Source organism: Saccoglossus kowalevskii, chromosome 22 (assembly GCF_978046115.1).
Source record: "Saccoglossus kowalevskii chromosome 22, keSacKowa6.1, whole genome shotgun sequence".
In the NCBI taxonomy this organism is placed as follows: domain Eukaryota; kingdom Metazoa; phylum Hemichordata; class Enteropneusta; family Harrimaniidae; genus Saccoglossus; species Saccoglossus kowalevskii.
In genome coordinates, this window is record NC_140662.1 from 5056896 (window position 1) to 5128984 (window position 72089).

At 36.5% G+C, this 72089-nt stretch overlaps 2 protein-coding genes across 2 annotated transcripts; both read left to right on the top strand.

Moving 5' to 3' along the window:
• The first annotated feature begins 28471 nt into the window (after positions 1-28471).
• On the top strand, positions 28472-38308 carry LOC144357708 (uncharacterized). Its single transcript, XM_085495514.1, has 5 exons — positions 28472-28553; positions 34992-35090; positions 35417-35665; positions 36462-36549; positions 37065-38308. The coding sequence occupies exons 2-4, from the start codon at positions 35018-35020 to the stop codon at positions 36509-36511; spliced, it is 372 nt and encodes a 123-aa protein (XP_085351640.1). The 5' UTR covers positions 28472-28553; positions 34992-35017; the 3' UTR covers positions 36512-36549; positions 37065-38308.
• Positions 38309-40464: 2156 nt separating this feature from the next.
• LOC144348254 (uncharacterized) lies at positions 40465-52199 on the top strand. The gene is made up of 5 exons (XM_085496141.1): positions 40465-44427; positions 44748-44766; positions 47376-47459; positions 50904-51129; positions 51860-52199. Exons 1-5 carry the CDS (start codon positions 40465-40467, stop codon positions 52197-52199), a joined length of 4632 nt encoding a protein of 1543 aa, XP_085352267.1.
• The last annotated feature ends 19890 nt before the right edge of the window (positions 52200-72089 follow it).

Genomic DNA, 72089 nt, shown 5'->3' on the forward strand with positions numbered 1-72089 from the left:
TAATTTAAACTATTTACGTCGCCCATAAGTACGTATGCTGGAATTAACATGATATATTCCGGACAAAATCTATGTTTTACATGTTAAACAACAGAACAATCCCCTGTCATTGTGGCGTACATTCTATTCTCATTGATCGGTAACAACCCAGTGATTGTACACTGGCTATATAGATCACCTTGTCTGAGGCAGCCATTGCTACTATCTTGCTAATTAATATGGTAGAAATAAACACATATAAACTAGCCTTAATCCCTGAATTCTAAATAGTAATACCACGACAAATATCGAAATTATATCTTTAAATGTATGAAATACCTTATTTCCAAATAGCAAGTTACTCAAAGAAAGTGTTGATTCCGGCGTCTATAGCAAACGCGCTTCTATTTCAGGTGGTTTGGAAAAAAACCCCACTCTATGCTTACCTACGCGCTTGCGCATTATATCATAGTCCAAATCACGTCATGACAATTGACATGTTTACAACCTGTAAACAACAGTTTAGACTAGAATATTGTGGTTAGCTATAGTTGGAGGTGCACAATAATCTACCTTAGATGTAGAGTGGTGTTTTATAAAGCGACTTGCATTAACGACTGAAACATTTTCATGGGATGTTTAACTTGACCAACTTATTTTAAACAGGCATGTCTGAAAATATTTGCCCGCTTATACCACGAGGAGGATATGGTAAATATGCATGGGTTTTACACTTTCAGATTGCAACAATTCTAACCTTTATGGCGACACAATGTTAAACTATACATCTTACTTATGAGTAGAAATACAACTATACAAAACTGTACGCTATTATACTCGTACTAACTGACAATGAGATTATTAGTGTATTATCCCGGGAAACAAAAAAATACCAATCATACGTGTTATTTCAAAAAGCGTAGAATATTTATAATACATATTTATATGAGTTGTTTACTTCAATATTTATTCGTGCAAGCTTAGGTCTTACCAAGCACGGGAGAGTAATGGCATTGAAAATCGTCAAATTACCTAGATATTTTAACGGAAAAATCATTTATACACTAGTGTTGTATCTTATAATTGTAAAACCTGTGCATGACTGTTATAACGTTCATTCATCTCTAGGATTCTTGGTAGCCTGGTATGCTCAATCGTCGCCGTATATTTTGGATATTGCTAACATTTATAGAGATGCTGAATTTAATGTTGCCATTACTGTGATCTACAAATCAATATTACCATAGTCTAATCAGAGTTATCGAGATACAATCTCTGCAAGAGGCTCAGTCAGTGTCATCGGATACATTCTGAGTGTGCTTAGAAAAATGTAATGTTTTGTGTTATTTGGGTTTTGCAAATCCCGAAACCGAAGGGTATTAAAACACCAATTGTATTGTACAGTTTCTTGCATTCCAAGAAATCATGTTTTTTTGGCCGTACTCTTCGGTATTCTCATAATAATCTTATATGACGTCCTCGTTCGTCGATCTGTTGTTTGACCCAAACGAATAAAACAATACTCACATGATGATAATAGTAATTGACATGTTGAAATTATATCTATTTGCTATTGTGGTATTTATCATGATTCATCATGCAAATAAAAGGCAAAAAAGATTCGAGAAACAATCATGTTTTCACGTCGATGTAGCTTTGCATGAAAAAAGATGGTTGCAAGAAAAAAAACAAAAGAAACGCGAGATCGATTCTTTTCTGCACGTGCCGACTTGGTCCCGACCGTTTACACACGAGTCAAGGCGCGTTCCAAGATCTCTAATGTGAACGCCAAATATATTGATTCTTCTGTTATATTCAAGATAACCAAATAGAGGTGACAGAGGGACGAATGCATCGATGGCATCACGTTTCGATTGAAACGTTATATTGCAATGGACGCACACGTTCCGCACGAGACGTTTGCCACCTTTATTACTAATTCAATTTTAATTGGTATTAGTACTTTTACCAGGTTTCCTTGTTTTGAGCATTTTTCATCAATAGTGCTCACAGTCGCGCGATCTTGTTTCTGTTGGATATTTAAGCAACTTTATTCAGTTTTGTGGCAGGTTATTTATGGCAGATGGAATGTGCTAGTCACGCTAGCCACTTTGTGAAAGACCGACCCTTTGGTATGCACAGATGAGTTTTCAGTCAGCAATCAGATAACAGTTTGTTTTAAGCATTCAATCATGCACGCGCAATCGGTATCAATAGTGCTCGCAGTCGTGCGATCTCGATTAAATTAGATATTTGAGCCAATTCCACAGGTCTCTTAGCATCAGATATAAGACTTTGTTTCAGCCAATCAGATTGTTAGATTCAGACTGATCATGTTACAAGGTACATATATATGATATATTTATAGCTCGTTGTATGTAACAACGCTGGTCACTTTGTGAAACACCGACCTTTTCGTATGCAGATGAGCTTTCAGTCTGCAATCAGATACGAGCTGGTTTCCCAGTAAGAGAACGGGATTCTTTGAAGACACTCATAATGTTTATAACGATGCGATTATGTGTTGTCGTTTCAATGGTGACAGTTCCGGCCTTTGTATGCCGTCATTGGATCTGCTTGCCTCAGCATACTTTTAAAATTTGAATTGTAACTATAAATTTCTTGGCTGTATTGCACATTTAATTGGGAATACATTTGTTGTAATTTGTGGTAAAATTTCTGCTTGGAAGCCATGATTAATAATATGAGATTTAATTGCCGGATCAAGATTAAAATTAGTTTTACCAGCACTGTGTATAATCTGGGTTAAACCTTAATACAAACACAACTACCGTAAGATTGTTAATTTAAACTATTTACGTCGCCCATAAATACGTATGCTGGAATTAACATGATATATTCTGGATTCGGAAGAAATCTATGTTTTATATGTTAAACAACACAACAATCCCCTGTCATTGTGGCGTACATTCTATTCTCATTGATCGGTAACAACCCAGTGATTGTACACTGGCTGTATAGATCACCTTGTCTGAGGCAGCCATTGCTACTATCTTGCTAATTAATATGGTAGAAATAAACACATATAAACTAGCCTTAATCCCTGAATTCTAAATAGTAATACCACGAAAAATATCGAAATTATATCTTTAAATGTATGAAATACCTTATTTCCAAATAGCAAGTTACTCAAAGAAAGTGTTGATTCCGGCGTCTATAGCAAACGCGCTTCTATTTCAGGTGGTTTGGAAAAAAACCCACTCTATGCTTACCTACGCGCATGCGCATTATATCATAGTCCAAATCACGTCATGACAAGTGACATGTTTACAACATGTAAACAACAGTTTAGACTAGAATAGTGTGTTTAGCTATGGTTGGAGGTGCACAATAGTCTACCTTAGATGTAGAGTGGTGTTTTATAAAGCGACTTGCATTAACGACTGAAACATTTTCATGGGATGTTTAACTTGACCAACTTATTTCGAATGGGCATGTCTGAAAATATTTGTCCGCTTATATCACTGGGAGGATATGGTAAATATGCATGGGTTTTACACTTTCAGATTGCAACAATTCTAATCTTTATCGCGACACAATGTTAAACTATACATCCTACTTATGAGTAGAAATACAACTATACAAAACTGTACGCTATTATACTCGTACTAACTGACAATGAGATTATTAGTGTATTATCCCGGGAAACAAAAAATACCAATCATACGTGTTATTTCAAAAAGCGTAGCATATTTATAATACATATTTATATAAGTTGTTTACTTCAATAAATATTTGTACGAGAATAGGTCTTACCAAGCACGGGGATTATTGGCAATGAAAAACGTCAAAATACCTCGTTATTTTAATGGAAAAATCATTTATACACTAGTGTTGTATCTTATAATAGTAAAACCTGTGCATGACTGTTATAACGTTCATTCATCTCTAGGATTCTTGGTAGCCTGGTATGCTCAATCGTCGCCGTATATTTTGGATATTGCTAACATTTATTGAGATGCTGAATTTAATGTTGCCATTACTGTGATCTACAGATCCATATTACCATAGTCTAATCAGAGTTATCGAGATACAATCTCTGCAAGAGGCTCAGTCAGTGTCATCGGATACATTCTGAGTGTGCTTAGAAAAATGTTATGTTTTGTGCTATTTGGGTTTTGCAAAACCCGAAACCGAAGGGTATTAAACACCAATTGTGTTGCACAGTTTCTTGCATTCCAAGAAATCATGCTTTTAGGCCGTCCTCTTCGGTATTCTCATAATAATCTTATATGACGTCCTCGTTCGTCGATCTGTTGTTTGACCCAAACGAATAAAACAATACTCAAATGATGATAATAGTAATTGATATGTTGAAATTATATCCATTTGCTATTGTGGTATTTATCATGATTCATCATGCAAATAAAAGGCAAAAAAGATTCGAGAAACAATCATGTTTTCACGTCGATGTAGCTTTGCATGAAAAAAGATGGTTGCAAGAAAAAAAACAACGCTAGAACAATTCTTTTCTGCACGTGCCGACTTGGTCCCGACCGTTTACACACGAGTCAAGGCGCGCTCCAAGATCTCTAATGTGAACGCCACATATATTGATTCTTCTGTTATATTCATGATAACCAAGTAGAGGTGACATAGGGACGAATGCATCGATGGCGTCGCGTTTCGATTGAAACGCTATTTTGCAATTGACGCACACGTTCCGCACGAGACGTTTGCCACCTTTATTACTAAATCAATTTTAATTGGTATTAGTACTTGTACCAGGTTTCCTTGTTTTGAGCATTTTTCATCAATAGTGCTCACAGTCGCGCGATCTTGTTTCTGTTGGACATTTAAGCAAGTTTATTCAGTTTTATGGCAGGTTATTTATGGCAGATGGAATGTTCTAGTCACGCTAGCCACTTTGTTAAAGACCGACCTTTTGGTATGCACAGATGAGTTTTCAGTCTGCAATCAGAAAACAGTTTGTTTTAAGCATTCAATCATGCACGCGCAATCGGTATCAATAGTGCTCGCAGTCGTGCGATCTCGATTAAATTAGATATTTGAGCCAATTCCACAGGTCTTTTAGCGTCATGTATAAAACTTTGTTTCAGCCAATCAGATTGTTGGATTCAGACTAACCATGTTTCAAGTACATATATATACTATATATTCATAGTTCATTGTATGGTAACAACGCTGGTCACTTTGTGAAAGACCGACTCTTTGGTATGCAGATAAGCTTTCAGTCTGCAATCAGATACGAGTTTCGTTTCCGAGTAAGAGAACGGGATTCTTTGAAGACAGTCGTAACGTTTATTACGTCGCGATTATTTGTTGTGGTTTCCATGGCGAAAGTCGCTGCCATTGAATCCCGTCATTGGCTCTTCTTGTCTCAGGATACTTTGAAACTATGATTTTTTGCCTGGTCAAAAGTAAATCAGTTTTACCAACACTGTGCACAGACAAATCGGTATCAACATGCATAATACACATTAGAATGGGGTCACCTTGTCTGTGATGATTGATGTCAGTAAACTACATATGATTCAGTGATTTATCATTGTCCTATTCAGTGATTACGTGTAATTTTGAAAAAAATAAACAATAAATTAGCTTTTAAAAAAACAAATATAGGGAAACGCATCACATTTATCAATAAAATTCGTTGATGTCGTTTTTATTTGAAACAACGAGAGCATAATCCTATATCGCTTATATTATTATTCTCAACCTCGTCTGATTATCATGTGGATTAGAATAAATACAACACAATTTATATCTGACAACTGCGTTCTTGTGTATTGATATCAGCTTACCTCAGCATACTTTTAAATTCTGGATTGAAATTATAAATTTCTTGGTCTTATTTCACATTTAAGGTAGCGGGACTATTATTTGCATACTTGTTTTCATCTTCTAATTGTAGCTAAATGACTACAAATAGACCCGGGAAAGTATATATTTTTAGAATCGCCAGACTTCAAGCTTTTCACAAGTGTATTTTGCATGCCCGTATCTGCAATCTACGACGCGTTACTCAATCAAAGGTGAACAATTACTTTTTCTGTAAAAAAAATAATTACGCATTTATGCTGGCGATAACAAGTATTTTTTTCACTTTTCCTAGTTGTTCAATAGTCTGGTAAATTGAATGTGTCTGGTTAGTTTTATTCAAGCAACGCGTTTTAAAAAAATAGTGTCCTGAATTTCAATTACTGTTTTAGTCGCATTGCCCCCAACTCAAACCACAACTCATTGGTAAATAATCGATAAAATAGTTTGTCTGGACACATTCAAGTTCCTCTCATTGTCACCTTAAAGCTGTGAAAATTTGGTGTTAATCTGACGACAATAAGTATACGTTATTTTTTGTTAAAGACCTTGTATTTTGAAAAACATAAACTCCTAGAAAACGTCCATGAAGTAACAGCAAAGATTTTCAAGCTTGTTTATCGGCACAATCAATTTGTTTTCCCATCAAGGTCTGTTTTACCATGTGTAGGGACATCCAAATGTATAAGGCTATTGGAAACCAAAAAATAAAGGAATGGGATAGCTATAATTGGATAAATTCGGCATATGAAAACACCAAAATCAGACCTTGTGTCTGACACATTCATATGCAAATGACTAATCTGTGAAACAAACAGGGGCGGAGACAAACCACTCAAATGTTTGGAAACACTCATTGTGTGTCAGATAGCTACTGATAACACATCCTAACATTGCTTTGTCTTGAGTTTATCTTTGAAACTTATAGGCACACAGATTAAACCTGTGTTGTTGATTTTGGAAAACACTACTGAGGCTGCCTTGCTTCCCTTCAGAAAATCTATATTTTAACCAACTTACATGACATTCTATGTTATATTGACTTTATCATATGAAAGTTTATGGTGCATTTCATCAATTAATAAATAAATGTGAAAATCGTAATTTTCAACACAAATAATAGTCTCGCTACCTTAATTGGGTTTGTTGTAATTTGTTTATTTTTTGCTTGGAAGCATTTCAAGTTATGAGTCATTAGATGAGATTTACTTGCCGGATAGAGATTAAAATGTTTTTTCCAATGCTGTGCGCAATCCGGATTAAACATAAATCACATGCATATACCGGTACCAACGCGCATAATACACATTAGGAAAGGTCACATTTGTCTGTGATGATTGATGTCAGTAAAATACATGTGATTCAGCAACCTGTCATTGTAATATTCAGTAGACACGTGTAAACTTAAACTAAATAAATTAGCTTTTAACAAAACAAATATAGGAAAACTTATCACATTTACCAATACAATCATTTGAGTATTTTTATTAAATATTTATATGAGTTGTTTACTTCAATATTTGCGCGTTTGCTATACACGCCGGAATCAACACTTTGTTTGAGCAACTTGCTATTCGGAAATAATATAGTACGATATTTTTCGTAGTAGTACAATTCAGAATCCAGGGATTAATTTTAGTTTATGTGTATTTATTTTTACCATATTAATTAGCAAGATAGTAGGAATGACGGCCTCAGACATGGTGATCTATATGACCAGTGTACAATCACTAGGTTGCTACCGATCAATCAGAATAGAATGTACGTCAAAATTACGGGGGATTGTTCTGTTGTTTAATATATAAAACATATATTTCTCCTGAATCCAGATATATCATGTTAATTCCAGCATACGTACTTATGGGCGACGTAAATAGTTGAAATATTAATAATCTTACCGTAGCTGTGTACGCGATTAACGTTTAACCCAGATTACACACAGTGTACCTAATATTGATTTGTTATTATTAATAAATATTGTGTATAAACGTAATAGACGTGAATAAATTGCGAAGTATGGAGTGCTGCAATTCACTGATAACATTTCTCACCAGATCCGGGAACTTTCATATGCAAATGAATAGTCGCACAGATGTCTATCATTTTATCGTGGCCAATCGTGAAAAGGGTCAGGGATCGCCGGCTACTAGAATCGCCCACGACTTACGCGAGGTTTGTTTTGACTGTACTATACGCCATCGCGACACTTTCCACAGCAGTTTTTGATATCATGTCACTAACAACTTGAAATCTTGACGTGAACAACCAACGCATTCAATGGGGGTAATTTAGAATAAATCTGCATGCATTATATTAATATAATTTATTTCGTGACGTCTGCTTCAACTATGAATTATTCATATCAACTAAAAACCTGCAGACGGGGACGGGACGGGGATTTATAGTTACAATCAAAATTATAAAAGTATGCTGTGGCAAGCAGACCCAATGATGGAATTCAATGGCCGAAACTGTCATCATGGAAATGACAACAAATAATCGCGCCATTATAAACATTATGAGTGTCTTCAAAGAATCCCATTCTCTTACACGGAAACCATCTTTTATCTGATTGCAGACTGGAGGCTCATATGCATACCAAAGAGTCGTTCTTACACAAAGTGACCAGCGTTGTTAACATACGACGAGCTATAAATATATCATATATATGTACCTTACAATATGGTTGGTCTGAATCCAACAATCGGATTTACTGAAACAAGGTATTTATCTGGCACTAGTAGACATGTGGAATTAGCTTAAATATCTAACTGAATCGAGATCGCACGACTGTGAGCCATAATGATAGTGAATCCCGATGTGGGATCAAATGCCAAAAACAAGGGGACCTGGTACAAGTAGTAATATCAATTATAATTCAATTATTAATAACAGTGGTAATATTTTGCGAGAAAGCTTCACGTGACGAACATGCGCGTTCATAAAAGCACAACCGTGACGTTCGAATTAAACACACTACGTCATCGACGCGTTCGTCCCTGTCGGTCACTTGGACTGTCGCACGACCCCTCCCCCACGGCTAACAGAACTATTGTGTTCTCGTGGTTTCAAATAAAACAAAATCAAAGGATTGTATTGGTAAATGTGATACGTTTTCCTATATTCGTTTTGTTAAAAGCTAATTTATTGTGTACATTTGTTTACGTTTACACGTAGCTACTGAATATTACAATAAAAAGTTGCTGAATCACATCTAGTATACTGATATCAATCATCACAGACAAATGTGATCCTTCCCAATGTGTATTATGTATGTGATTATTGTGTAACCCGGATTGCGCACAGCTTTGGAAAAACTATTTTAATCTTGACCCGGCAAGTAAATCTAATCTAATGACTCATAACTTGAGATGCAATGATAGGAAGCTTCCAGGCAAAAAAAATAACAACAAATTACAACAAACGTATTCCCAATTAAATGTGCAATAATACCAAGAAATTTTTCAGACTTTAAAAGTATGCTGAGGTAAGCTGAGCAAATGATGGCATTCGATGACCGCGACTGTCGCCATGGAAACCACAACAAATAATCGCACAGTGACAAACGTTACGAGTGTTTTCAAAGAATATGGTTCTCTTACTCGGAAACCAACTTTTATCTGATTGCAGACTGAAAGCCCATCTGCATACCAAAGAGTCGGTCATTCACAAAGTGACCAGCGTTGTTAACATACAACGAGCTATAAATATATGATATATATCTACCTTTTAACATGGTTGGTCTGAATCTAACAATCTGATTGGCTGAAACAAAGTTTTACATCTGACAATAAAAGACCTGTGAAATTGGCTCCAATATCTAATTTAATCGAGATCGCACGACTGCGAGCACTATTGGTACCGATTGCGCGTGCATGATTAAATGCTTGAAACAAACATAGCATTTGAATTGAACACGTGATGTCATCGATGCGTTCGTCCTTCTTTCACCTCTACTTGGTTATCTTGAATATAACAGACGAATGAATATATATGGCGTTCACATTAGGGATCTCGGAACGTGCCGTGACTCGTGTGTAAACGGTCGAGACAGGGTTGGCACGTGCAGAAAAAAATCGATCTCGTTTTTTTTTGCAACCGTTTTTCTTTACTGCAAAGCTACATACGTGAAAAAATAATTGTTTCTCGAATCTTTTTTGCCTTTTATTTGCATGATGACTCATAATAACACCATAGCAAATGGATATAATTTCAACATTGCAATTACTATTATATATTACATATGGCATTGTTTTCTTCGTTTGGGTCAAATAACAGATCGACGAATGAGAGCGTCATATAAGATTATTATGAGAAAACCAGAGACTACGGTAAAAAAAACATGATTTCTTGAGATGCAAGAAACTGTACAATATAATTGGTGTTCTAATACATTTCGGTTTCGGATTTTGCAAATTTAAATAACACAAAACATTACATTTTTCTAAGCACACTCAGCATGACCCCGGTGACACTGACTGAGCCTCTTGCAGAGATTGTATCTGGATGACTCTGACCAGACTATGGTAATATGGATCTGTTGATCACAGTAATGGCAACATTAAATTCAGCATCTCTATAAATGTTAGCAATATCCAAAATATACGGCGACTATTGAGCATACCAGGCTACAAAGAATCGTAGAGATGAATGAACGTTATAACAGTCATGCACAGGTTTTACTATTATAAAATACAACACTAGTGTATAAATGATTTTTCCGTTAAAATATCTAGGTAATTTGACGATTTTCAATGCCATTACTCTCCCGTGCTTGGTGAGACCTAATCTCATACGAATATTTATTGAAGTAAACAACTTATATAAATATGTATTATAAATATGCTATGCTTTTTGAAATAACAAGTATGTTTGGTATCTTTTCATTTCCCGGGGTAATACACTAATAATCTCATTGTCAGTTAGTACGAGTATAATGGCGTACAGTTGTGTATAGTTGTATTTCTACCCATAAGTAGGATGTATAGTTTAACATCGTGTCGCCATAAAGGTTACAATTGTTGCAATCTGTAAGTGTATAACCCATGCATATTTACCATATCCTCCTAGTGATATATGCGGGCAAATATTTTCAGACATGCCCGTTCGAAATAAGTTGATCAAGTTAAACATCCCATAAAAAAGTTTCAGTCGTTAATGCAAGTCGCTTTATAAAACACCACTCTACATCTAGGGTAGACTATTGTGCACCTCCAACCATAGCTAACCACAATATTCTAGTCTAAACTGTTGTTTACAGGCTGTAAACATGTCAATTGTCATGACGTGATTTGGACTATGATATAATGCGCAAGCGCGTAGTTAAGCATAAAGTGAGTTTTTTTCCAAACCACCTGAAATAGAAACGCGTTTGCTATACACGCCAGAATGAACACTTTGTTTGAGTAACTTGCTATTTGGAAATAAGGCATTTCACACATTTAAAGATATAATTTCGTTATTTTTTGTGGTATTACTATTTAGAATCCAGGGATTAAGGCTAGTTTATGTGTGTTTATTTTTACTATATTAATTAGCAAGATAGTAGCAATGGCTGCCTCAGGCAAGGTGATCTATATAGCCAGTGTACAATCACTGAGTTGTTACAATCAATGAGAATAGAATGTACGCAACAATGACAGGGGATTTTTCTGTTGTTTAACATGTAAAACATAGATTTTTTCCAAATTCAGAATATATCATGTTGATTCCATCATACGTATTTATGGGCGACGTAAATAGTTTAAAGTAAAAATCTTACGGTAGTTGTGTGCGTGATTAACGTTTAATCCAGACTACACACAGTGTTGGTAAAACTAATTGCAATCTTGACCCGGCAATTAAATCCCATCTTATGACTCGTGGCTTCCAAGCAGAAATGTTACCACAAATTACAACAAATGTATTCCCAATTAAATGTGCAATAAAGCCAAGAAATTTATAGTTACAATCCAAATTTTAAAAGTATGATGAGGCAAGCAGATCCAATAATGGCATTCAAAGGCCGGGACTGTCGCCATGAAACCACAACAAATAGTCGCGCTGTGATAAACATTATGAGTGTCTTCAAAGAATGCCGTTCTCTTACTCAGAAACCAACTTTTATCTGATTGCAGACTGAAAACTCATCTGTACATACTAAAGGTCGGTCTTTAACAAAGTGTCCAGCGTTCCAAGAGCCATGAATAACCTGTCACAAAACTTAATAAACTTGCATAAATATCTATCAGAAACAAGATCGCGCGACTGTTAGCACTATTGATGAAAAATGCTGAAAACAAGGAAACCTGGTAAAAGTACTAATACCGATTAAAATTGAATTAGTAATAAAGGTGCTAAACTTCTCGTGTGTAACGTGTGCATACATTGCAACATTGCGTTTGAATCGAACACGGGAAGTCATCGATGCGTTCGTCCCTCTGTCACCTCTACTTGGTTATCTTGAATATAACAGACGAATGAATATATATGGCTTTCACATTAGAGATCTCGGAACGTGCCGTGACTCGTGTGTAAACGGACGGGACAGAGAAAAAACTCGATCTCGTTTTTTTGCAAGCGTTTTTGAGCCAAAGACGGGATTGAATGACCGCGACTTTCGCCATGGAAACCACAAAAAATAATCTCGACGTAATAAACATTATGATGGTCTTCAAAGAAATTTGTTCTCTTACTCGGAAACCAACATTTATCTGATTGCAGACTGAAAGCTCATCTGCATACCAAAGGGTCGGTCTTACACAAAGTGAGCATCGTTGTTACCATACAATGAACTATAAATATATTATATATATATGTACTTTGTATCGTGGTTAGTCTGAATGTAACAATCTGATTGGCTGAAACAAAGTCTTATACCTGACACTAGAAAACCTGTGAAATTGGCTTAAATATCTAATTTAATTTAGATCGCACGACTGTGAACCATAATAATAGCAATTGTAGATGTATGGTCAAATGCCAAAAACAAGAAAACCTAATACAAGTAGAAATATCAATTAAAATGTAATCATATATACTAGGGTAATAATTTGCGAAAAGCTCTTCTTTGCAGCACAGCGTTTGAATTAAATACATAACGTCATCGATTCGTTCGACCCTATTGGTCACTGACCTGTCGTCGGAGCCCTTGTGGGCACCATAAGTAAATCTAGGTAGATGAGTTTCTCTGAGCCTTCAAATATCAATATCGAAATTTAGTTGAGTTGCCGAATGTCCCAGGTTCTGGCATGATAATCAGACGAGGTTGAGTCTCCTAATTACACGAAGCGCAAGCTGATATAATCGATATAGGATTATGCTCTCGTGATTTCAAATAAAAACGACATCAACGAATGTTATTGATAAATGTGATGCGTTTCCCTATATTCGCTTTGTTGAAAGCAAATTTATTGTTTATTTTTTTCAAGATTACACGTAATTACTGAATATTGCATTGTTGATTGCTGAATCATATGTAGTTTACTGACATCAATCATCTCAGACAAGGTCACCCCATTCTAATGTGTATTATGCATGTTAGTGATCAATCGATCACTTAAATATCACAATAGGATGAAAGAAAAGACATTTCTGAATGGAGCATCTACACACGTCTTACTATCGTTGCAACTACACACATTGGTTTAGCTGTTCATTTAGTTGCACAATGTTTGGATTAAAACGCGACTCTATATATACACACACACTGACATTGAACTAAATAACACTAGCAATTCATGCCTAGAAACTCATAATACAGCTTGTTCAGCATCCAGTATTTTATGCATAATAAATTAATATAGTTCCAAAGATCCAGAATAAAAATACACAAAACGTATCTTGATATAAGGCCATTTAGGGCAAGGTTGAGTCATTTAATTTAGACGGGGTTATGTCCAAAGTCCTAATAACCAAGCAATAATTTGACTACTAGTCAGAGCAAATATACTCCCGACTCAATATCCAATAAAGCCAGGTAATTTATAGTCCCATAGTATGCTGAGGCAAGCAGGGCAAATGGTAGGATCCAATGGCCGGGACTGCCACTACGGGAAATACAACAAATAATCGTGCTGTGATAAACATATGGGGTCTTTAAAAAAATCCTGTTCTCTTACTCGGAAACCAACTCATATCTGATTGTAGACTGGAAGCTAGACTGCATACAAAAGGGTCGGTCAGGTGTTGCATGTGAAGCTAAATTTACTTCAGTATAAGAGTACTCAAAACAGGGAGTTCAGCCGGAAAGACAGCCACCCGAACCTTGTCGGTTGCAGTTATTAAGTAGCAGCCATATTTTTCTGAAGGTTATTTACTGTGTTACATCATCAGAACGTCCCTACTTTGTCCATACCAATATATCAGTATCGATGATTTAGTTGACTTGTCAGATGACCCGAGGTTCTGTTATGATATCAGTGAACTTGAACTCAATTGTCAGATATAAATTGTGTTTTGTTCATTCTAACACACATGGAAACCAACTAGAATGAGATTCCGAAATACACCAAATCGTAAGCTAATATATTCTATATAGGATTGTGTTCACATGGTTTCAAATAAAAAGGACATTAAAGGATTTTATACATTAATGCGATGGGTTTTCTTAGATTTGTTTTGTTTAAAGGTAATTTATTATTTACAGTTTGTTTTCTTAGTTTACACGTAATTACTGAATATTACAATGATAAGTCATAGAATCAGTTTACTGAAATCAATCATCACAGACAAAATGACCCCTGCTTAATGTGTATTATGCGTGTTGGTACCGGTAGCTGTGTATGTGATTAATGTTTAACCCAGATTGCACACAGTGTTCATTGGTAAAACTAATGGAATCTTGACCCGGCAAATAAATCTCATCTAATTACTCATAACTTGAGATGCAATGATAGGAGGCTTCCAGGCAAAAAAACAAATACTACAGATTTCAACAAACGTATTTCCAATTAAATGTACAATAAAACCAAGATATTTATAGTTTGAATTCAGACTTTAAAAGTATGCTGAGGTAAGCATGGCCAATGATGGCGACTGCCGCCATGGAAACCACAACAAATAATCGCATAAGCCATAATTAACCCGCTGTCATGTACAGATTTTACTATTTTAAGATACAACACTAGTGTATAAATGATTTTTCCGTTAAAATAACGAGGTATTTTGACGTTTTTCATTGCCAATAATCCCCGTGCTTGGTAAGATCTATTCTCGTACAAATATTTATTGAAGTAAACAACTTATATAAATATGTATTATAAATATGCTACGCTTTATGAAATAACACGTATGTTTGGTATCTTTTCATTTCCCGGGATAATACACTAATAATCTCATTGTCAGTTAGTACGAGTATAAGTGCGTACAGTTGTGTATAGTTGTATTTCTAACCATAAGTAGGATGTATAGTTTAACATTGTGTCGCCATAAAGGTTAGAATTGTTGCAATCTGAAAGTGTAAAACCCATGCATATTTACAATATCCTCCTAGTGATATAAGCGGGCAAATATTTTCAGACATGCCCATTCGAAATAAGTTGGTCAAGATAAACATCCCATGAAAATGTTTCAGTCGTTAATGCAAGTCGCTTTATAAAACAACACTCTAAGGTAGACTACTGTGCACCTCCACCCATAGCTAACCACAATATTCTAGTCTAAACTGTTGTTTACAGGTTGTAAACATGTCAATTGTCATGACGTGATTTGGACTATGATATAATGCGCAAGCGCGTAGGTAAGCATAGAGTGGGGTTTTTTTCCAAACCACCTGAAATTGAAGCGCGTTTGCTATACACGCCGGAATCAACACTTTGTTTGAGTAACTTGCTATTTGGAAATAAGGTATTTCATACATTTAAAGATATAATTTCGATATTTTTCGTGGTATTACTATTTAGAAATCAGGGATTAAGGCTAGTTTATATGTGTTTATTTCTACCATATTAATTAGCAAGATAGTAGCAATGGCTGCCTCAGACAAGGTGATCTATATAGCCAGTGTACAATCACTGGGTTGTTACCGATCAATGAGAATAGAATGTACGCCACAATGACAGGGGGTTGCTCTGTTGTTTAACATATAAAACATAGATTTCTTCCGGAATATATCATGTTAATTCCAGCATACGTACTTATGGGCGACGTAAATAGTTTAAATTAACAATATTACGGTAGTTGTGTTTGTGATTAAGGTGTAACCCAGATTACACACAGTGTTGGTAAAACTAATTTTAATCTTGACCCGGCAATTAAATCTCATCTTATGAATCATGGCTTCCAAGCAGAAATTTTACCACAAATTACAACAAATGTATTCCCAATTAAATGTGCAATAAAGCCGAGAAATTTATAGTTACAATTCAAATTTTAAAAGTATGCTGAGGCAAGCAGACCCAATGATGGCATTCAAAGGCCGGGACTGTCACCATGGAAACGACAACACATAATCGCACCGTTATAAATATTATGAGTGTCTTCAAAGAATCCCGTTCTCTTACTCGGAAACCAACTCGTATCTGATTGCAGACTGAAAGCTCATCTGCATACGAAAAGGTCGGTGTTTCACAAAGTGACCAGCGTTGTTACATACAACGAGCTATAAATATATAATATGTATGTACCTTGTAACATGGTCAGTCTGAATCTAACAATCTGATTGGCTGAAACAAAGTCTTATATCTGATGCTAAACGACCTGTGGAATTGGCTCAAATATCTAATTTAATCGAGATCACACGACTGTGAACCATAATAATAGCAATTGCAGAGTCGGCCCGTGCAGAAAAAACTCGATCTCGTTTTTTTGCAAGCGTTTTTGAGCCAAAGACGGGATTCAATGACCGCGACTTTCGCCATGGAAACCACAAGAAATAATCTCGACGTAATAAACATTATGATGGTCTTCAAAGAAATTCGTTCTCTTACTCGGAAACCAACTTTTATCTGATTACAGACTGAAAGCTCATCTGCATACCAAAGGGTCGGTTTTACACAAAGTGAGCATCGTTGTTACCATACAGTAAACTATAAATATATTATATATATATATGTACTTTGTACCGTGGTTAGTCTGAATCTAACAATCTGATTGGCTGAAACAAAGTCTTATATCTGACACTAAAAAACCTGTGAAATTGGCTTAAATGTCTAATTTAATTTAGATCGCACGACTGTGAACCATAATAATAGCAATTGTAGATGTATGGTCAAATGCCAAAAACAATAAAACCTAATACAAGTAGAAATATCAATTAAAATGTAATCATTTATACCAGTGGTAATAATTTGCGAAAAGCTCTTCTTTGCAGCACAGCGTTTGAATTAAACACATAACGTCATCGATTCGTTCGACCCTGTTGGTCACTGACCTGTCGTCGGAGCCCTTGTGGGCACCATAAGTAAATCTAGATAGATGAGTTTCTCTGAGCCTTCAAATATCAATATCGAAGTTTAGTTGAGTTGCCGAATGTCCCAGGTTCTGGCATGATAATCAGACGAGGTTGAGTCTCCTAATTACACGAAGCGCAAGCTGATATAATCGATATAGGATTATGCTCTCGTGATTTCAAATAAAAACGACATCAACGAATGTTATTGATAAATGTGATGCGTTTCCCTATATTCGCTTTGTTGAAAGCAAATTTATTGTTTATTTTTTTCAAGATTACACGTAATTACTGAATATTGCATTGTTGATTGCTGAATCATGTGTAGTTTACTGACACCAGTCATCTCAGACAAGGTGACCCCATTCTAATGTGTATTATGCATGTTAGTGATCAATCGATCACTTAAATGTCACAATAGAATGAAGGAAAAGACATTTCTGAATGGAGCATCTACACACGTCTTACTATCGTTGCAACGACACACATTTGTTTAGCTGTTCATTTAATTGCACAATGTTTGGATTAAAACGCGACTCTATATATACACACACACTGACATTGAACTAAATAACACTAGCAATTCATGCCTAGAAACTCATAATACAGCTTGTTCAGCATCCAGTATTTTATGCATAATAAATTAATATAGTTCCAAAGATCCAGAATAAAAATACACAAAATGTATCTTGAGATAAGGCCATTTAGGGCAAGGTCGAGTTATTTAATTTAGACGGGGTTATGTCCAAAGTCCTAATAACCAAGCAATAATTTGACTACTAGTCAGAGCAAATATACTCCCGACTCAGTATCCAATAAAGCCAAGTAATTTATAGTCCCATAGTATGCTGAGGCAAGCAGGGCAAATGGTAGGATCCAATGGCCGGGACTGCCACTACGGGAAATACAACAAATAATCGTGCTGTGATAAACATATGGGGTCTTTCAAAAATCCTGTTCTCTTACTCGGAAACCAACTCATATCTGATTGTAGACTGGAAGCTAGACTGCATACAAAAGGGTCGGTCAGGTGTTGCATGTGAAGGTAAATTTACTTCAGTATAAGAGTACTCAAAACAGGGAGTTCAGCCGGAAAGACAGCCACCCGAACCTTGTCGGTTGCAGTTATTAAGTAGCAGCCATATTTTTCTGAAGGTTATTTACTGTGTTACATCATCAGAACGTCCCTACTATGTCCATATCAATATATCAGTATCGATGATTTAGTTGACTTGTCAGATGACCCGAGGTTCTGTTATGATATCAGTGAACTTGAACTCAATTGTCAGATATAAATTGTGTTTTGTTCATTCTAACACACATGGAAACCAACTAGATTGAGATTCCGAAATACACCAAATCGTAAGCTAATATATTCTATATAGGATTGTGTTCACATGGTTTCAAATAAAAAGGACATTAAAGGATTTTATACATTAATGCGATGGGTTTTCTTAGATTTGTTTTGTTTAAAGGTAATTTATTATTTACAGTTTGTTTTCTTAGTTTACACGTAATTACTGAATATTACAATGATAAGTCATAGAATCAGTTTACTGAAATCAATCATCACAGACAAAATGACCCCTGCTTAATGTGTATTATGCGTGTTGGTACCGGTAGCTGTGTATGTGATTAATGTTTAACCCAGATTGCACACAGTGTTCATTGGTAAAACTAATGGAATCTTGACCCGGCAAATAAATCTCATCTAATTACTCATAACTTGAGATGCAATGATAGGAGGCTTCCAGGCAAAAAAAAAATACTACAGATTTCAACAAACGTATTTCCAATTAAATGTACAATAAAACCAAGATATTTATAGTTTGAATTCAGACTTTAAAAGTATGCTGAGGTAAGCATGGCCAATGATGGCGACTGCCGCCATGGAAACCACAACAAATAATCGCATAAGCCATAATTAACCCGCTGTCATGTACAGATTTTACTATTATAAGATACAACACTAGTGTATAAATGATTTTTCCATTAAAATAACGAGGTATTTTGACGTTTTTCATTGCCAATAATCCCCGTGCTTGGTAAGATCTATTCTCGTACAAATATTTATTGAAGTAAACAACTTATATAAATATGTATTATAAATATGCTACGCTTTATGAAATAACACGTATGTTTGGTATCTTTTCATTTCCCGGGATAATACACTAATAATCTCATTGTCAGTTAGTACGAGTATAAGTGCGTACAGTTGTGTATAGTTGTATTTCTACCCATAAGTAGGATGTATAGTTTAACATTGTGTCGCCATAAAGGTTAGAATTGTTGCAATCTGAAAGTGTAAAACCCATGCATATTTACAATATCCTCCTAGTGATATAAGCGGGCAAATATTTTCAGACATGCCCATTCGAAATAAGTTGGTCAAGATAAACATCCCATGAAAATGTTTCAGTCGTTAATGCAAGTCGCTTTATAAAACAACACTCTAAGGTAGACTACTGTGCACCTCCACCCATAGCTAACCACAATATTCTAGTCTAAACTGTTGTTTACAGGTTGTAAACATGTCAATTGTCATGACGTGATTTGGACTATGATATAATGCGCAAGCGCGTAGGTAAGCATAGAGTGGGGTTTTTTTCCAAACCACCTGAAATTGAAGCGCGTTTGCTATACACGCCGGAATCAACACTTTGTTTGAGTAACTTGCTATTTGGAAATAAGGTATTTCATACATTTAAAGACATAATTTCGATATTTTTCGTGGTATTACTATTTAGAATTCAGGGATTAAGGCTAGTTTATATGTGTTTATTTCTACCATATTAATTAGCAAGATAGTAGCAATGGCTGCCTCAGACAAGGTGATCTATATAGCCAGTGTACAATCACTGGGTTGTTACCGATCAATGAGAATAGAATGTACGCCACAATGACAGGGGGTTGCTCTGTTGTTTAACATATAAAACATAGATTTCTTCCGGAATATATCATGTTAATTCCAGCATACGTACTTATGGGCGACGTAAATAGTTTAAATTAACAATATTACGGTAGTTGTGTTTGTGATTAAGGTGTAACCCAGATTACACACAGTGTTGGTAAAACTAATTTTAATCTTGACCCGGCAATTAAATCTCATCTTATGAATCATGGCTTCCAAGCAGAAATTTTACCACAAATTACAACAAATGTATTCCCAATTAAATGTGCAATAAAGCCGAGAAATTTATAGTTACAATTCAAATTTTAAAAGTATGCTGAGGCAAGCAGACCCAATGATGGCATTCAAAGGCCGGGACTGTCACCATGGAAACGACAACACATAATCGCACCGTTATAAATATTATGAGTGTCTTCAAAGAATCCCGTTCTCTTACTCGGAAACCAACTCGTATCTGATTGCAGACTGAAAGCTCATCTGCATACGAAAAGGTCGGTGTTTCACAAAGTGACCAGCGTTGTTACATACAACGAGCTATAAATATATAATATATATGTACCTTGTAACATGGTCAGTCTGAATCTAACAATCTGATTGGCTGAAACAAAGTCTTATATCTGATGCTAAACGACCTGTGGAATTGGCTCAAATATCTAATTTAATCGAGATCACACGATTGTGAACCATAATAATAGCAATTGCAGAGTCGGCCCGTGCAGAAAAAACTCGATCTCGTTTTTTTGCAAGCGTTTTTGAGCCAAAGACGGGATTCAATGACCGCGACTTTCGCCATGGAAACCACAAGAAATAATCTCGACGTAATAAACATTATGATGGTCTTCAAAGAAATTCGTTCTCTTACTCGGAAACCAACTTTTATCTGATTACAGACTGAAAGCTCATCTGCATACCAAAGGGTCGGTTTTACACAAAGTGAGCATCGTTGTTACCATACAGTGAACTATAAATATATTATATATATATGTACTTTGTACCGTGGTTAGTCTGAATCTAACAATCTGATTGTCTGAAACAAAGTCTTATATCTGACACTAAAAAACCTGTGAAATTGGCTTAAATGTCTAATTTAATTTAGATCGCACGACTGTGAACCATAATAATAGCAATTGTAGATGTATGGTCAAATGCCAAAAACAAGAAAACCTAATACAAGTAGAAATATCAATTAAAATGTAATCATTTATACCAGTGGTAATAATTTGCGAAAAGCTCTTCTTTGCAGCACAGCGTTTGAATTAAACACATAACGTCATCGATTCGTTCGACCCTGTTGGTCACTGACCTGTCGTCGGAGCCCTTGTGGGCACCATAAGTAAATCTAGATAGATGAGTTTCTCTGAGCCTTCAAATATCAATATCGAAATTTAGTTGAGTTGCCAAATGTCCCAGGTTCTGGCATGATAATCAGACGAGGTTGAGTCTCCTAATTACACGAAGCGCAAGCTGATATAATCGATATAGGATTATGCTCTCGTGATTTCAAATAAAAACGACATCAACGAATGTTATTGATAAATGTGATGCGTTTCCCTATATTCGCTTTGTTGAAAGCAAATTTATTGTTTATTTTTTTCAAGATTACACGTAATTACTGAATATTGCATTGTTGATTGCTGAATCATATGTAGTTTACTGACACCAGTCATCTCAGACAAGGTGACCCCATTCTAATGTGTATTATGCATGTTAGTGATCAATCGATCACTTAAATGTCACAATAGAATGAAAGAAAAGACATTTCTGAATGGAGCATCTACACACGTCTTACTATCGTTGCAACGACACACATTTGTTTAGCTGTTCATTTAATTGCACAATGATTGGATTAAAACGCGACTCTATATATACACACACACTGACATTGAACTAAATAACACTAGCAATTCATGCCTAGAAACTCATAATACAGCTTGTTCAGCATCCAGTATTGTATGCATAATAAATTAATATAGTTCCAAAGATCCAGAATAAAAATACACAAAATGTATCTTGAGATAAGGCCATTTAGGGCAAGGTCGAGTTATTTAATTTAGACGGGGTTATGTCCAAAGTCCTAATAACCAAGCAATAATTTGACTACTAGTCAGAGCAAATATACTCCTGACTCAATATCCAATAAAGCCAAGTAATTTATAGTCCCATAGTATGCTGAGGCAAGCAGGGCAAATGGTAGGATCCAATGGCCGGGACTGCCACTACGGGAAATACAACAAATAATTGTGCTGTGATAAACATACGGGGGTCTTTAAAAAATCCTGTTCTCTTACTCGGAAACCAACTCATATCTGATTGTAGACTGGAAGCTAGACTGCATACAAAAGGGTCGGTCAGGTGTTGCATGTGAAGCTAAATTTACTTCAGTATAAGAGTACTCAAAACAGGGAGTTCAGCCGGAAAGACAGCCACCCGAACCTTGTCGGTTGCAGTTATTAAGTAGCAGCCATAAGTTTCTGAAGGTTATTTACTGTGTTACATCGTCAGAACGTCCCTACTATGTCCATATCAATATATCAGTATCGATGATTTAGTTGACTTGTCAGATGACCCGAGGTTCTGTTATGATATCAGTGAACTTGAACTCAGTTGTCAGATATAAATTGTGTTTTGTTCATTCTAACACACATGGTAACCAAACTAGATTGAGATTCCGAAATACACCAAATCGTAAGCTGATATATTCTATATAGGATTGTGCTCACATGGTTTCAAATAAAAAGGACATTAAAAGATTTTATACATTAATGCGATGGGTTTTCTTAGATTTGTTTTGTTTAAAGGTAATTGATTATTTACAGTTTGTTTTCTTAGTTTACCCGTAATTACTGAATATTACAATGATAAGTCATAGAATCAGTTTACTGAAATCAATCATCACAGACAAAATGACCCCTGCTTAATGTGTATTATGCGTGTTGGTACCGGTAGCTGTGTATGTAATTAATATTTAACCCAGATTGCACACAGTGTTCATTGGTAAAACTAATGCAATTATGACCCGGCAAATAAATCTCATCTAATGACTCATAACTTGAGATGCAATGATCGGAGGCTTTCAGGCAAAAAAAAAATGCTACAGATTTCAACAAACGTATTTCCAATTAAATGTACAATAAAACCAAAATATTTATAGTTTTAATTCAGATTTTAAAAGTATGCTGAGGTAATGATGGCGACTGCCGCCATGGAAACCACAACAAATAATTGCATGAGCCATAAATAACCCGCTACAAAAAAACTGAATAAACTTGCTTAAATATCTGACGTTCCGTCGCCACTGATTATTCTGAATCTAACAGTGTGATTGACGAAATAAAGTCTTATATATAACACTAAAAGTCCTGTGAAGTTGGTTAAACTATCTAACCTCATACAACTGAGATTGCAGACTGAATGTTCATCTATATAAGAAGGTCATTCACAAAGTAACCAGCGTGACTAGGACATCCAATGAGAAATGAATAACCCGCCACAAAACTGAATAAACTTGCTTAAATATCTGACTGAGATTGCACGACTGTGAGCACTATTGATGAAAAATGCGCAAAACAAGAAAACCTGGTATAAGTACTAATACTAATTAAAAGTGAATTAGTAATACATTGGCAAACTTATCGTGTGGAACGGCGCGTTTATTGCAGCATAGCGTTTAAATCGAACATGTGACGTCATCGTCGCGTTCGTGTTATCCTTAAATGCACAGAAATACATTGCATTTTTTTTTCGTCCATGTGTGAAAATTGCGTATGCTCCGTATTACCACTAGTTTGTTAAAATATACTAGAATTATTGTCCATTTTGTAATGCGCCTCACCCTGTTATACGGAGTGCTAATTCTTGAACACACACTACACGGCGGGAAATTCGCACCCCTCAAAATTAATTAGAGTGCTAGTTTACACAAATAAAACCACCAGTGAAAATTGGGTATTATATTTTAAGAATTATCACATATTAGATATTAGATGCTCTTCGCCACCTCTTACAATAGTACTATAGTCCATGGTATTTTGTAAATTTACACATAGAAACGTGATAGAAAATTTTGTATTGTAATTCTTGGACGAACATGTTATAATCAGGTTATAAGCGGTACGCTCGGATGTTTGGTATCCGATAAAAGACTATAGGTAAGATTAGCATATTTGGCGGGAGATTATTATCTGCCCTAAATATACTAACTTTATCCAGAAAAGTCTTATGTCCGTTGTCATATACCTTCGCTTGTCGTTTATTACTTCTAATCAATGAATGTTGTGTCCTATCGAGATGTCTACTTGGTTATTTTGAATATAACAGAACAATGAATATATTCGGCATTCACATTAGTGATCTCGTGTGTATGAAAGTTCGAGAACGAGTTGGCACTTGCAGAAAAAGAATCGATTTCGGTCCCGAAAGATGATCGGCACGTGCCGAATTTGCTGCCTGGATGCTCGACACGAACCGAAATCACGACCTCGGTGTTGAATTTAAGAGAATATATATTGGTGCATACAAGTATGACATATGTATGTATGTATGTATGTATGTATGTATGTATGTATGTATGTACGTACTGCAACCGTTTTTTTTTGTTTTTTTTTTTTTTTGCAAAGCTACACCGACATGAAAACCTGATTGTTTCTCGAATCGTCTTTATCGTTTATATACATGACTCGTAATAAATACTGCAATAGCAAATGAATATGGTTTCAACATAGCAATTACTATTATCATCATATGCACATTATACAGATTGTACCCGGTGACACTGACTTAGCCTCTTCCATAGATTGTATCAGGATGACTCTGACCAGGCTATGGCAAAATGGATCCCATGTAGATCACAGTAATGACTGCATACAATTCAGCGTCTCTATAAATGTTAGCAGTATCCAAAATATACGGCGACTATTGAGCATACCAGGCTACCAAGAATCCTAGAGATGAATGAACGTTATAACAATCATGCACAGGTTTTACTATTATAAAATACAACACTAGTGTATAAATGATTTTCCTTTAAAATATCTAGGTAATTTGACGATTTTCAATGCCATTACTCTCCCGTGCTTGGTAAGACCTAATCTCGTACAAATATATATTGAAGTAAACAACTCATATAAATATGTATTATAAATATTCTACGTTTTTTTGAAATAACAAGTATGTTTGGTATCTTTTCATTTCCCGGGGTAATACACTAATAATCTCATGGTCAATTAGTACGAGTATAATAGCGTACAGTTGTGTATAGTTGTATTTCTACCCACAAGTAGGATGTATAGTTTAACATTGTGTCACCATAAAGGTTACAATTGTTGCAATCTGTAAGTGTAAAACCCATGCATATTTACCATATCCTCCTCGTGGTATAAGCGGGCAAATATTTTTAGACATGCCTGTTCAAAATAAGTTGGTCAAGTTAAACATCCCATAAAAATGTGTCAGTCGTTAATGCAAGTCGCTTTATAAAACACCACTCTACATCTAGGGTAGACTATTGTGCACCTAAAACAAAAGCTGACCACAATATTCTAGTCTATGCTGTTGTTTACAGGCTGTAAACATGTCAATTGTCATGACGTGATTTGGACTATGATATAATGCGCAAGCGCGTAGTTAAGCATAGAGTGAGTTTTTTTCCAAACCACCTGAAATAGAAGCGCTGCTATACACGCCGGAATCAACACTTTGTTTGAGTAACTTGCTATTTGGAAATAAGGTATTTCATACATTTAAAGATATATTTTCGATATTGTTCGTGGTATTACTATTTAGAATCCAGGGATTAAGGCTAGTTTATGTGTGTTTATTTTTACTATATTAATTAGCAAGAAAGTAGCAATGGCTGCCTCAGGCAAGGTGATCTATATAGCCAGTGTACAATCACTGAGTTGTTACCGATGAGAATAGAATGTACGCCACAATGACAGGGGATTGTTCTGTTGTTTAACATGTAAAACATAGATTTCTTCCGAATTCAGAATATATCATGTTGATTCCATCATACGTATTTATGGGCGACGTAAATAGTTTAAATTAACAATCTTACGGTAGTTGTGTGCGTGATTAACGTTTAACCCAGACTACACACAGTGTTGGTAAAACTAATTTTAATCTTGACCCGGCAATTAAATCCCATCTTATGACTCGTGGCTTCCAAGCAGAAATTTTACCACACATTACAACAAATGTATTCCCAATTAAATGTGCAATAAAGCCAAGAAATGTATAGTTACAATCCAAATTGTAAAAGTATGCTGAGGCAAGCAGATCCAATGACGGCATTCAAAGGCCGGGACTGTCGCCATGGAAACTACAACAAATAGTCGCGCTGTGATAAACATTATGAGTGTCTTTAAAGAATGCCGTTCTCATACTCGGAAACCAACATCTATCTGATTGCAGACTGAAAGCTTATCTGCATGCCAAAGAGTCGGTATTTCACAAAGTGACCAGCGTTGTTAACATACAACGAGCTATAAATATATCATATATACCTTGTAACATGGTCAGTCTGAATCTAACAATCTGATTGGCTGAAACAAAGTTTTATATCTGACGCTAAAAGACCTGTGGAATTGGCTCAAATATCTAATTTAATCGAGATCGCACGACTGCGAGCACTATTGGTACCGATTGCGCGTACATGATCGAATGCTTGAAACAAACTGTTATCTGATTGCAGACTGAAAACTCATCTGTACATACTGAAGGTCGGTCTTTCACAAAGTGGCCAGCGTTACTATAACATTCCATAAGCCATAAATAACCTGCCACAAAACTGAATAAACTTGCTTAAATATCCAACAGAAACAAGATCGCGCGACTGTTAGCACTATTGATGAAAAATGCTCAAAACAAGGAAACCTGGTACAAGTACTAATACCAATTAAAATTGAATTAGTAATAAAGGTGCTAAACTTCTCGTGCGGAACGTGTGCGTCCATTGCAACATAACGTTTGAATCGAAGACACGACGTCATCGATGCACTCGTCCCTCTGTCACGTCTAATTGGTTATCTTGAATATAACAGAAGAATCAATATATGTGGCGTTCACATTAGAGATCTCGGAACGTGCCGTGACTCGTGTGTAAACGGTCGGTACCGAGTCTGTACGTGCAGAAAAGAATCGATCTCGTGTTTGTTTTTTGCAACCATCTTTTTTCTTGCAAAGCTACATCGACGTGAAAATATAATTGTTTCTCGAATCTTTTTTGCCGTTTATTTGCATGATGAATCATGATAAATACCACAATAGCAAATGGATATAATTTCAACATTGCAATTACTATTATTATCATATGAGTATTGTTTTATTCGTTTGTGTCAAACAACAGATCGATGGACGAGGGCGTCATATAAGATTATTATGAGAATACCGCAGAGGACGGCCAAAAAACATGATTTTTTGAGATGCAACAAATTGTACAGTACAATTTGTGTTTTAATACCTTTCGGTTTCGGGTTTTGCAAAACTAAATAACAAAAAACAATACATTTTTCTAAGCACACTCAGAATGTCCTCGGTGACACTGACTGAGCCTCTTGCAGAGATTGTATCTCGATAACTCTGACCAGACTATGGTAATATTGATTTGTAGATCACAATAATGGCAATATAAAATTCAGCGTCTCTATAAATGTTAGCAATATCCAAAATATACGGCGACTATTGAGCATACCAGGCTACCAAGAATCCTAGAGATGAATGAACATTATAACAGTCATGCACAGGTTTTACTATTATAAAATATAACACTAGTGTATAAATGATTTTCCTTTAAAATATCTAGGTAATTTGACGATTTTCAATGCCATTACTCTTTCGTGCTTGGTAAGACCTAATCTCGTACAAATATATATTGAAGTAAACAACTCATATAAATATGTATTATAAATATTCTACGTTTTTTTGAAATAACAAGTATGTTTGGTATCTTTTCATTTCCCGGGGTAATACACTAATAATCTCATGGTCAATTAGTACGAGTATAATAGCGTACAGTTGTGTATAGTTGTATTTCTACTCATAAGTAGGATGTATAGTTTAACATTGTGTCACCATAAAGGTTACAATTGTTGCAATCTGTAAGTGTAAAACCCGTGCATATTTACCATATCCTCCTCGTGGTATAAGCGGGCAAATATTTTCAGACATGCCCGTTCGAAATAAGTTGATCAAGTTAAACATCCCATAAAAATGTGTCAGTCGTTAAAGCAAGTCGCTTTATAAAACACCACTCTACATCTAGGGTAGACTATTGTGCACCTAAAACAAAAGCTATCCACAATATTCTAGTCTATGCTGTTGTTTACAGGCTGTAAACATGTCAATTGTCATGACGTGATTTGGACTATGATATAATGCGCAAGCGCGTAGTTAAGCATAGAGTGGGTTTTTTCCAAACCACCTGAAATAGAAGCGCGTTTGCTATACACGCCGGAATCAACACTTTGTTTGAGTAACTTGCTATTTGGAAATAAGGTATTTCATACATTTAAAGATATATTTTCGATATTTTTCGTGGTATTACTATTTAGAATCCAGGGATTAAGGCTAGTTTATGTGTGTTTATTTTTACTATATTAATTAGCAAGAAAGTAGCAATGGCTGCCTCAGGCAAGGTGATCTATATAGCCAGTGTACAATCACTGAGTTGTTACCGATGAGAATAGAATGTACGCCACAATGACAGGGCATTGTTCTGTTGTTTAACATGTAAAACATAGATTTCTTCCGAATTCAGAATATATCATGTTGATTCCATCATACGTATTTATGGGCGACGTAAATAGTTTAAATTAACAATATTACGGTAGTTGTGTGCGTGATTAACGTTTAACCCAGACTACACACAGTGTTGGTAAAACTAATTTTAATCTTGACCCCTGCAATTAAATCCCATCTTATGACTCGTGGCTTCCAAGCAGAAATTTTACCACAAATTACAACAAATGTATTCCCAATTATATGTGCAATAAAGCCAAGAAATGTATAGTTACAATCCAAATTTTAAAAGTATGCTGAGGCAAGCAGATCCAATGACGGCATTCAAAGGCCGGGACTGTCGCCATGGAAACTACAACAAATAGTCGCGCTGTGATAAACATTATGAGTGTCTTCAAAGAATGCCGTTCTCTTACTCGGAAACCAACATCTATCTGATTGCAGACTGAAAGCTTATCTGCATGCCAAAGAGTCGGTCTTTCACAAAGTGACCAGCGTTGTTAACATACAACGAGCTATAAATATATCATATATACCTTGTAACATGGTCAGTCTGAATCTAACAATCTGATTGGCTAAAACAAAGTTTTATATCTGACGCTAAAAGACCTGTGGAATTGGCTCAAATATTTAATTTAATTGAGATCGCACGACTGCGAGCACTATTGGTACCGATTGCGCGTGCATGATCGAATGCTTGAAACAAACTGTTATCTGATTGCAGACTGAAAACTCATCTGTACATACTGAAGGTCGGTCTTTCACAAAGTGGCCAGCGTTACTATAACATTCCATCTGCCATAAATAACCTGCCACAAAACTGAATAAACTTGCTTAAATATCCAACAGAAACAAGATCGCGCGACTGTTAGCACTATTGATGAAAAATGCTTAAAACAAAGAAACCTGGTACAAGTACTAATACCAATTAAAATTGAATTAGTAATAAAGGTGCTAAACTTCTCGTGCGGAACGTGTGCGTCCATTGCAACATAACGTTTGAATCGAAGACACGACGTCATCGATGCACTCGTCCCTCTGTCACCTCTACTTGGTTATCTTGAATATAACAGAAGAATCAATATATGTGGCGTTCACATTAGAGATCTCGGAACGTGCCGTGACTCGTGTGTAAACGGTCGGTACCGAGTCTGCACGTGCAGAAAAGAATCGATCTCGTGTTTGTTTTTTGCAACCATCTTTTTTCTTGCAAAGCTAAATCGACGTGAAAATATAATTGTTTCTCGAATCTTTTTTACATTTTTCTAAGCACACTCAGAATGTCCCCAGTGACACTGACTGAGCCTCCTGCAGAGATTGTATCTGGATAACTCTGACCAGACTATAGTAATATGGATGTGTACATCACAGTAATGGCAACATTAAATTCAGCGTCTCTATAAATGTTAGCAGTATCCAAAATATACGGCGACTATTGAGCATACCAGGCTACCAAGAATCCTAGAGATGAATGAACGTTGTAACAGTCGTGCACAGGTTTTGCTATTACAAAATACAACACTAGTGTATAAATAATTTTTCCTTTAAAATATCTAGGTAATTTGACGATTTTCAATGCCATTACTCTCCCGTGCTTGGTAAGACCTAATCTCGTACGAATATATATTGAAGTAAACAACTCATGTAAATATGTATTATAAATATTCTACGCTTTTTGAAATAACACGTATGTTTAGTATCTTTTTATTTCCCGGGGTAATACACTAATAATCTCATTGTCAGTTCGTACGAGTATAATAGCGTACAGTTTTGTGTAGTTGTATTTCTACCCATAAGTAGGATGTATAGTTTAACATTGTGTCACCATAAAGGTTACAATTGTTGCAATCTGTAAGTGTAAAACCCATGCATATTTACCATATCCTCCTCGTGGTATAAGCGGGCAAATATTTTTAGACATACGTGGTAAAAATAAGTTTGTCAAGTTAAACATCCCATAAAAATGTTACAGTCGTTAATGTAAGTCGCTTACGACTCTACATCTAGGGTAGACTATTGTGCACCTCCGACCATAGCTAACCACAATATTCTAGTCTATACTGTTGTTTACAGGCTGTAAACATGTCATTTGTCATGACGTGATTTGGACTAGGATATAATGCGCAAGCGCGTAGTCAACCATAGAGTGTGTTTTTTCCAAACCACCTGAAATAGAAGCGCGTTTGCTATACACGCCGGAATCAACACTTTGTTTGAGTAACTTGCTATTTGGAAATAATATAGTAAGAATTCTTTTGCGGTAGTACAATTTAGAATCCAGGGATTAAGGTTAGTTTATGTGTGTATATTTTTACCATATTAATTAGGAGGATAGTATCAATGGCTGCCTCAGACAAGGTGATCTATATAGCCAGTGTACAGTCACAGAGTTGTTACCGATAAATCAGAATAGAATGTACGCCAAAATGACAGGGGATTCTTCTGTTGTTTAATATATAAAACATAGATTTCTTCTGAATCCGGATATATATCATGTTAATTTCAGCATACGTACTTATGGGCGACTAAATAGTTTAAATTAATAACCTTACGGTAGCTGTGTACGTGATTAATGTTTAACCCAGGTAACACACAGTTTTGGTAAAACTAATTTAATCTTGATCCGGCAATTAAATCTCATGTTATGACTCATGGCTTTCAATCAGAAATTTTATCACAAATTACAACAAATGTATTCCCAATTAAGGTAGCGGGACTATTATTTGCATACTTGTTTTCATCTTCTAATTGTGACTAAATTACTACAAATAGACCCGGGAAAGTATATATTTTTAGAATCGCCAGACTTCAAGCTTTTCACAAGTGTATTTTGCATGCCCGTATCTGCATTCTACGACGCGTTACTCAATCAAAGGTGAAAAATTACTTTTTCTGTAAAAAAAATAATTACGCATTTATGCTGGCGATAAGAAGTATTTTTTTCACTTTTCCTAGTTGTTCAATAGTCTGGTTGAATGTGTCTGGTTAGTTTTATTCAAGCAACGCGTTTTAAAAAATAGTGTCCTGAATTTCAATTACTGTTTTAGTCGCATTGCCCCCAACTCAAACCACAACTCGTTGGTAAATAATCGATGAAATAGTTTGTCTGGACACATTCAAGTTCCTCTCATTGTCACCTTAAAGCTGTGAAAATTTGGTGTTAATCCGACGACAATAAGTATGTGGTATTTTTTGTTAAAGACCTTGTATTTTGAAAAACATAAACTCCTAGAAAACGTCCATGAAGTAACAGCAAAGATTTTCAAGCTTGTTTATCGGCACAATCAATTTGTTTTCCCATCAAGGTCTGTTTTACCATGTGTAGGGACATCCAAATGTGTAAGGCTATTGGAAACCAAAAAAATAAAGGAATAGGATGGCTATAATTGGATAAATTCGGCATATGAAAACACCAAAATCAATGATTTTTTTCAGTGGCTGTGTGACCTTGTGCCTGAAACATTCATATGCAAATGACTAATCTGTGAAACAACCAGGGGCGGAGACAAACCACTCAAATGTTTGGAAACACTCATTGTGTGTCAGATAGCTACTGATAACACATCCTAACATTGCTTTGTCTTGAGTTTATCTTTGAAACTTATAGGCACACAGATTAAACCTGTGTTGTTGATTTTGGAAAACACTACTGAGGCTGCCTTGCTTCCCTTCAGAAAATCTACATTTTAACCAACTTACATGACATTCTATGTTATATTGACTTCATCATATGAAAGTTTATGGTGCATTTCATCAATTAATAAATAAATGTGAAAATCGTAATTTTCAACACAAATAATAGTCTCGCTACCTTAAATTTGTAATAAAGCCAAGAAATTTATAGTTTCAATCCAAATTTTAAAAGTATGTTGATGCTGTGGCAAGCAGATCCAATTCAATGGCCGTTATAAACATTATGAGTGTCTTCAAAGAATCCCGTTCTCTTACACGGAAACCAACTTTTATCTGATTGTAGAATAAAAGCTTATCTGCATACACGTGACGCCATCGACGCGTTCGTCCCTGTCGATCACTTGGACTGTCGCCCGACCCCCCTGGGCCACCAGACCTATTGTGTTCTCGTGGTTTCAAATAAAAACGAAATCAAAGGATTGTAATGGTAATGTGATACGTTTTCCTATATTCGTTTTGTTAATTAAGCTAATTTATTGTTTAATTTTGTTTAAGTTTACACGTAACTACTGAATAATACAATGATAAATCGCTGAATCTTATGTAGTTTACTGACATAAATCATCACAGACAAGATGACCCCATTCTAATGTGTATTATGCGTGTTGTTACCGGTTTGTCTATGTGATTAATGTTTAACCCAGACTGTGCACAGCGTTGGAAAAGCTATTTTAATCTTGACCCGGAAAGCAAATCTCATCTAATGACTCATAACTTGGGATGCAATGATAGGAGGCTTCATCATAGTGTTCTGTTATCAAATAAACAAAGGATATGTTGTTGAATATGGAAGTAGGTTTTGTATCTTTCATCTCACACTGGGCTATACTTGATAAGGATTTACAATAATGTTTGGGGGAGGGTAGGGGTAATATCACATGCACGCGCATAGGCGAAAAACAATAATGAGTTTTCCCCTACTGTAAATATAGAATGCGTTTTTCCAAAAACAATTGCGAAGATACGTAGTCGATTTATTTCTTGTAATTATTTTGAGAGGTATTACAGGCAGGAGCTTTAACTCGATATTTTGGTGTATGTGTATTTTAGTTTCAGTACTATTGTTTCTTCTACCCCACCCGAGCAGTGAAAGAACCCCCTGTCCAGTGCGAGTTCTGTGGATGGCCCTCACAATTGCGATAAGCAGGTTTTACATCGTGACAGACCGTGAACGCGGAAATTGGTTCACCGTATTTGTTATAATTACTTTACTTTTGTTTATTATTAATTTAATCCACCCTTTTTAATTCGTAGTTAAATGGTGATGATTTCGTTGCATTAATTCATTAATTGCATTAATTGTTATTTAAATTATTTCATCATTTAGTTTGTGACCCCAGACCTCAAATAATGTTATAAAGTGTGGCTATTGTTACCCCAGTTAGGAATGTGCAACTATGCGTACAATTAATATTTAACCGGTATTTATTGAAAACAAGATCTTTTATGATCGAACCCGTTTCTCTTCACTCATGGGTTCAAAATACTTTTTGGACGACCTCTCTTCTTTCTCATGTTAAAATATTATATAGCTTTGCCTTGACGAAAAAATAGATGTTGATTGTGCGAATGCTCTCCCAAGAATGAATCTGTGTATACGGAAACTGTTGACACTCACAATATAAAGGAAACTGATAACATGGACTTTTATTTACAATAGCAAACACCCAAGCTGTAGAGACAACAGATTACTTGAAGCAATGTAATGCTATTGTTCACAATTTGTCCATCATTTGGATTACGTAAATATATAAGTGGCTGTTTGCATTTTGAATGGCAAGTGGAAGTCAGCTTGCTGGGCTAAGTTTACTCTCTAATGTACGCCTAAAAAAACACTGGTGGTAATTTTGTGTTAGTTGTGCCGGAAGAATACAATAAAAGGAAGTGATACACCGATTATCAAAACAACATGAAAATTTGACCAGATTTCCCCTGTTGCTACCTTAACATTGAACAGTAGAGTTCAGTGGTTGCAGCAGACTCTTACTATAAGGTGAAATTCCACTCAATTAAACTTTTCTACTGATACTAGGTCTTCTTGTGCAACAGTTTGTGTTTAGTAGACGCTATGGTATCAGCTAGATTTAAAGTAAGTATAATTATTTTAAGGGTCATGAATTGGAGTCAGTATAGGCATTTCAACAAAACTAGTTATCTTAAAACCAATACATGTCTGATTATACACCCATGACACAGCTGAGTCTGTAACCTCTATGAATTAAGTGATCCTTGTGTTAGGTTCATGTGTAACTATAGAATTCCAATAACTCTTGGTTTCAGTAACACCATTTGTAGAAAAAAATGCCGTTGTTTGAGAGTCATGAAACTAAATTTATAACTCTTAAGCATAAGGTCAAATAGTAGGATAGAGGCGGTGATTTAGTCGCATGAATGCTTTATTGCAAGTATGCAATTTGTAATTTAGTTCAATAATTAAAATAATAAACATGGTAGTTTACTTGGTTAGATGTATCAAACTAATGGTTGACTATTTTGCTTCAGATCTATACTTAATTACATGAAGCATAATGGCCAGTTTTCAGAATTCAGAAGACGAGTTTACGGAGTTATTGGAAGCAGTTGCAGCTGGCATTACAGACAGTATGTATATTGTTGTTACACATTCATAAACAACGAAAATACATATGCTAACGATCATAATTCCAGATGCTCGTTTTTGTGTATCAAATACCAAGTATATTGCTATGAATGTATTTTCAAATGTTAATTTGAAAAAATAACATATTTAGATAGCAGGATATAACCATGTTTGATGGCTGGCTGCACCCACAACCTACCAAATATATGCATTTAAAAAAACACCTGGTCTGACATTTTTCGAAAAAAAAACCATAAGAAAGTATGTGTTTTATGTCACAAAAAGTGCGATAAATCATTCACTTTATTTTACAAATTTTTCACAATAGGGGAATTTCCGACATTGAAGCGACTATGTGGAAGTAAAATACTCGAAGGCCCTTTAAGTAGAATGAAAGAGACTGGGGACTTATTTAAAGCACTGCAAAATGATGCTATCATATCACCAAGAGATACACAATTCCTTGTTAATATTTTGAGCCATAAGGCTGTTGGAAAGAAGGCACTGGCTGATAAAGTTAAAAAGTTTTCTGACACGTGCTGCAAAAAGGAGAAAAAAATAGGATGCACGTCCCAAGGTAATAAACCTCAAATTGCTGCTCCAAGCAATGTTACTGATTTAGTTCTTGAGACATTGTCGGTATTGGATAGTAAACTGCTTTTTAGGAAGTGATCGGCTTTCGGAATTGGCTGTGTGTATTTTCATGGATCCTGAATATGCACTGTGTAATGAACACTATAACTTCGTACAGAGGGGTTGCCTTTATTTTGAGGAGTCACTATGATATTTTTGTAGGATTTGGAAACGTAGTCAGAATAAGTTTATCATATTAATACTGTTAATTTCAACACAACATCTTGCACTGGAACCAGCAGAAGAGGTTCTACAAGGGCAACAAGGAGAGTAAGAAATATGTCTTGAGTCTTCAACTGTTGGAAAATAGTAACCTTGATTGTAATGTGATGTTCACAAAATGTATGGAATATTTAACTAAATGTATAATAAGGCCATGAGTACATGTATCCTCTATTTTATTGCATGGTGTCAGCAGTTCGCCATTTGTAGTCACTGTGAGATTTATTCTGGACTTTTAATTTATCGTAAAACTGTGAATGTTATACACTGCCACTGGCAGGCAACAAGTACAATTATGTTTTATAATGTGTTATTTATGACCGCCCTTTTCAACTATTATGTTTGACATCAAGTGGACCTGGACCACACATTTCATACATAATTTAAATTTAACACATTATAAAAATAGGGATTTCTTAAATGAATCCACTAAATACCATACATTTGTCAGATGACGATAGTTTGTTGATATGCATATTGCATTAATATCCATGTTATTTCATTACATATTGTAACAGAGGAAGCTGAATCTTCTTACCAGGGACATGAAGGAAAAAAACAGCGTTGACTTTAAACCGGCAGCAGAAGAGTCAAGCTCACAGACAAGTAAGTAATCTTCTGAATGTGACGTGTATATCTCAACAACGCGACATAAACAAATATAGTTCAAAAATACAGATACTATAGTAGTATGATAAATACAGACCATATATTAGCAAGCTCATACAATTTTCGTGAATTTACTAGGTTTAAATGTTCCAAATAAAAAACAGTCCCATAATTGACCAAATAATTACATGTGGTTGTAAGATACGACAACATTTGGTATCTTATGTTTAAAAACGAACAAATGTATATGAGTTGAATCTCAGACACCAGACGCAAATGAACGGGGTCGTTTTATGATACATTTGTCCCCTTGTCAAAGTCTCTGACGTAAGTTAGTATGCGATGATGTAACACGTTCCTCATAAAGGTTACGTTCGTCTCGTTTACAAAAGTGAATTATTCACCTTTAGAACAAAAAAAATGTTTTTCGGTGTGTCCGAGATTGATTGATTAGTTTATTTGATTAGTTTATTTATTGATGTATTTATGTATGTATTCATTTATTTATTTAGTACCAGCATTCAGGATACGACTGAATGAAATTAGCAATGGTCTTAGCCCTGAAAAGGTTGATGAGATGAAGAATCTGCTAATTGATAAACAACTGCTACGAAAAGATGAAAATAAGATAAAGAATGGAATGGATCTATTCATTTACTTAGAGAGCACTGGTGCAATTTCGGATAATAACGTAGACTTGCTTGTGGAATTATTAACTTCAATAGAAAGACTACCATTAGCGGACAAGCTACGAAATGCTATTAGTTCATCCACTTTAAATCTTTAATTTTTCATCCCCAATTTGAAAAAATATCACTCACTCATCCCTGTACACATAATTGAAATTAACACAGCCAACCATAGATCGTTGAAATCGTTTAGAAAAATTACAATTGAAATACTAAACAAATGGAAACAATCGAAAAAAATAATTTACAAGAACAATACAATTACACAACATAGTCTTATAGTGGTACACATGATATAAATGAGTGATGTTTTGAAAAGATTGAGCACAACCTTCTTCACATGTGACACCCGCTATATGTGCTATAATGTTTTAGCGATGGTTAAATTAATTTGTATTTGTGTCATTTAATTATTTTAGCAACTTTAAATCTTTGCAATATTATTCTGCTTGTATGTAACAAAGATCAATTGTACTCGGACCGAAATCGAGGTATTCTCCGATCCTTTGAATTCATATTTCTGTGTCAACGGAATTGATCTATTTCTATATGTTTTTATATAATGATGGTGAATGAATTGCTTCTAAGTTTCACCTCAAGGGTAAATAATACCTAGCATATCTAAATGTACTTCCATGGCTATGTTATCAATGGCAAAACGTACGCACATTTGGTTATCAGTTAAGCGAGTCTACTTTTTCGATCACATCGCGAGTGTTCACAACAGCAATAAAGATTATGTCCGAGAGTGACACTTGTGTCGGCGTGGGGTTTCCGTACGGCGATACTTCCTGACAAAGAGTGGGACGTCTAAACTGTACTCGAACTCAGTTGTCAGATATAAATTGTTTTCTATTCATTCACATATAATAATCAGACTAGTTTGAGACTCCTAAATACACCGAAGCGCAAGCTGATATATTTTATATAGAACTGCGTTCTCATGGTTTCAAATGAAAACGACATCAACGGATTTAGTTGGTTAATGCGATGCGTTTCCTAGATTCGTTTTGCTTAAAGCTAATGTATTGTTTACATTTTTATTAAATTTACACGTAATTACTGAATATTACAATGCTAAGTTAACTGATATCAATTATCACAGACAAGGTGAACCCTAATGTATATTGTGCTTCTTGGTACCAGTAGTTGTGTACGTGATTAATATCGGCAAGCAGATCCAATGATGGCATTCAATGGCCGGTACTGTCGCCATGGAAACCAGAACAAACATTTCCGTTGTTATAAACTTTATTAGTGTGTTCAAAGAATCCCGTTCCCTTACTCGGAAACCTACTTTTATCTGATTGCAGACTGAAAGCTCATCTGCATACCATAGTCGGTCTTTCACAAAGTGACCAGCGTTGTTAACATACAACGAGCTATAAATATATAATATATATGTACCTTGTAACATGGTCAGTCTGAATCTAACAATCTAATTGGCTGAAACAAAGTCTCATATCTGACACTAGAAGACCTGTGGAATTGGCTCAAATATCTAACATTCCATCTGCCATAAATAACCTGCCACAAAACTGAATAAACTTAAATAACCAACAGAGACAAGATCGCACAACTGTAACCACTATTGATGAAAAATGCTCAAAACAAGGAAACCTGGTATAAATACTAATACCAATTAAAGCTGGATTAGTAATAAAGGTGGTAAACTTCTCGAGCGGAATGTGTGCGTTCATTGCAACATAGCATTTGAAGCGAACACGTGACGTCATCGATGCGTTCGTCGCTCTATCACTTCTATTTTGTTATCTTGAATATAACAGAAGAATAAATATATGTGGCGTTCACATCAGAGTTCTCGGCACGTGCCGTCACTCGTGTATGAACGGTCGGATTTGCTGCATGGACGCTCGACACGAACCGAAACTGCACCCTCGATGGTGAATTTAAGAGAACATACAATAATTCATACAAGTGCGACATATGTATGTACTGCTGCAACAGTTTTCTTTTCCTTGCAAAGTTACACCTATTTGAAAACATAATTGTTTCTCGAATCTGTTTTGCCGTTCATTTGCACGATAACAAATACCACATTATCATATACCTCGTATTGCCCGGTCTCGCAACGCTATGGGAATCCCGATGCGCGAGCCGTGCAATAATTTTCCATATCACGCCTGGGCCCGTTCACCATATTTGTTAAACGCGTCTATTTCCTGGAACTACTTTCTGTTTAAAAACAACGCGCGTAATTTGAGTCTGTGTTTCGATAACGACTGACGATATTATTGATGGGAAATATACCGAAAGACTAGTTGGACTCATTATCCCCCCCCCCCCCGAAGAAAGCCGGCATTCCACCACAACCAATCATAAAGATAACTGGTCACAAAAACGTGTCAAGTTTACAGCACTACGATACACCCAGCGACACCAATGCCAGCTGACTGTGACGATACCGTCTCCACGGAAGATCATTGGCGCATTTCAGATATTTTTAGTTGAGCTACGCCAGAATCTGGAACCAAGCTACTTCTTGTCAAGCTAATGTTTCTCGTTCACCGACTACAGTTTTTAACAACTGTGAAATCAATGCGTATATGTTTGGAACTGCGCATGTTTGGAATTGCGCATGTTCGGGCCTCTGCTTCAAAATATCCGCGTAGATATGTTTATTCATATTGCTCTGGTGTTTCGATTTTCACAGGATTTAACCCGTTTTAGTTCGAATAATGGTAATGTAAGTCGATCGATAGTTTCTACCGATATCATGCTTGAGTTGAGTGAAGCGGATCGCAATATAATTTGGAAAAACGTGTTATTTTTGGGAAGTTTCGATGTCATGGTGTCAACGCTTTCCTACCTTGTGTTATTATATGAGTAGTAGGGGAATGTACCGGCGACTGACTAACTATGCCGATCCCACTTTAGGTCATTTTTTATTAGCCAAGAAACGTTCCGAGCGCCTATGGGGACAGCAGCAGTGCAGCGAACGACGAACGATTTGTTATGCGCAGTATTATGCGCAGCAGTTTCAGTCACGTCATCCATGTCATATACCCATGTGTAGAGATAACCAATATATGATAATATATATAGCGCCCTCTGGTGGCCATATATCCAGATACTTTTGCTCTGTATGTTTGTTCGTGTTACAGTGGAGTAAACCTCATGTCTGTAAGTTTCACCTGACCTAATAGTCTGTTGTTTTATTAGCGAATATTACATGGTGGCAGCGGTGTTTTGACTCACAAAAATGGCAGATCAAAACCAAGCAGTTCCAGGAACACCACAACAGGCAACTCAACTACCAATTCCCGAGAAATTTGATGGATCAACCGGACCAAAACAAGCAGAACTGTGGCCAAAATGGCTGAAACGTTTTGAACACTACAGAATGGCTTCAGGTCTCCAAAACAAGACAGAACGTGAACAGGTCAGTACACTGCTGTATGCTATGGGAGATTGTGCAGATGATATCCTCACAACACTGCGAATTGACGAGGAAACCTCCACATATGAGGATGTGAAAAAAGCCCTGAATGACTATTACCAAGTTCGTCGTAATATAATAGTGGAGCGAGCAAGATTCAATAAACGGGTCCAAACACATAGGGAACCCATTGATGTCTTCATACAAGATTTATATCGCTCAGCTGAAGACTGTGATTATGGTGTGCTGAAAGATGACCTTATAAGGGACAGAATCGTTGTAGGAGTTTTAGATGACTCACTGTCAGACCACCTGCAAATGAAATCAACCCTTACACTCGCTATCGCTGTACAAACGTGTCGTCAGGCCGAAGCTAGAAAACAAAGTCGTGAAGTAGTTCGTGGGGACACTAGTATAAAGCTAAGTAATGTTGATTTTGTAAAACACTCAATTGCATCCCGTAGAAGTGACCAGAAATATAAAGCACAGCCAAAGAAAAGTGACAAACATGGTTACAGCCGTACTAGCACACAAACACAAGATAGCTGTCGATGGTGTGGTGGTCAACGTCACGATCGTCGTATATGTCCTGCCAGAGACTCTACATGTCATAAATGTCAGAAATCCAGACACTTTAAAAAAGTTTGTCGTAGTACAAGACAAGAAAGCAGTAAAATAAACGAGGTACACAACCTTGAAGAGATACAGATTCCATTTCTCGGAGAAGTATATGGAAGTGATGATTACTGGAGTGCAGAAATAAAGGTAAACGGACATGACACACACTTCAAATTAGATACTGGTGCTACAGTGTCAGTCATTAGCGACAAATTACCATGGCTGAATGAGGCAAAACTGAGTTCAACTCGTCAATCGCTTCGCGGACCAGCAGGTACCCAGCTTCCAGTAATCGGTACATTCCGAGCTACGCTAGTGTACCGTGAAAATAAGAGATCCGAGACTGTTTATGTGATAAAGAACCAGGCATGTTCATTACTCAGCAGGAATATGTGCGTTCAACTGGGACTTATCTCACGTGTTGATGAAGTGGGAAAATCAGACCCAAACACACCAACCAACTTCAGAGCAGAATTCCCAGCATTATTCAAAGGTCTAGGCAAGTTAAAGTCTGAATATCACATAACACTTTGCGCTGACCCAGAGCCAGTATGTCTGTATACACCGAGAAAAGTACCACACCCATTACTGCCCAAAGTGAAGACAGAAATTGAGGCAATGCTACAACAGGGAGTAATTTCTCCAGTAACTGTGCCAACTAAATGGTGCTGTGGAATTGTACCCGTACCTAAATCAAACGGTAGGGTTCGCATCTGTGTTGATCTCACACAACTGAATAAATCGGTTCAACGTGAAATACATCCAATGTCGTTAGTAGATGAGAGCCTGTCTAAACTAGCCAAGAGTAAGCTATTTACCAAACTTGATGCTAATAGCGGGTTTTGGCAACTCCCACTAGACGATGATTCAAAGCTTCTCACAACCTTCATAACACCGTTTGGGAGATATTGCTTTAATCGTCTCCCATTTGGTATAAGTTCGGCTCCAGAAATATTTCAACGCACACTATCAGGTGTCCTCGAAGGACTAGATGGGGTAATTTGCCATATGGATGATATTCTAATTCATGGGTCTAACCAAACAGAACATGACAAACGTGTCAGAGCGGTCCTACATCGTGTACAGCAAGCTGGACTAACACTTAACGACAAATGTAAATTCTCGAAAGACACAATCAAGTTTCTCGGACACATCATTGATAAAACGGGAATACACGAAGATCCTCAGAAAACCAACGCAATAGCTAAATTTCCTGTGCCAACAAATATTACCGAATTACAGCGTTTTATGGGAATGGTTAATCAACTAGGAAAGTTCATCCCAGGACTTGTGAATCGCAATGAGCCACTATGCGAATTGTTACGTAAGGAGAATGCCTGGGTTTGGGGTGAATCTCAAGAAAAATCATTCCAAGAGATCAAGAAGTGTCTAGTATCGACTGAAGTCCTCGCACACTATGATCCAAATCATCCTACGATTATTGCAGCCGACGCATCAGCAACAGGCATCGGTGCTGTTTTACTACAAATACAGGACAATGGAAAACGACGATCAGTCTGCTATGCGTCACGATCACTCAGCGACACAGAAAAACGTTATGCAGTTATTGAAAAGGAGGCTCTCGCAGTGACATGGGCTTGCGAGAAATTCACCGACTATGTACTCGGACTATACTTCATATTAGAGACTGATCATAAACCCCTAGTACCACTCCTGAATACTACAGAGCTTTCAAAAATGCCGCCACGCATATTACGCTTTCGTCTCAGGATGATGCGATTTAACCCGATGGTCAGTTACGTACCCGGTACACAGCAAACAACTGTGGACGCCCTATCACGCGCACCAATCGGTATACCAGAACAAGTTGACACAGCATTCAGCGTGGAAGTCGAAAACTTCACCAAACAATACATACAGGTACTTCCCGCAACTGCAAAACGTATACACGACAGTATAGAAGCACAGAAAGCTGACGAGGAATGCACGCAAATACGAGAATATTGTCTACATGGATGGCCTGCATACATGCCTCACTCGCCATTACTACGTCAGTACTGGGAAAACAGGAGCCATCTCACAGTCACCGATGACTTACTACTGTATGATGAACGAATCGTAATTCCACGAGACATGCGACTTGAAATACTTGACTGCATTCATCAAGGTCATCTGGGAATTACTAAATGCCGTGCAAGAGCCCGGACATCAGTATGGTGGCCTGGACTCTCTACAAGCATCGGAGATCTGGTATCTAAATGTTTTACATGTGCCAAAAACCGTCCAGAACCTACTGAGCCACTGATGTCATCATCATTTCCATCTCGTCCATGGGAACGAGTGGGAATGGACCTCTTTCAATACAAATCCAGAGTATACATAATAGTGGTAGATTACTACTCTCGATGGGTGGAAATAAAGAAACTACCAACATTAACATCCGAGTGCGTGATCACTACGCTGAAAGAGATGTTCGCTGAACATGGAATACCTGAGATTGCAATGTCTGATAACGGACCACAATTTAGCTCAGAATTGTTCAGTCAGTTTGCAGTAATATATGGATTTGTCCACATAACCAGTTCACCCAGATATCCACGATGCAATGGTGAAGCTGAAAGAGCAGTACAAACTGTCAAAGATCTGCTCAAGAAAAATGAAGATCCATACCTCGCTCTTCTCTCCTACAGAACCACACCACTACAAAATAATCTTGCGCCAAGTCAGCTACTGATGGGAAGACTACTACGCACACAACTACCGATGCTCCCAAATACTCTACAAGCACGACTTCGCAATGAAGATCTTGAGAAAGTGAAAGAGAGTGAAGACATCTATCGATCTAATCAACAAATTAAGTTCAACCAGCGACATCAAGCGCGTGAACTTTCCATACTTCACCCCGGTGACAAAGTATGGATTCGAGATCAAGACCGACATGGTCATATAGTAAAGACCACTGAACATCCACGATCTTACCTTGTCAAATCTAATCAAGGCATTTTTAGACGCAATAGGAGAACACTAGTTCACACTACTAATGAACCGGAATCTCCAAAATCTAAAGCTCATTCATCTCCAGTGAAATACACACCAGATTCTACTGATCAACAAACAAACACCCAATCTATCACTGCAAATGACCATCCAAGCAAACCTGGTAATGGTATTGTAAAAACAAGGTCTGGAAGAATTGTGAAGATGCCAGTACGTCTAGATTTATAGTAATGTCACCAAAGCAGACATTGAAATTAGTTTAGCAGTTCATTATTAGTGAATATTATGTTAGTTGATATATTGCAGTTAGAGTTAATGAATTACATTATGTTGTGTTGTATTCAGAGAAACATTCGTGGACTTGTTACGAACAATAGTGAGAACACTTGATACAGGACATTAGTTTCAGTTCAGCCCTTCTGTACTTTAAAGGGAGGTGTAGAGATAACCAATATATGATAATACATATAGCGCCCTCTGGTGGCCATATATCCAGATACTTTTGCTCTGTATGTTTGTTCGTGTTACAGTGGAGTAAACCTCATGTCTGTAAGTTTTACCTGACCTAATAGTCTGTTGTTTTATTAGCGAATATTACACCATGTAATATCCACTTGGCGGGCAATATACCATGTAATCACAGGGAGTTGGACAAATTTATGTATTTTAATAAATAATTAAATAAGAAATTTTTATATAACTTTTCTTTTACCCCCTCCTGGTCTTTTACCCCCCCCCCCTGTTTATACCACTCTTTCCTTTATCACAACTTAGTTACGCGCTAATGTTATATGCAAATGTTATCGCGCGATGTAGACACACCCTATTATAGTAAAATATCCAAAGGGCTGAAACGCGCCAGAACTGTGGCATGAGCACAACCACAAGGAGTTGGACAAACTTATGTATTTTAATAAATTATTAAATAAGAAATTGTTATATAACTTTTCTTTTACCCCTCCTGGTCTTTTACCCCCCCCCTTGTTTATACCACTCTTTCATTTATCACAACTTAGTTACGCGCTAATGGCTAATATTATATGCAAATTTTAACGCGCGATGTAGACACGCCCTATTATAGTAAAATATCCCAAGGGTTGAAACGCGCCAGAACTGTGGCATGAACACAAACAGGGAGTTGGACAAACTTATGTATTTTAATAAATTATTAAATTAGAAATTGTTATATAACTTTTCTTTTACCCCCTCCTGGTCTTTTACCCCCTTGTTTGGCATGAGAACAACCGTAAAGCCGGTTGGCATTTAATTTATTCATGAGATGCATTAATAAACAAGAAATTCTGCGCGCGATTTTTTTTTAAATCCGGCGAGTGTAATCACCGACGCGACGCAACTTCAATGAATCAGTGTCTCTTCTGTAAAATGGTTTCTACTTCAAATGTCGTTCGCGTTGCTCTTCGAGATCTTTCTAATGAAAATAATCAACATAGCAGCAGCACAATTCATGGGAAAATTGTTTACTTCTGAACATGTGACAACAATATATGAGTCATTCTTTGCGATAGAGGTCAAAGATCGCAACATCCGGTTTCCGGCTTTACGGTTGTGCTCCTGCCATGTCGCTCGATTGCAATGAGTTTTAATTTGACAAATATTCAAGTGCAAATGCAATGTGTCACTTTCTAATGCCATCCATGTCATTACAGATGCCATATATGTATAGAAAACGAACTTTGAAAGGTTCGAATGCGTGATGTTATGCCACAGTCCTGACGCGTTTCAACCCTTGGGATATTTTACTTAGGGTGTGTCTACATCGCGCGTTAAAATTTGCATATAACATTAGCGCGTAACAAAGTTGTGATAAAGGAAAGAGTGGTATAAACAAGGATCAGTGATTACTTGTAATAGATACCAGGAAGGGGGGGGGTAAAAGAAAAATTATATAACAATTTATTATTTAATATTTAATAATTTATCAAAATACATAAGTTTGTCCAACTCCCTGTGATGTAATATTCATTTTAATTCAATGTCATGTGACCGGTTCTCAGCCAATCGCAGCATGCGTAACAGCAGTGAGATGTGATAATACCTACTATTTCTTTTTGAAGGTCATATTTTGACACTTTTGAAGAGTAATGATAATCCATTCATGGTACATTGTTCTAACGCTTTATTATGTCTTTCACGTTCTGCCTTTATGGCCACCATATATCCAGTATGAAGTCATCCTTGTTGATTCTGCGCTCACACATTTTAGAGGGTGAAAGAGTATCACTGGTATCGCCGAACATTTATATATATATTACGATACATTAATACTTATAGGTATTGTATCAAGGTAACCTGGACCACATGACACATAAGGTGACAGTGCCATTCCAGCACATATAACACGGGCACATACATGTAAGTTAGTTAGCAAAAGATGTTATAAACACACCAGATCTATTTGATATGTGTTCCACTATGAACAATGATATTATTGGTGTACAAAAATACCCCAATCTCTGGTAATTGTTCAGACCTAAACCTCTCGTAATACATTTTGTTTCAAATCGAAACATGTGTCATTGAGTGTGGTTTCCCAAAGATAAAATACGTGAGGGAAGTAATGTAAAATGCCCGAACTCGGCGACACACTGAAGAACGATGATGCAATATCACCAAATACACTTTGACTCATACGAATGTTGAAAAACAGGCAACGACTGTTAAAGTACTTTAAAGTACAGTAAGAAAATAAAACGTATAAACATTATTAATCATAATATTTACAATCCTCTCGTATAAAACGTAGCATGTAAAGTTCTCCGTGAATTGTATCTATACTGTGAAGTTATCCCAAAAGCCAAAATACTGTGAGGCACATCGTAAAGTATATTTTTCACGTCGGTGTGAGATATGACGTGGTAGCAAAATAGCTCTGAATTTGTAATGATATGTCACAATACTATAACGTTATATATAAATCAATATACTTATGTCTTAATTTCCAGCAGTAGTATCTAGCACACAATTTGACACTAGAAGCAAAAGAACAAGATCGGCAGACGCTACATATGTTTCAGAGTCAAAGAGGAAGCAAGATTCTGATGAGGAAAATAAGTGTTGATTCAACAAGTTCTTCATTAGAGCTATGATAGTCTTATTTATTTATTTATTTATTTGTTTATTTAATTATTTATTTGCAGTACCAGCATTCACAAAAATTCTGAAAGAAATTAGCGATGATCTTAGCCCCGATGAGGTTGAAGAGATGAAGAGTCTCCTGATCGGTAAACAAAGTCTGTTCGATATATATCAAAACCATACATCAGTTGTTGATGAAACTTGGTGCATAGATGCTCTGAACTGGTGCGCAGATTTGATTAGGTTTTGGTGAAATTCCATGCATATTAATTACCTAATTTGCATGATAATAAGCTAATTTTTAGCTGTTCCATTACTGTTCCATTGATATCTAAACAACCACTCATTGGATTTTGATAAAACTTGGTTCATAGATGCTCTGAACTAATGCTAGGTTTTGATTAGTTTTTGGTAAAAATTACCTAATTACTAATTACCTAATTTGCATAATGATTAATGAATTATTGGTTTTTCCACTGATCAAATTCTAATCATCACATTTCAATGAAACTTGGTACATAGATGTGATAGAATACTGCACATCCTGATAGTTTTTCGGGTAATATCAGTGCATATTAATTACCTAATTTGCATAATTAATTAATTTTCAGCTTTCACACTGATTTCTCAAATACTAATCATCACATTTCAATGAAACTTTGTACATCGATGCTGTAGGACAATAGACTGGATAATTGTGGGTTAAAATCTGTACATATTAATTACTAATTTGCGTAATTAACCACTTTTAAGTTATCACACTGATATCTAAAGTACTAATTATCTCATTTCAATGAAACTTAGTACAAAGATGCTGTAAGACAATGTACAAACCTGATTAGTTTGGGGTTAAAATCTGTTTATTTTAATTCCCTAATTAGCATAATAATTCATAATTTTTAGCTCCGCTGTCGACTTTGTCGAGCGGAGCTTATCAGATGAGTGATTGTCGGTCGTTGTCCTTGTGAATGTTTTACTTTTTCGACTTCTTCTTGAAAACTACAAGCCTGAATGCTTTGATAATTGGTGTATATGTACCTTGGGTAGACCTCTCTCAGATTTGTTCATTTCATGATCATATCTTCAATTCACTAATTTTGGTGAATATTTTTTGTCATTTGTGTTAAAAAGTGATATTTTTAACTTCTTGTTAAAAACCGAAAGTCCAATTGCTTTGATATTACATATATAGGTACTACATGTGGACCTCTCTCAGATTTTTTTCATTTTGTAATGATATCTTCAATTCTCTAAGTTTGGTGAATATTTTTGTATGTATAACAATGAACAAACCTGATTAGTTTGGGGTTAAAATCTGTGTATTTTAATTCCCTAATTAGCATAATAATTCATAATGTTTAGCTCCGCTGTCGACTTTGTCGAGCGGAGCTTATCATATGAGTGATTGTCAGTCGTCGTCCTTGTGAATGTTATCTTCAATTCTCTAATTTTAGTGAATATTTTTGTCATTTTTGGTAAAAAGTGATATTTTCGACGTCTTGTTAAAAACCGCATATCCAATTGCTTTGATATTACATATATAGGTATTACATGTGGACCTCTCTCAGTTTTGTTCATTTTGTAATAATATCTTTAATTCTCTAATTTTGGTGAATATTTTTGGTAAAAAGTGATATTTTCTACTTCTTGTTAAAAACCACAAGACCAACTGCTTTGATATTACATATATAGGTACTACATGTGGACCTCTCTCAGATTTTGTAATGATATCTTTAATTCTCTAATTTTTGTGAATATTTTTGTCATTTTTGGTAAAAAGTGATATTTTTGAATTCGTTTTGAAAACATCAAGCCCATTGATTGGTAATATACATATTGTTCTTTTTCTAATGATATCTTCTGTTCTTTAATTGAAATGTGCATTGCTAACAGCGGAGCTATCTCAGCCGAGAGGATGCTTGTTGCTTGGTTCCAATCACATTTCAATAAAACTTGGTACATAGATGGCATGTTACATTGCGCATCGGATTTGCATTATAAATTTTCAGTTGTTCCACCACTATCTCAATCAAGTACAAGTAATTTTGAATTTTATTTATTGTTTCTCCAATACTCTTAGCACATGGGAGTTATTTCTAAGCTTTCTTTGATTTTCCTTTATGGTAGGATTTCTGTTTTGTCCAATTCTCCCGAAATCTGAGATTCTATGATATCTCTGTGTGAACTAATCGTCTGCCATTGTAGTTGCTTTGCAACACCTCGGATATTTACCATTTCAGTCCTGTGAATATGTGTGTCACGGGGTCGTCTGAAAATATATCACAATGTCCAGCCTCTAGATAGTGTGTTTAATACAGCCAGGTAGGACGATTTTTGTGCATACGTACACTTTGCGGTCAGGACGTCACGATGCCACCTAGGCATGCTTCTGGCAGAACATTGTAGTTTATAAAAGCGTGTTTATGGAAAACGGCGTATTTCCAAAAACGTGGGAATTACTACTGAACAGTATCACTGACTTTGCTGAAGGACATTGTGAATCATTGCCAAATTGTATAGGAAGCTAACTTGACTGAATTACTGCCAGATTGGAGACATGGGGTCTCTGACCTGACTACTGGAACAAAGGATAGAAGTAACCTTTTTCCCCACTCCTGCACTCCTCCTGGAGAAACCCCAGTGGAATTGGGAGCACATGTAGAGGCAGTCTTCCCTTGGCGACCGAGGTGTGAGCAAGTTGTGGTCATGGTCACTCCCTGCAAGCTGTGAAGAGATTTGGGCTATGCTGCGTGAAGACTGACCAAAAGAGTTCTACTAGGCCGATAAAGGAAGCCACTAATAGTGATGTGAATATGCCAAGCCACTGAATATCGTGCTGACTGAAGACAAGGAAATCATCGATTTGATACCACCAAAAGCTGACTACAAAGACCATGGCTTTTGTTACCGGTAACTCATACACACATACACAATAGTGTAGGGAATTCCAGAGGCTGTAGTATTGTTTATTATTGATTGTATTGTTTGGAAATAATTATTTATTGTACGTGCTATTTTGCATAAGTATATTAAATATAATAATTTTACCAAGAGAGGTCCCATGTAGCCCTGTTTGTGATGGGTAAAAAAAGTTGCTGAGGTATATGGAAGGCTGTGTCTATCACTCATTGATGGTACTGCGTTGGGATATGTTGAAAATAGAATAATTTAGCATATTGAATTACGTTTTTTTCACAATGTTTAAGCAATTTGCCTCGTCAGCTAGGTAGGATACTATTCTTCTCCAAGAAACCTGTCAAGATCCTCCTGCACCTTCTCTTGAACACGTGGAAATTGGATCATGTACAGCAACGCCCAGCGCCACTATGTGTGTTTATTGTATTTACGATCATGTTAATGCTCTCTCGTGTTCGCTTTACATTTTTCTCTCTCGTTGTGTTTTCCCCGCCATGTTGGTTCTGTTTTCCTGTTGAGAAATAAACGGAGTTACTTGCTCGTTAGCGCTCCAACCGGTCTGTGTCCATACTGGCGTGGATCGTATCTACACGTCATTGAAAGGTAATACGGACATCGTTAACTCACAAGCCTGATATACATGTACGGACTTTACACACGCATATTGTGTACAGCCAGTCAGTCAATATATCGACTGGATAATAAGAAGCTAACTAACATCAAAGATGTCAAACGCTACCTCAACACCGTTACTATTGCCAAAGATGGTCTACTTGTAGTCAAGCATACTGATCCATTCGCTCCATCTCGCAAATGCATTGTTGTACCTCGACCTCCTGACAGCAATTCATCTTCGTCTCAGTCACCCATCTTGTTACCAAATGAAGCAGGTCCTCCATCGTAATTTTTTCGCACTGGATATGGACAAAGCAATCCAACACATATCCACCTCTTGTCACCAGTGTGCCTCACACAATTGTTAAGCAATCAACTTTAGATCCACCAGAATCTGTGGGCAGTTTATTTGCAGCAGATGTAATTAAACATGAAAGACAATTAGTCCTGGTCGTCAGAGAATGCGTCACGTCATACACCACTGCGTGCCTTATAGAAGACGAACGCAGTGAAACATTGCACAACGCCCTACTGTGACTTTGCATTGACCTGAGCCCCCTTGATGGTCCACCCGCAGTTATACGGACAGACCCAGCTCCACGTTTTGTAGTCCTATCTAAAGACAGCCTTCTTTGAAAATACCGTCTGAATATTGAGGTCGGCCGCATCAAGAATCGCAACAAAAACCCTGTTGCAAATAGAGCAATACAGGAAGTTGAGGATGAGATACTCTCTCAGGATCCACTGTGCACAACTATTACGCCACTCTCTCTCTCCATAGCAATCGCTCATGTTAACTCTCGTATTCGTTCAAGTGAAATGTGGACCCAAAGAGACAAATTTACCAATTATCAGCTTCCTATTAGCGACCGTAAACTTATTTTAGACCAACACATGAAACGTTTGGCTAACCATAAAGCTAGCGAGAAGTCAAAAGCTCCTACAGTAAAAACCACCAGTGCACCCAAACTTGAAGTCGTCTATCTGCACTGTTACCGCAATAATACCGCAATAGTGCCCGTGATCGCTACTTAGTGACTGGTATCGATGGCCAATGGCACAACATCGGCAAGTTCCGCGGTAGTCAACTCAGGCAAACGTCATACCGTGTCAAAGAGTCGGAATATTATATCATACCTTCTCCGAAAGACACCGATCAAAACCCCGTATCACATCTTCCTGATGAAGACGAAACTCCACTATCTCCAACACATCCACCAATACCACCAAGTATACCTTCGGATCTAACACTGGCAACAGGTTGCACTGACACTCCTTTAGAAACTGAGTCACAAAGTATTGGCTCAGTCAACCCAATATTGTTGACTCTGGAGACCCGACACCAACATCCCTAGTTGAGGATACTCAAAAAGTCATGTAGCCCGTTCAACATAGACGATCAAGCTGTAACCGCCGACTTCCGGAACATCTAAAAGACTATGTCATGAACTTTTAAGTCTGTATTCAGTTTAGATTAGTTTTTGTGTTTTTCCAACAAGAATTTTGTATTATCATGTAGTGAGTCATTTTTCTTCATGCGTTTTCTTTGGACTTAACGCATGCTCTGCACTCTCGTTGTGTTTTCCCCCGCCATGTTGGTTCTGTTTTCCCGTTGAGAAATAAACGGAGTTACTCGCTCATTAGCGCTCCAACCGAAGTGTCTGTTTGTAGTCCAAGCTCTGTATACAACAGGTCTGTGTCCATACTGGCGCAGTTAAGTGTAGTTGCGGTGATTTCTGTTCCAGCCAGGAAAACCCCAACATCATATATTTTACTTGCTCATTGTCAAACGATTTTGAATATTCTGTTCCACTCTCAAAATAACCTGCTTTACGCTACTCCTGTTTCAACAGAAAAGCATGAATGATATCCAGCAGGCAGTCTGGATTGAACTTCGTGTGGTGTTCCTCTATAACTTTACTCAAATATAGTAGCACCTTTTCAGCCGGTGATACGAGATAAATCCACGACATTCATTTCCGCAGAGGTTGTGGAATGATACGAGCAGTCTGGAGGAGATACTTGAACGGATTTGTGTAGATCTGTTCATCTAACTGGTGCAGAAGAAACTGGAATTGTCCACTGTTATAATCGAACCTTTCACTAAACGATACAGAACATATAACATTGAATGTACCAAGCTGAAGGTGTCTGCTTATACTGATGACTTTGCCAGTTTTCTCGAGTAACAGATCAGCTAGGGAAATCGTCTCTCGCTTGGTTCGTGTTTCCATTGAGACTAACGCATTTCAGGGACCTGAGAGCGAACTTCTTTTGCTCTTGTAGACCACTATCAAAACTGTGTGTAATATTACCTTAAGCAAATACAGAAAATACGAAATTATATTGCTATGGAGTGAATTTGATTTCGTCCCTGCCAAATGTTTGTTATTGTTTAGTCAACTAAAAAGGTATGGTACTCAATGATATAATTCAAGCTGGGAAAACGTAAATGGATAGTTAAAAGGTAAGTACGAATGTACATCCAAAGCATTGACGTAATTCATGTAGGGAACTCGCACCTATTGAATAATTAAAAGACCTTAACCGTTGATAAGAGTACATGAGGCCGGGGGTTATCTAGTCACGTAGTCGTCTGACATTAGCGTCCCTAAATATGTAGGTCGAATAGTGTTTGTACCACGTGCTCGACTACATGCAGACATTTAACGTAAATGCGAAACGGTCATATTTCATAACATCCAGACAGCGCTGGGTAATTTGTCGGTCATTCAAGAAGGACATAATAAACAGTTACCAATTACCAGTGAAGTAGTGATCGGCGATATATATAACAAGGGTGATGGTTCTCGTGTCGTATTCGATATGGCTACCTGCGTCGCGACACAACTTGTGGAAAATACATAGTTTCTACGAACTTCGAACTCGCGTTGCAGGTCGACAACCTTTTTTAATCACTCCCACGTGTCACTGTACCGATCATTACTGATAGCGCCTAGTACCTTTTCCCAAGTTTGCGTAGCTTAGGGTTAGTAAAGAGAAGTTATGGTTCAATTAATATTAATATAATTCCACCATACCTACCTCCATTACTAAACCTAAGCTTCGCAAACATTTCTATGTTCAGTCACGGGATATTCAACTTGTATTTATTTAAACTTATTTAAAACGCAATTCTACGTTTAATTGCATTGTAATTGAGTTTAATTAAATTCCAATTAAAACACAAACCTGTGCAGGGACGCGTTTTAATCGAGTTCATATCCCAACTATATTAAAAGTTATTTCAACTATATTAAAATCCAAATGTGTGTCATTACAACGACGATAAGACGTGTATGTGATGGGGGCAATATGATTCGATATCGCTTCCCTGTCAAACAAAGTTCAATTCACCTTTTCGACACCAAAGTCTACTGAAGATACTCATCACACTATTATCGTGATGGGTTTCCACTCACTATAATATTTAGGATATATCACCCCGGAGGGGGGTACTCCGAGTCAGACCTGGTACCCATGCTGAAGTATAGCTTTTCAAAAAAGCCTCTAAACACATACTTATTTTTGTGAAATTACATTCTTTTTCAAGTGCAGAAACTTAAAATAGATACCCTATATACATACTAAAATCATACTGTTTTCAAGTTGAGGTAACAGAATTCGTGAGATTCCTTGTTTTTTCACACTTTATTACTATAGTTACATCTGGCTTCAAGTTCCAATAGGACCCTCGGTACATGCGTATAAGCGTCAAATAACTAAATAACACCTTTTTACGCGTTTTTTACATCAGCTTGCGTCCCATATTTTATTCAGAGAAGCCCCCCCCCCCTCTCGGATATTACCCGCTTTTCGAACTGCATGAGCGCACAAATATTGGTTGTAAGTCATTGGCAAACTGTTAACAACCCCAAGCGGTGTTGAACAACGGTGACGGTTATTACATTAAGATGGGTTGTAAATTATTTCAGTTGCTCTTATTACTAGAGTATTTGGTCATGGAATTTGATACCGTATTATACACTCAATGGTATATGTATGTGATTTTAAAATGACATACTAGTATGTAAAAACTAACTTTATTTTCAGATTGTAGTTTTATATTTGTATTTCTCCCCTAAAAATTAACTTAATATAGCATCAAAAAAGTACTAATTGAAATTTACTCTCAAACCCCAAAACTCAACAAAAATGTGTGGTGGACGTTACGCGACGGATGTTACAGGTTGTCAATTGGAACAGTTCTTGTATATTGTGAGGTGCACGTGTATTGTTCAATACCTGGCAAAACATGCCTCTATAGTTATCAAATTGTTTGGTATTTGCATATTTAAATCAAGTGAAAATCAACCATAAAGCAACTTAAATTAAGAAACATTTCAAGGCTGGAATTACTTTTATCGTAGGGGCCTATAGGCTTGAAAATATGTAACATATATTTGAAGGCATATTTATGAGGAAAAATATGGGTCGTATTCAGAACAACTTATTTCTGGGAGGCTGGGGGTCTTGTGATTGAATTCCTACCATATATATAATAAATACAATTTGATATATGATATACAATTTCCCCCATGTCCCTCTTGCTGTGGAATTACTCTTCTATATATATATATATACGTGAAATACCGTGAATTATGATTACAAGACATTTTCGTTTTTGTTTTTTTGTTTTTTTTTCCCCAAAAAAATGCAAAAATGAAAGCAGCGACAGACGTCACGTTATACAGAGCACAAATGTAGCCGGCAATGTTGTATTGAAAGAATATAATTATCATTTAAATGCAGTCTAGTTTTCTGGAATCCGAATCAAAGAATTTGAGAAGACTGAGGTGCAAATGTTCAGACTATTTAAGCAAGCATTTCACCTCTGGGCTGAGTCTTAACAAATCTATTAAACCGACTATTTTTTTCTTGAGCGCCAGCAACTAAGGCCACACCGACTTAATTTTATGGATGACATCCGCGCGCGCATTAGTTTTCGCCTGTTCTCAAAAAAAATCTCCGACGACGAGTCTCCACAGATCGGTTTTCTGTCCGGAACTTGTCGACTCGTATTGTCACAAAGCGCCGGCTTGTCGTAAAACTCGTTTTGGACTACCTCAAAACATGCCAATTTTGTCGTAAATGATTCCAACATGGCGACCACGCCACCAAAATACGTGAGCATAAAAGTTCAGAGGAAAAACGGAGGGATTGTTGTAGACTGGTACGCAATTGACGTTGGCCAGGAAGATGTGACGTTTACACAGCTAAACGAGAGATTGGTAGCGGCAAGCGAGTTTCGCCCAGACAACTTTGAGGACATATTGTCCAGACTGGCTGTTCCGCGTTTCTTCTGCAACGATGAGAGAAATGGGAGAGGAGTGGAGGTGTATAGTGGCCTAAAAGTTGGCCAGGCGACAAGTCAGTTCGGTTGCTTTGTCCGCATTGAAGTCGACAAAACTGCAAAGAAAGCAGAGGAAGTTCCTCGGCCGAAGTCCGCTTTCGAGGTGAAGAAAATTTTCTTCTCATTTTTTTTTTTCATTTTCTGATTCGGATAATTTGCTTGCACACACAGTGCAATGTTTTGTTATTGTCATAAAGTAGTGATATGTACATGTGTACATTCTGCCTTGACTTGTACTGAAAATGGTGTTCATGCTGTACCTTGAATGCAGTGTTTCTGACTGAAGGTACTTCATCATGACTACATGTACTAGAGCTTGTCTGAAATGGTTATACCTGTGACAGTAATACAGTACGGGAGGTGTACATCAACATGTGCCTCCTACAAATAAAGACTTCCTGTTGTTGTTTTTGGTACACTCTGTTCTTTGGTTCAATTTGTAATACAAGCTTCATAATCCTGTGGATTTAGCAGCATTTTTTTATTTTGGCAGGTTTTTTTTTCGCCCTCTCGCATTAGTTTTTGGGTCTCCAGAGGATGTCATCCATAAAATTAAATGTGTGGTCTAAACAAAACAAAAATTCTTGTAAAAATTACTAGCATATAATTGTTGAATTCACTGCGTATAACTCACCCTAATACTGAACACAATACCATATCTCTCAGAGTATTCCTGAAACGTGCCGAGCGGGTTCCCTATAATTGGTAACACACATCCAATAATGGGAAATTCGTCGGGTGAGAAAATATTTCTTGTACAAGTGAATACGACAAACGGCATGACATATGTAATGATATCGTTGGTGGTTGGTAAGAAAGCAGAGTTAATGGTATAGGCAAGCATGGTTGTGATAGAAATGAATACCCTCTGAGAATTTGTGCGTAATGCCAGGTAATGTGCGAGCACCGTATTTATACCTGACCGTACGTGGGGGCGGGAAAACGATGGTAACATAGCAGTGCGAATGGCAAGGACGAAAAGATATATGCGCCAGGGCGCCGTGTTCCGATTCTGAATGATGCACATACAAATGCACGTACGTCGTACCCGCTTATGGTCAATCAAATCAGACTGCCAATCCCATCCGTTGATGGATGGCTTGAATAGTGTGAACAAACCCTAAGATTGAATGAGGACACCCACCCTGCGACATGACACCCAATCGAATTTGTTGCCGATTGTAAATTTCAGCCAATCAGTTAAGTTCAAGTAATGAAGCAGTATTCTAAACAGGTCCTTCACTTTAAAAAATATTTGTGGAGATTAAAAGTGCGTTAGTTTTACTACCAAATTGCTATTGGAAAATCAGTCCTTTGTGTGGTAAATATATTCACGAGTAAGATGGCATCTATCATAGTTCATTGGCGTGTTATATAAAAGTAAACAGGGCCTTTGGACTTCTTACTGTCCGCAAGCGCTGTAGAGTATGTTTTGTTTCAGGCCTCACACCGTAACATAGTTTCATTGTGTACGTATTGGCGGTATTACGAGCACGGGTGATTAAAAAAAATTGATATGGCATTCAACTAAACGTCAGTTTGACAGCGGTCGGTTTATGGCGTATTATTTAGGCTCATTAAATTGCCCTTTAAACGTTCGAGTTGCCATTAGCAGTTCGGTAATCACAACCCCGGGTATCACTGAATATAGATCATATATCTCAGAGGGTCGGCAAGGGGTATTTTCGTAAGCTGCAATCAATTGTTATTATTTCGTAATAATGTAATTTAAATAAATAGGAATTGTAAATTCGTAAACACGTGCAAAGTGTAAAATGTAATCAGCTATTTTATTCGTCCGTTTTGTACAATTTTTTAATCGTAGAAAGCATTTTCCACATTAAATGTCGTAATTCGTACGCAATTTCCAATTTTGTTTCTTAAACACAAATTACCAAATATATTATAATACTGTAAAATTAAGAAATTGCTTTATCTGTAAAGTGTAAAAACCTATTTTTCACTGTAAATGAAACTTTCATTTTATTTTCTGTAAAAACGTAAATGCCTTTTTTTATTTCCTGTAACCGGTGCCAGTTATCCCCTTACAACAATGGCTTAAAATTGAAAGAGAATTTAAGCCTTGGAGTACATGGTAAAAAATATTTTTTTGTCATCATATCACCACCTCCTTTGAAATCATCATCCTTCACCACTATCACCACCGGGACTTCAAATCGCCACCGAGACCACCACATGGGTGTAAGAATATTATCAAACAAATTTACAAAATATGACATAAAAACATCAGTGTGCACTGTCAATGTCCTATGTACAAATATATAGAGATGGTGATGACTCACCATCCATCATCAACACCGTGATCACCACCCATCAACTCCAACACAATGACAACCACCCATCATCACTATGACAACCTGCCATGACCACAAGGAATAAAATTTCTGAAAGCATAGAAATATATGAGTATATATTTATTTCACAATAAGAGTATAATTACACGTATAGCATACGTTAATTAACAACGTCAAAAAGAGTGGCACATTACAGTAAAAGCCTGCTCATGAAAGCAAATACCCAGAATTTATTCGTTTACCAATAAAATGTAATCCCGGTCTATATATTAACTTCACAAATGTTGGGGCCACCAGCTTAATTTTCGTGAAAATATAGTGCTTTTACTATAGGTTTCTATGGCAGATATCATATGTCATATCTTGAATTGCAGGCTTGTGAAAAAATATATTGTGAATAATGGTGTACTTTTCAATTATTTAAAAATTCTGGGTTTTAAAAAGTGACGGAAATGCAATTTGATCTAAAGATAGAGATTTTTGAAAAATTACCCCAAAAGGCCAAAAATGTAATAGAGTATGTATGTAGTAGAAGCTTGTATTTTAGTGGCATGTGTATAATTTAAAAAAATATATATATTTAATTCATTATTAGAATGTATTGCTTTATACATGAAATTCACGTCTGCAAATAAGGGGTAATACGATAGAGTATACACAGTCACACTTACTTGTGCATGGTATATCTGATAGTACTTTCAACCGATAATAATGGATGTCACGACATTGGAAACGTTGAACACGACCCGTGAGAAATAAAAAATATCCACCCAGATTACTATGTAGTTGTATCCATGTCAAAATTAAAGGGATTCATTTTGATGGGAAAATATTTTATATTAAGTCATTGCACTCCTACATTAGCATATTCCGTCTAGCGCATTTCACTATTTGTAGACACATTCCTATATGAGCTCATTCCACTATTAGTATATACGTGCATTCCTATGTGAGCTCATTCCACTATTCGTATAAACGCTTATTCCTTTAAAAGCTCATTTCACTCTTCGTCTATACGCGCATTCCTATACGAGCTCATTTTACTATTCGTATATACGTGCATTCCTATGTGAGCTCATTTTACTATTCGTATATATGTGCATTCCTATACGAGCTCATTTTACTATTCGTATATACGTGCATTCCTATGTGAGCTCATTTTACTATTCGTATATACGTGCATTCCTATGTGAGCTCATTTTACTATTCGTATATACGTGCATTCCTATACGAGCTCATTTTACTATTCGTATATACGTGAATTCCTATAAGAGCTCATTTCACTATTCGTATATACGCTTATTCCTATAAGAGCTCATTTCACTATTCGTATATACGCGCATTCCTATACGAGCTCATTTTACTATTCGTATATACGTGAATTCCTATATGATCTCATTTCACTATTCGTATATACGCTTATTCCTATAAGAGCTCATTTCACTATTCGTATATACGTGCATTCCTATAAGAGCTCATTTCACTATTCGTATCTACGTGCATTCCTATGTGAGCTCATTTTACTATTCGTATATACGTGCATTCCTATGTGAGCTCATTTCACTATTCGTATATACGCTTATTCCTATGTGAGCTCATTTTACTATTCGTATATACGCTTATTCCTATGTGAGCTCATTTTACTATTCGTATATACGCTTATTCCTATGTGAGCTCATTTTACTATTCGTATATACGTGCATTCCTATGTGAGCTCATTTTACTATTCGTATATACGTGCATTCCTATGTGAGCTCATTTTACTATTCGTATATACGCTTATTCCTATGTGAGCTCATTTCACTATTCGTATATACGTGCATTCCTATACGAGCTCATTTTACTATTCGTATATACGTGCATTCCTATGTGAGCTCATTTCACTATTCGTATATACGCTTATTCCTATGTGAGCTCATTTTACTATTCGTATATACGCTTATTCCTATGTGAGCTCATTTTACTATTCGTATATACGCTTATTCCTATGTGAGCTCATTTCACTATTCGTATATACGCTTATTCCTATAAGAGCTCATTTCACTATTCGTATATACGTGCATTCCTATGTGAGCTCATTTTACTATTCGTATATACGCTTATTCCTATGTGAGCTCATTTTACTATTCGTATATACGTGAATTCCTATACGAGCTCATTTTACTATTCGTATATACGCGCATTCCTATACGAGCTCATTTTACTATTCGTATATACGCGCATTCCTATACGAGCTCATTTTACTATTCGTATATACGTGAATTCCTATATGATCTCATTTCACTATTCGTATATACGCTTATTCCTATAAGAGCTCATTTCACTATTCGTATATACGTGCATTCCTATAAGAGCTCATTTCACTATTCGTATCTACGTGCATTCCTATGTGAGCTCATTTTACTATTCGTATATACGTGCATTCCTATGTGAGCTCATTTCACTATTCGTATATACGCTTATTCCTATGTGAGCTCATTTTACTATTCGTATATACGCTTATTCCTATGTGAGCTCATTTTACTATTCGTATATACGCTTATTCCTATGTGAGCTCATTTTACTATTCGTATATACGTGCATTCGTATGTGAGCTCATTTCACTATTCGTATATACGCTTATTCCTATAAGAGCTCATTTCACTATTCGTATATACGTGCATTCCTATGTGAGCTCATTTTACTATTCGTATATACGCTTATTCCTATGTGAGCTCATTTTACTATTCGTATATACGTGCATTCCTATACGAGCTCATTTTACTATTCGTATATACGCTTATTCCTATGTGAGCTCATTTTACTATTCATATATACGCGCATTCCTATACGAGCTCATTTTACTATTCGTATATACGCGCATTCCTATACGAGCTCATTTTACTATTCGTATATACGCTTATTCCTATGTGAGCTCATTTTACTATTCGTATATACGCGCATTCCTATACGAGCTCATTTTACTATTCGTATATACGTGAATTCCTATATGATCTCATTTCACTATTCGTATATACGCTTATTCCTATAAGAGCTCATTTCACTATTCGTATATACGCGCATTCCTATACGAGCTCATTTTACTATTCGTATATACGTGAATTCCTATATGATCTCATTTCACTATTCGTATATACGCTTATTCCTATAAGAGCTCATTTCACTATTCGTATATACGTGCATTCCTATGTGAGCTCATTTCACTATTCGTATCTACGTGCATTCCTATGTGAGCTCATTTTACTATTCGTATATACGTGCATTCCTATGTGAGCTCATTTCACTATTCGTATATACGCTTATTCCTATGTGAGCTCATTTTACTATTCGTATATACGCTTATTCCTATGTGAGCTCATTTTACTATTCGTATATACGTGCATTCCTATAAGAGCTCATTTCACTATTCGTATATACGCTTATTCCTATGTGAGCTCATTTTACTATTCGTATATACGCTTATTCCTATGTGAGCTCATTTTACTATTCGTATATACGTGCATTCGTATGTGAGCTCATTTCACTATTCGTATATACGCTTATTCCTATAAGAGCTCATTTCACTATTCGTATATACGTGCATTCCTATGTGAGCTCATTTTACTATTCGTATATACGCTTATTCCTATGTGAGCTCATTTTACTATTCGTATATACGTGCATTCCTATAAGAGCTCATTTCACTATTCATATATACGTGCATTCCTATGTGAGCTCATTTCACTATTCGTATATATGTGCATTCCTATACAAGCTCATTTTACTATTCGTATATACATGCATTCCTATGTGAGCTCATTTCACTATTCGTATATACGCTTATTCCTATGTGAGCTCATTTTACTATTCGTATATACGTGCATTCCTATGTGAGCTCATTTCACTATTCGTATATACGCGCATTCCTATGTGAGCTCATTTTACTATTCGTATATACGTGCATTCCTATGTGAGCTCATTTCACTATTCGTATATACGCTTATTCCTATGTGAGCTCATTTTACTACTCGTATATACACGCATTCCTATGTGAGCTTATTTCACTACTCGTAGACGCATTCCTATGTGAGCTTATTTCACTACTCGTAGACGCATTCCTATGTGAGCTCATTTCACTACTTGCAGATGCATTCCAATGTGAGCTCATTTCACTACTCGTAGATGCATTCCTATGCGAGCTCATTTCACTACTCGTAGATGCATTCCAATGTGAGCTCATTTCACTACTCGTAGATGCATTCCTATGTGAGCTCATTTCACTACTTGTAGATGCATTCCAATGTGAGCTCATTTCACTACTCGTAGATGCATTCCTATGTGAGCTCATTTCTCTACTCGTAGATGCATTCCAATGTGAGCTCATTTCACTACTCGTAGATGCATTCCTATGCGAGCTCATTTCACTACTTGTAGATGCATTCCTATGTGAGCTCATTTCACTATTCGTAGATGCATTCCTATGTGAACTCATTTCACTACTCGTAGATGCATTCCTATGTGAGCTCATTTCACTACTTGCAGATGCATTCCAATGTGAGCTCATTTCACTACTCGTAGATGCATTCCTATGCGAGCTCATTTCACTACTCGTAGATGCATTCCAATGTGAGCTCATTTCACTACTCGTAGATGCATTCCTATGTGAGCTCATTTCACTACTTGTAGATGCATTCCAATGTGAGCTCATTTCACTACTCGTAGATGCATTCCTATGTGAGCTCATTTCTCTACTCGTAGATGCATTCCAATGTGAGCTCATTTCACTACTCGTAGATGCATTCCTATGCGAGCTCATTTCACTACTTGTAGATGCATTCCTATGTGAGCTCATTTCACTATTCGTAGATGCATTCCTATGTGAACTCATTTCACTACTCGTAGATGCATTCCTATGTGAGCTCATTTCACTACTCGTAGACGCATTCCTATGTGAGCTTATTTCACTACTCGTAGATGCATTTCTATTTGAGCTCATTTCACTACTCATAGATGCATTCCTATGTGAGCTCATTTCACTATTCGTTGACGCATTCCTATGTGAGCTTATTTCACTACTCATAGACGCATTCCTATGTGAGCTCATTTCACTACTCGTAGATGCATTCCTATGTGAGCTTATTTCACTACTCGTAGATGCATTCCTATGTGAGTTTATTTCACTACTCGTAGATGCATTCCTATGTGAGCTCATTTCACTACTCGTAGATGCATTCCTATGTGAGCTTATTTCACTACTCGTAGATGCATTCCTATGTGAGCTCATTTCACTACTCGTAGATTCATTCCTGAGTGAGCTTATTCCACTACTCGTAGATGCATTCCTATGTGAGCTCATTTCACTACTCGTAGATGCATTCCTATGTGAGCTCATTTCACTACTCGTAGATGCATTCATATGTGAGCTCATTTCACTTCTCGTAGATGCATTCCTATGTGAGCTCATTTCACTACTCGTAGATGCATTCATATGTGAGCTCATTTCACTACTCGTAGATGCATTCCTATGTGAGCTCATTTCACTACTCGTAGATGCATTCCTATGTGAGCTCATTTCACTGTTCGTAGACGCATTCCTATGTGAGCTTATTTCACTACTCGTAGACGCATTCCTATGTGAGCTCATTTCACTACTTGTAGATCCATTCCTATGTGAGCTTATTTCACTACTCGTAGATGCATTCCTATGTGAGCTCATTTCACTACTCGTAGATGCATTCCTGAGTGAGCTTATTTCACTACTCGTAGATGCATTCCTATGTGAGTTTATTTCACTACTCCTAGACGTATTCCTATGCGCATTTCACTACTCCTAGACGTATTCCTATGCGCATTTCACTACTCGTAGACGCATTCCTATGTGAGCTCATTTCACTACTTGTAGATGCACTCCTATGTGAGCTCATTTCACTACTCGTATATGCATTCTTATGTAAGCTCATTTCACTACTCGTAGATGCATTCTTATGTGAGCTCATTTCACTACTCGTAGATGCATTCCTATGTGAGCTCATTTCACTATTCGTAGATGCATTCCTATGTGAGCTCATTTCACTACTCGTAGATGCATTCATATGTGAGCTCATTTCACTACTCGTAGATGCATTCCTATGTGAGCTTATTTCACTACTCGTAGATGCATTCCTATGTGAGCTCATTTCACTATTCGTAGATGCATTCCTATGTGAGCTCATTTCACTACTCATAGATGCATTCCTATGTGAGCTCATTTCACTACTCGTAGATGCATTCATATGTGAGCTAATTTCACTACTCGTAGATGCACTCCTATGTGAGCTCATTCTGTCTAATTATATTGTTGGTGCTTTCCAATAATATGAAAAAAGAGCATTCAACTAACTCCTTCTGGGCCACACTTACTAATTGTGCAATAAAGAGTTGTTTTTACTGTCAGGCATGTTTTGTTAGCTCGCTGTAGACTTCGTCAAATGGAGCTATTCATGTTACTGATTGTTCTTTGTCGTTTGCGTCAACTATTGTTACGACTTTTTCTTGAAAAGTGCAAGTTTGATTCAAGTTGTTCGTTCATTTCGAACAGATAACTTCAATTCTCTGATTTTGATGAATATGTTTGTCATTTTCCAGTTATTCTTGAAAACCGCAAGGCCGATTGCTTCGATATTTATGATATAGCTAGCACATGTGAACCTCTCTCAGATTTATTCATTTTAGGACGACATCTCCAAATATCCCAGCCCTTACTATTTCCATTACGATGTCTTCAAATTTATAATTTTATAAACATTTTTTTGTTGTTTTTGGTAAACAAGTTTTTAAATCGGGATATCTGCTTGCTTTGATACTTAATACATTTAGTGACAGTGCCTTCAATGCCGCAATTTTATTATTATGCTTTATTTCAGACAATTTTCCAAAATACAAAGACACGTTTTCTGTATAAAGTCAAAAATATGTATACGACTACCAACAAACATTACACTCGCACTACAGTCGTATGAATGTCCAAACAACCTACTTATTATAAAGTCACACCAAAAAAACTGTAGATGTTGGAACAACAGTGATTTAAACACATTCAACCCAACTATTACATTTGTCAAACTTACGCAGTATAATTTCGCTCAGACATAAAACTGACGTTTCTGGCAGCAAATATCTACATTAACCTTAAGGTTAGTAATATTTGTATGACCCAGGTACATTAACTGATCAGCTAGTTCGACATTTTGTCTGCTGTACTGTTGAGATACGATGAGAGTGTTGCTTTATTTCCTGAATTTTGTAAACGATGCCCTGTTCAATGACATACAGCACACAAACACGAACATGTGTACGTATACCTTCAATAGAGGGCGCTATGATACTTTCGGTATATATTAAGTTGACAGTGCAATGATATCAACATGACTAAATAACATGTCCGTAGTTTATGCGTATAGTTCGCATCGTTTAAGCCATAATATTCTCCAGAACATTAGACATCACGGAAGTGATTGGACGGTAACTATTTCTGCTCATTGCATCACCACTTTTGTTTTTGGCTATAGGGACTATAACAACTTTCGAAATCCCACGAGGGACAATACCATGCACGGGAATTGCAGTAACGACATGCTGGAACTAGAACGCTAGAGTTTCTCAGTAGTAAAGCCATCAACTACTTTGACTTATACAAATGATAATTGGTCAATAATGAAGCCTATTTCAACATTGAAACATGTGTAATGTCATTACTAATCTTGGAGGGGTGATTTAGTATAGTACTCGTTGTTATTGAAAGAGTTCAGGATAGCTTCAAAGTGGACAGCCAATATGTCCGTGATTGTTGCATCGCCAACCGTAGACGGGAGAGCAGATACCTTCGACCTGCTGTTTTTAAAAACGCACAATTTTCCTTGTTCAACAGATTAGCAGCAAGCTTGTCAGCAATAAACCTAAATTGACTGATTTTGCATTGACGTAATGCTTGAACTTTGATCTCGATGATTTCATCATATTGAACACAGTCACATGTCTGGGTTACCGGTGACATGTCACAACCAAGGAGTAGTTCCGCGCTAAATAGTGAACATCCTTAACAAGTTCGTTCCACCCTGATACGGACTTCGGACACGCATTGAAAACCTCGGAAGAACACGAAAAATCTTTGCCTGTTTTCAGTGACGTAACCATACCATCGAAGTATTTATTATTAATCCGATTTTGCTGCTCAGTATTCAGGCTGTTTACATTACATTGTCACAATTCACGATCTCACTGATACAAATCTATATAGTTTTTAAAAATGAGATGCGTTCACAAAGAAATGTGTCAAGACGGAGATCAAGACGGACTATGCTAAGATGGGGTGAAACAAGGTAGTATAAAAACGGACTATGCTAAGATGGGGTGAAACAAGGTAGTGTAAAAACGGACTATGCTAAGATGGGGTGAAATAAGGTAATGTCAAAACGGACTATGTTAAGATGGGGTGAAATAAGGTAATGTAAAAACGGACTATGCTAAGATGGGGTGAAATAAGGTAATATAAAAAGGGACTATGCTAAGATTGGGTGAAATAAGGTAATGTAAAAACGGACTATGCTAAGATGGGGTGAACTAGGGTAATGTAAAACGGACTCTGCTAAGATGAGGTGAAATAGGGTAATGTAAAAACGGACTATGCTAAAATGGGGTGAAATAAGGTAGTATAAAAACGGACTATGCTAAGATAGGGTGAAATAAGGTAATGTAAAAACGGACTATGCTAAGATGGGGTGAAATAAGGTAATGTAAAAAGGGACTATGCTAAGATTGGGTGAAATAAGGTAATGTAAAAACGGACTATGCTAAGATAGGGTGAAATAAGGTAATGTAAAAAGGGACTATGCTAAGATGGGGTGAAATAGGGTAATGTAAAAAGGGACTATGCTAAGATGGGGTGAAATAGGGTAATGTAAAAAGGGACTATGCTACGATAGGGTGAAATAAGGTAATGTAAAAGGGACTATGCTAAGATGGGGTGAAATAAGGTAGTATAAAAACGGACTATGCTAAGGTGGGGTGAAATAAGGTAATGTAAAAACGGACTATGCTAAGATGGGGTGAAATAAGGTAATGTAAAAAGGGACTATGCTAAGATTGGGTGAAATAAGGTAATGTAAAAACGGACTATGCTAAGATAGGGTGAAATAAGGTAATGTAAAAAGGGACTATGCTAAGATGGGGTGAAATAGGGTAATGTAAAAAGGGACTATGCTAAGATGGGGTGAAATAGGGTAATGTAAAAAGGGACTATGCTAAGATGGGGTGAAATAAGGTAATGTAAAAACGGACTATGCTAAGATGGGGTGAAATAAGGTAATGTAAAAAGGGACTATGCTAAGATGGGGTGAAATAGGGTAATGTAAAAACGGACTATGCTAAGATGGGGTGAAATAAGGTAATGTAAAAAGGGACTATGCTAAGATGGGGTGAAATAAGGTAGTGTAAAAACGGACCATGCTAAGATGGGGTGAAATATGGTAATGTAAAAACGGACTCTGCTAAGATGGGGTGAAATAGGGTAATGTAAAAACAGACTATGCTAAAATGGGGTGAAATAAGGTAATGTAAAAACGGACTATGCTAAGATTGGGTGAAATAAGGTAATGTAAAAATGGACTATGCTAAGATTGGGTGAAATAGGGTAATGTAAAAACGGACTATGCTAAGATGGGGTGAAATAAGGTAATGTAAAAAGGGACTATGCTAAGATTGGGTGAAATAAGGTAATGTAAACACGGACTATGCTAAGATGGGGTGAAATAAGGTAATGTAAAAAGGGACTATGCTAAGATGGGGTGAAATAGGGTAATGTAAAAAGGGACTATGCTAAGATTGGGTGAAATAAGGTAGTATAAAAACGGACTATGCTAAGATAGGGTGAAATAAGGTAATGTAAAAACGGACTATGCTAAGATGGGGTGAAATAAGGTAATGTAAAAAGGGACTATGCTAAGATTGGGTGAAATAATGTAATGTAAAAACGGACTATGCTAAGATAGGGTGAAATAAGGTAATGTAAAACGGGACTATGCTAAGATGGGGTGAAATAGGGTAATGTAAAAAGGAACTATGCTAAGATGGGGTGAAATAGGGTAATGTAAAAAGGGACTATGCTAAGATAGGGTGAAATAAGGTAATGTAAAAAGGGACTATGCTAAGATGGGGTGAAATAGGGTAATGTAAAAAGGGACTATGCTAAGATGGGGTGAAATAGGGTAATGTTAAAAGGGACTATGCTAAGATTGGGTGAAATAAGGTAGTATAAAAACGGACTATGCTAAGATGAAGTGAAATAAGGTAATGTAAAAACGGACTATGCTAAGATAGGGTGAAATAAGGTAATGTAAAAAGGGACTATGCTAAGATGGGGTGAAATAAGGTAATGTAAAAAGGGACTATGCTAAGATGAAGTGAAATAAGGTAATGTAAAAAGGGACTATGCTAAGATGGGGTGAAATAGGGTAATGTAAAAAGGGATTATGCTAAGATGGGGTGAAATAGGGTAATGTAAAAAGGGACTATGCTAAGATGGGGTGAAATAGGGTAATGTAAAAAGGGACTATGCTAAGATAGGGTGAAATAAGGTAATGTAAAAAGGGACTATGCTAAGATGGGGTGAAATAGGGTAATGTAAAAAGGGACTATGCTAAGATGGGGTGAAATAGGGTAATGTTAAAAGGGACTATGCTAAGATTGGGTGAAATAAGGTAGTATAAAAACGGACTATGCTAAGATGAAGTGAAATAAGGTAATGTAAAAACGGACTATGCTAAGATAGGGTGAAATAAGGTAATGTAAAAAGGGACTATGCTAAGATGGGGTGAAATAAGGTAATGTAAAAAGGGACTATGCTAAGATGAAGTGAAATAAGGTAATGTAAAAAGGGACTATGCTAAGATGGGGTGAAATAGGGTAGTATAAAAACGGACTATGCTAAGATAGGGTGAAATAAGGTAATGTAAAAACGGACTATGCTAAGATGGGGTGAAATAGGGTAATGTAAAAACGGACTATGCTAAGATGGGGTGAAATAGGGTAATGTAAAAACGGACTATGCTAAGATAGGGTGAAATAAGGTAATGTAAAAAGGGACTATGCTAAGATGGGGTGAAATAGGGTAATGTAAAAAGGGACTATGCTAAGATGGGGTGAAATAAGGTAGTATAAAAACGGACTATGCTAAGATGGGGTGAAATAGGGTAATGTAAAAACGGACTATGCAAAGATGGGGTGAAATAGGGTAATGTAAAAACGGACTATGCTAAGATGGGGTGAAATAGGGTAATGTAAAAACGGACTATGCTAAGATAGGGTGAAATAAGGTAATGTAAAAAGGGACTATGCTAAGATGGGGTGACATAGGGTAATGTAAAAAGGGACTATGCTAAGATGGGGTGAAATAAAGTAGTGTAAAAAGGGACTATGTTAAGATGGAGTGAAAAACAGAATGTGCTAATATGCAAACGTAATGACTTCGATTAAAAATCGAATGTCTTCACATAGAAAAGTAATCATGGTAATTTTGGCATGGATAATATAGTGTGGCATTTTATTGAATTCCTTGGATAAATCGAGAAAATAGCATCAATAGCAGAAAGTAATAGCTTAGCAAGAATTGAGCACCAATAATAAATTATATTTGAAGCTGACTTATATCAGAACGGTATTGCCATGGGGACAGAATTACTTGGCCTGGTAGATTGATTTTAATTTCTACAATTGTTTCATCACTTTTGGCAATGTCAACATATTTCCAAACAGTCGGAAGGGCGCCCTCATCAATAGATAATCCAAATAGCCACCACCATAGATAAAGAACTCGTACGGGAGCACCTTTAAGCAGAAGACGATGAGAAATATTACTTGATCCAGACGTCTTTATGACAGAAATAGAGTTAATGGATTAAAAAAAGAACTAAACTAATACTAGACAGTATTGGGATTGTTAAGTGATGACGAATATGCGCGTGGGCCTGAAACATTTGTCCTTGCCTATTAACAATTTTAAGCGTTGAAAATGAACACGATATGGTCATTAAAAACTTCGGCAATAATTAAAGAAGTCCCACCTTCGTCAATGAAAGATTTGGTAGCTTGCTTGAACGCCAGTTTCTGACAAACGTCCAGAAATGCAACAAGCGACTGGTATTTTTTGTTATTGGTATCTCAAGAATCGCCGACAGATAAAACACGATGTAATTTATATACCATATAAGGAAATTCTGTATAGTAATTGATTAGGCTTGCAGTAACAGCTTTAGGGACACTACTGGTATTTTCAAATTACCATAAACACAAATCGTGGTTACTATCGGTAGGTGACGAGGCTACACATTTAATTGCGATAAGATCTTCCTTAAAAGTGTATGAATTTCTGTTCCGACGAAATATGTCATCAGTTTAATCATCATTGGCATCAAGCCATGTTTCAATTAAAGAGTAAATGTCGATATTTAATACATTACTGTGTGCAGATATGTGTTTATTACTGTTGGAGGTTGAACAGAAGATGTCTGCAATACTGGATAAAATTATATGTATTATCAGAGGTACATTATTTGGGGTTTGCAACGCACATAGTACTGTATGGTGACATCATGCCAAGATCCCATTCAAGTCTCATCTCGTAGATAGCGAGACTGATGCTACTACCTTCTGACATGACAGAGGCGGTTTGTAATAAAACAATAAAACATGTATTACCACATTCATAGGGAAAAAATGTAATACATAGAAAATGTACAGAAAATATAGTTATCGTAATCCGTCATATCGTGAGCAGCTATTTTGACCCACCTGGACATCCCAGTATCGTAGTTACCTCGGGCATAAGCATTCGCATTTTTCTGAGTTGGAACGCTTATGCGAGGGCGAGATACTAACGGGATTTTGGTATCATGTCACTGTAGTTGCAAACCCCAAGTAATGTACCTCTGATATTATATATATATATATTAAATATTCGAATACTTGGTGTAGTCACGTATATTATGCTGTATCAGTGACATTTGCAATGATTTTATGATATAAAGCAAACATGGCATCAACAAGGATTAGTTTAACTGTACATATTGATGGCGCGCGTGCATATTTCAATAAAAACAAAGGCAACACATTTTCTTGTCGTTAGGGGTTATGATACTTGACCACCCGGGCGTTCTCTCCAATTATGTTTTGCGATATAGTTAAGAATTATAAATCCATTGATATTAATTATAGCTAGTGTAGCTAGCAAAGCAAAGTAGCAGATCCGGAATATAGTCAAAAGTCTTCGGCAGATTTGTTTTGTGTAAAATTTTCAGTAATTTGAGATATAGCATAATACCTCCACCATAGCAACTAAAAATATGGCCGTCATTCATTAAAATCTAACCACAAAAAGAAGTTGGTGATGTTCAAAACGTTAAGTCAACATTGTTATATTTCCTGAGGGTGAGTTTTATTTCACAATAGATAAATTCTGGATATTTCCATTTATGGTTATGATTATGTCTACTATAAAGTTCTCTTAACGAACAGAATTCCGTGAAAAGATTGATTTTGCAACTGAAATACTTGTAAAATACTTTATT

Excerpts from the sequence above, each read along its gene's own strand:
- LOC144357708 (XM_085495514.1), top strand. The coding sequence starts at position 35,018 with ATGGCCAGTTTTCAGAATTCAGAAGACGAGTTTACGGAGTTATTGGAA. Across the intron at positions 35,091-35,416 it reads TGCAGCTGGCATTACAGACA|GGGAATTTCCGACATTGAAG; the intron begins GTATGTATATTG and ends TTTTCACAATAG. Across the intron at positions 35,666-36,461 it reads AATAGGATGCACGTCCCAAG|AGGAAGCTGAATCTTCTTAC; the intron begins GTAATAAACCTC and ends ATATTGTAACAG.
- LOC144348254 (XM_085496141.1), top strand. The coding sequence starts at position 40,465 with ATGGCAGATCAAAACCAAGCAGTTCCAGGAACACCACAACAGGCAACT. Across the intron at positions 47,460-50,903 it reads GATGAAGAGTCTCCTGATCG|CCAGTCAGTCAATATATCGA; the intron begins GTAAACAAAGTC and ends TATTGTGTACAG. Across the intron at positions 51,130-51,859 it reads AATGAAGCAGGTCCTCCATC|TGCCCGTGATCGCTACTTAG; the intron begins GTAATTTTTTCG and ends ATACCGCAATAG.